Source organism: Acipenser ruthenus, chromosome 16, assembly GCF_902713425.1.
Source record: "Acipenser ruthenus chromosome 16, fAciRut3.2 maternal haplotype, whole genome shotgun sequence".
Lineage (NCBI taxonomy): Eukaryota > Metazoa > Chordata > Actinopteri > Acipenseriformes > Acipenseridae > Acipenser > Acipenser ruthenus.
Genome location: NC_081204.1, coordinates 6,677,591 through 6,749,679, shown reverse-complemented (window position 1 = coordinate 6,749,679; position 72,089 = coordinate 6,677,591). Strand labels below are relative to the sequence as shown.

The window sequence follows — 72,089 nt, the reverse complement described above, 5'->3', positions numbered from 1 at the left end:
TTTGTTGTTTATTTGTTATGAAAGCCCATTGATGTGGTTTGGTTTATATTAATAGATATTTTCTATGGAAATACAGTTGCTTTCTTTTTTAATTAATATCCTCTCTGGGTGTTTGAGCCATGTAGGAGCTGGGCTTTAAAGCATAACTTTTTATTGATGTATCTATCCCACAAAGTTAGAGTACGACAGCGTGGTCATAATTAGTCAATTCAAAGCATGACAGAAAAAAAAAATCTCACAGAACCATGCTTGTAAAGCCAAACATCGTAATTAGCAAAAGTCTGCTGTTAGAGACTTGAAAGTAAAACTGTTTAGGTTAACACTAACTGAAATTCTGAAAATCACTAATAAGCAAGAATTTGTTCGGCTGTTAGAATCAAACAAATCAGTTAAGGTGACCATATGGCTTTCGGTTCACCAGGGGTGCGTTGTGAACTTGGAAACACTTACCTTCAGCCAAAGTAGCTATCAGTCTTTTTCGTGCAATGAAGCCATGCGCTTATGAATTGTACATAGCACGGTGTAACCAAATGTCATGACTTTCACGCTTTGCTCAAACACCGAATCAACGAAAATAGAAATGCAAAAGGAAACTGGATGCATTTGGTTGTGAATGCATGTAGATCTCCAAGAAACTGGAAATGCATGAATACAATATGCATACATTTTATTTTTATTTTTTTTAAGGAAAGGTTTCAACCCTGTCTTGAAAAGTATTGCTACTGCCAGGAGTTTCACGACAATTGAAAGCCCCTTTATTCCCCCTTTTACATTTCTCTGATATGAGAAGAATGAATTAACAGGAATGCACAAACATACTTTATACATGGGTATGCATTACACAAGATGACTGGAAAAAAATCCATGTGTGGTATACACATGTAGCCTAGGTGGGACATATTCAGATATGCTGAAGTATAGTAATACATTGTACTCCATTGTGTTTGAAAATCCAAATACATTATTTATTTAACATGATTCAGGGGCACTTTAAATGTACCCTACTGTTCATAAATGTATATTAGAAAACGTGGTTGACAGGTTTCACCAGATTGAATAGAATTTTCTGCGTAGGTTTAGCCATGCCAGAACTGCAGTAGAAGAAACTTCTAAACCCTGAATTATACAGCTTGTGAGGTACAAATCCCTCAACACCTACACAAAGAGATCTGAAATTAGACAAACCTAATGAAGCTCGGTAATATAAAAATCTAGTGACAGTGAACTTAATATCGGAATCATATGGTTGTGAGTTCACTTGCATTGCTTCCCTGTTTCTCAAAGGAGACATTTAAATGGATAACAATTACAGTTAACTGGATTAAACTGAATTACATTGTTATTTGTCAGTTTTATACGATAATTCCAGTTTCTAAAAAGCCATTACATACTGTTTTAACAGGCTGAGGTGCATACTAATTTCACTGAATTATTTTCTTAAACCAGCCTCCTTTCAATCAGAACAAGGAAAGGGTGCTCAATACAGCCTTCCTAATAACAGTAAAGTGAATAATGCATCCCTTCTTGTGAAAATAATGACAACAATAAGAACATCCATCTGCCTTTGATATTTTTACGTTTAACCTGATTTCATAGCCCTTGACATGCCCTGTCAGATTGAACTGCAGTCGGCTCTAACTTTGTAAGATCTTTGCATAATTAGCCCAGTGAGTATCGTTCTGCAGCTGCTAAACATTCATTGGATGTTCGGATTAAATGCACTTCTGGAAGGCAGATGACATATCATAAAATATTTATAAAAACAATCTCAGTGTTCCTTACTTAGTGCCAGAATGTAATGCGTTTTAAATCTTACTGTATGATTCACAGTTTTATTTTATTCTTAGTCTGTACAGTATATGTTTTGCGTTCCACTTATAATAGCCAAAATACCAGACCTGATACATTATACTGTACAATATGAGGCATAATGATAGGGGTGGTGCCCATGAGAAAATGGAGGTAAGAATCAGTTCATATGATATCAATAGGAATTCAAAAGTAAATCATGTGTTAGTATATCCTATTCTACCTACAGTAATTGCAGTAAACTACAGCTCTTCATTAATATCACTTTCTGACTGGTAGGAAGTCATGTGTCTACTTTGATGAATAATGCATTATTATTATGATTATGATGATGATGATGATGATGATTATTATTATTTTTATTATTATTATTATTAATAATAATAATAATAATAATAGTAATAATAATAGTAATAATAATAATAATAATAATAATAATAATAATAGTAATAATAATAGTAATAATAATAATAATAATAATAATAATAATAATAGTCAATCTTTCTGTTTTTCTGACTAAGTCGATAAATCACATATCCAATAAGGTCACTTTGAGGTTTGGCACATACCATTGGGAGCAATAATCCTTTGTGATCTAATACACCAATTAAACTTCTCAAATGAATCCTATATATAGTTACTGATAGTTAATGGTCCTTTTAATTTTAATGCTTGCTTTTCTTACTTTTAAACATTTTAAAACGAGTGTGTCAGTGTGCAAGTCTGCCGAATCTACACAACAATGGGCAGCAGTGTGGAGTAGTGGTTAGGGCTCTGGACTCTTGACCGGAGGGTTGTGGGTTCAATCCCCAGTGGGGGACACTGCTGTTGTACCCTTGAGCAAGGTACTTTACCTCCAGTAAAAACCCAACTGTATAAATGGGTAATTGTATGTAAAAAATAATGTGATATCTGTATAATGTGAAATAATGTATAATGTGATATGTTGTAACAATTGTAAGTCGCCCTGGATAAGGGCGTCTGCTAAGAAATAAATAATAATAAAAATAACAAAGCTGACCATTTAGGACACCCTAATACTTACAGGTTAAATAAAGTATATATGAAATAGTAAGTGTATCACATTTTTTAAATCTATATACAGTTACCTATACTTTTGTTAGTAGGAAATAACTACACACTGTAGGCATAGATAAACTCAAGGGTATTCACAATTTTTGCCTTATTCAGGATATCAATTATTTTTCAATTAAGTTTATATATGCAACATTAAGCACCTAATTTGATGCTAACTATCACAATAGGTGCATACATCTGGCGCTAAATATGCTGATATATTATTTCTACCTGAAGCAACACTGTTAAAACCCAAAAATTGAATTATCTTCCAAATCCCTTGTTTGATAGTAATGACTGATGTTGGCCATGTGTTAATATTGCCTCGGTAACCAGGTACTTCTGCTTTATATGTATACTGTATATGTATCATATGTATTAAATATAAATGTACAATTTTTCAAATGGATAAGTACTTTTTTTTCCCCCTGACACATTGCCTGCTTGTGCAGTATGCTCTCTTTTTCAAAAGTTTTCAGATGTGTAATGGGCGACTGGTACATGTGCTTAGTAGATCTAACATTGTTTTTTCAAAAGCCCTATTTTAATGGACATGCTGTTTACACAACTATTTCAGCCTGTTTTCAATAATGTCCATGAAGGTTTCTTTCTGTCCTTATAAAAATTAGAAAAAGCTGCAGGTCAAGGATAGGTTAAGCATGAGGATGTTCATTAAAAGTTTAACGGTAATGAGAAAGGCTAAATATTAGTAGTCAATGAAAAATATTACACCTGATGACTGAGTAGGCTTTTGTAAAAAAAAAAAAAAAAAAAAAAAATCCTCCAAACCGATATTGTTGCCCCAACCATCTCATTTTACACCAATTCATGCCTCTCCTTTTAGATTCAGATGGTCCCAGTATTTCATGAGGAATCATTTGAAGTGTGCAGAACTTGGATTTAGAAACAGACAGAGACAATCCTGCAGGTATCTGGGATCGATCAGATCGAGGTCATATAAAAAACCGGACAGGACCTCACAAGGAAAGTTGTATAAAAACCACATGCTTTGGCCCTGTTCATTTCTACTATATAGATTATTACAACCTTTGTACACTGTGTACCAAGTCGACTATATAACACACAGCCTGTATATAGTACTCAGGCATTTTTCTCCTAAAATTTGAAAAAAAAGGAAATAATTATACCTTAAATCAATGTGATCTTTCAATAGTACATGTCCTGGCCTTGAATCACCAGAAATACAGGTTATAAAAGTAAACCTCTAAAATGTACATTCCCATTCAAGTCTGTGAGCTGATAATGTGCCTCTAAACCAAGCTGGGCCTTATCTCTCAAACCATTTAGCCTGTCCAGCAAGCTGGAAGCAGACAGATCACAAGGGTCATATTATATTGTCGAATTATGTAGAGTCAAAGGAATGGAGACTGCAAATCCTAGCCATCAAATAAAGACCCTGGTTACAAGGTGACCTATAGACTCTTAAAGTGTATAATCTGTAGAAAAAAAGATTTGTCTGAATCAGCACCAAGCAAATTATAACCTTGACTGCTTGACTGAGTACAGCTAAATATGCTGAGGAAGCCCCTAGTTTCCATCAGTTACTCATTTCTTAAGGCACCCACAGCATTTAGTCATTTACATATCATCCATTGTTGGTTGTGTGCGTGTTTGTGTTTCTTCTCTAGTACAGTACTTTCTTTTGCAATTTTAGTATGGAAATATAATGTTGTTTCTAAGCCCTCTTCATGTGTCAGTTTTAATTATGCGCTGACACTGATTCTGCATCTTTACCATGCTTATTTCACTAGGTGGAAAGCAGTAATGAATTACAATCTTTAAAAACAACAGTCCTCATGTGCATTGAATGCAAAATACTATTCCCTCCTCATACATATTAAGAAGAGGAGACATCATTTCATGCTCATGCAGGATTTTTTTTTTTTTTTTAAATAAGAAACTGTTTTCCGTAACCACAGGAGAGGCACGGGGGCAGCCTAATCCTAGACCTTTTTTGTAGTACCCGATCCGTAGAGTGAATCTAACCCAGTCCCTGTGGAAGGATGTGCAGAGAACATTGCACTGTACATTAGTCACATTAATCATCTTCAGTCAGATGGCTTCCAGAGCTCTTCCAGGTTTGCCCTGCCTTTGAACTATCTCACGACTGTGTTGAATGTGAAGGCTGAGTGCATTTCTATTAGCCCTGCTATCTCTGCATAGCATACTGGCCTATAGAGAGAAATATAAAAATAAAAAAACATATTTGTTGTTGTGTATTCATCAATTTTCAGAGAGTGGAGAGCATAGGCATTAATTACACAACTAATACTCCATGAGTGTTTAGCCACCTTATTGATCTGATACATTTATGGAGTTGGCCATAAAGTTATTTCAGTTTAAATTCCAGCCATTCTTTAGGCTTTTATTTTCTTAAACATATAGAGAAACAATGGTAAAAAAATAACCATTTTCTTCAATGCAATACATTGCATTTACCTTATGATGCTGTATTAGATTTTTTAAAAATCACATTAAGCTCAGAAAGTGTCTATTTTCTCATAGTTTTAGTTTGCTTTATTGTTTTGTACTTTTTGATAAGTTGCTATATTGATAGCACCGCCATAAATAAAACAATTCCTAGGGTTGGATTGTAGTATGCTCCCGTTGAAGTCTACAATTCAACACAGGTCAAAAATCACTGAAGTGCATCACTTTTTTGTATATCAGTCCCTGTGTCAAGTACTGTAGTCAAACATCTTGACTCATGCCTTCATCAGTGTAACTCTGAAAAGGTAGGAGACAGTTGTTGTTTTCTTTTTATATATTCTAATGCACTAGAAACTAATAAAAGCTTTCTGTTAATAGTAGATCATCACAACAGCCGTGTGTATTGGGGCCAACTGAATATTGATGGGGTTTTAAGGTATTGTATTATGTGGTATTGTGGGATTAGAACAAGACTTACCCATGTCCTTTGCCCAATGTAGTTCGCTTATCTTTCTGTCACATTATTATTATTATTTATTTCTTAGCAGACGCCCTTATCCAGGGCGACTTACAATTGTTACAAGATATCACATCAGCACTTCTACTGGTTTAGACCAAAGGCAGCGTCAATGCCCACATTCGAAACCAACGTGCAACAAAGTTTAAATCTTCTACATATCATTAAGTGTAAGACAAAAAATACAATACAAGAAAGCATCATGCCAACCCAGTATCCTGAATATTTAAACTATATATGAGTGTGTGTCTTCGACTTCTTGTCTGCCCCTAGCTGGCTTATATCCATCTATAATATCATTATAAATGTTCTTACTTATTAAAAGGTTATTATCTGGACATGTTTCTTATGTGTCAAGTAACCTAAAATCTATGTGCACTGACTGGAGTCAGTTATAGTGCTTATTACAGACCTGAAGCACTGATGTGATGTCATCTCTTTCAAGTGACCTTTAAGCTATGTCTCTGATTTCTTCATAAACAACAAATAACCAAAATGCTCAGAGGCACTGATATGTAAAAGCCACAAATAATAAGCAATTTGCATCCGATAGCTGTATATGTTCTACTCAGTTTGTAATCCATCCTCAGTGTATCAGAGAACATCAATGATCATGCCAGAACTCTCTGGGAAACTGAAATGGGATACACATCTTGCAAAAAATATTTGCAATTAACATATTTAGAATGCTGCAATGTTTGTTATAGGTGTTGGTAGGTGAATATAAAATCTAGTGTATTTTGCAGGAAATGGTTAACAATATATGTGGGTAGAATACTTGTCAAGATGAGGACTGTAGTCTAAGGCTGTCATTAGTTGGTTTTATTTATTTTAAGGATGAACCACTCAGTGACACTTGAGGTGAAATGTGGTGCAGTTATCTGCCACTGTAACAGGCTGCATTGCCTCTAATGAGATGACCTGCTGCCATATGTAAAGAGAACGTCAAGGCAAGATAAAAACTGGTGGTAGATCCTGCAATATGTTTTAAGACCTGCTGTAAAATGTGTTTTTACTGCGTCCTAAATCAATCATTAATAGAGTTTTCCTGTGACTAAATGGGTAGCATTTCTATGCAGTATGACTAATTACTCTGACATTAACAACTAAGAGGTAAAATGATGCTAATCCTGCTACAGTGTTATAATTGCCATAGATCAAATCTTATGTAAATTGAGATTCAAGAAAAATTCTTTTACAGGCCATCTTGCCAATCTCTGACTATTATCTGGGTTAAAGTTTTTTTTTTTTTTTTTTAAATCTCCCTTAATTAATTAATTAATTAATTAATTAAAACAAAACCGTTTGTACTGTAACCCTTTTTACTAGCTACTTCAACATTTTATTTTTGTATATATTAATTATTGGGCTATAATAACATGTATACTATTGAATGTTGTATCCAAAATATGGATTTGAGTCAGATCTTTTCGTCAATGAAATAATTCCCCTGGGGTTGAGTCTTTGAATCGCACCTTATGAAGAATACTCTAATTGGGGGACTGAAGGAGCATGTCAGTCACAAAGTCTTCACTACTCAATCATAAATTAGTATGAATTATAAAGGCATTGTATGTCTGTCTTTGTTTTTTACATATTAACAAAGGCTAGACGGTAACACTTGACATTAAGTCTCTCTAATTACTGTGTATTTATATAGCACTTGGTAAATACACATGTGTACGTACACAATTACAATGTTACTATGTGTAGATACAATGTACTTAATGTGCAAATGTTTTTGCTTATATATATAAGTACACAGTTGTATCAGAAAAGGTTTAGGATTAAGGTTATGTCATGTAAAAACATTTACACAATAATAGTAACTATGCATAATAACATTGTAATTACGTGTTAGTACACGTGTATTTACTAAGTAACTAGAGACGCTTAATGTAAAGTGTTACTGGCTGCACAATTAAGTGCTGTCTAGTTTTTATTGTTGTCTTTTTTGTTGCAAATACCAATCAGAATGAGTGAAAGTGGGTAAATGTTGCTTTAATTATAACTGTAAGGTTTCATGTCAAGAGAACACATCATGTTCCAATTCAGTCTTGCCAGTGCCAGTTCATTCCCTTCTGTTTAAAACTCATTCCCATGGCAGGCTATCTCATTTACCATGGCAGTGCGGGGCAATTTAATCATGCACCTGAGGCAACTTGGTTGGATTCCGAAAGTGAATGGTCTCGACGTCCCTCAGCTATAGAGAATGACCTTAAACATGTGTGCCAGGGGAAGGATGGTACCACATGGAGGCATACATGAAAAAAACGTTTTCTTTTTTTCCCCCACTTATTTATATATATTTTTCTTGAAGTAAAGTATCACATTTAAGTTGAGCTACTGGACTGGTTGTCTGACGTTAGACTCTTGCCGAATAATGTCACGTCTCAGGCTGTTGGAGAGCTATGCTATTTGTGCCATAGCTAACTTTTAGCATTTCAGTTCTGTCTGAGAGATTTCTGAATTTGCATGGATGATGTCCAGGTCTGCATGTCTGACAGCTGTTCAGTGTGTTGGATGTTCAGTGGTGTGTTCTCCCAGACCCTCATCCAGCCATCATCATGAAGCCAATTACAGTCACAGGCAATTAATATCTGCCATTTCAAAGTGTGCATTGAAATAATTGCATAATAGAACAGAGCAGCATGACAAGTGTGTCCTTTGCATGTAAAAGCTGAAGAGTCTGTGTACAGATTATTGTTCATGGCAGCGTATTACTGGGTGAATGTGGGGAAAAGCAGTCAAATGACAATTACAAATCTTGTCCCTTAAGTCAAGGTCTTTGTTAAACAAGACCATGACTTGAATGTGATAACCAATATAAGCCAGCTACGATAATATGTGATAGTGGTCTTTATGACTGTAGCAGGGCAAGGAGTTTGCACATTTTTGAAAAAAGTGTGTTTAATATGGCAGTGCTGGGGTTAGAATCTCCTCCCTGCTAGAACATGTGTGGAATTATATTATTATTATTATTATTATTATTATTATTATTATTATTATTATTATTTATTTATTTATTTATTTATTTATTTATTAGCAGACGCCCTTATCCAGGGCGACTTACAATTGTTACAAAATCACAGTACAAAGTATTACATTACAAAAACTTCAGAGTAACACATTACAGAATATCACATTACAGATAAGAGCAGTTGTACAATAAAATCAGTAGCAAAAGTACAGTACAGTAAATAATTACATGTAAGAGCGGGGTCGACTAAGAGCAGTTAACTTATAATAAAACTTTTTGCTTATACGAGTAAAGTCCAGTATGAGCATGTAGTAGGTACAATGATGAGAATGATTTCAAATAAGAGCAATTACAAAAAACATGAGTACAGATACCTATAAGAATAAAGTCAAATAAAAGATACAGGAAGTAGTTATAGGAAGGAAGTAAGAGCAGTAGTAGAATACGGCAAGGTATGGAGCAGTTCAGTGCATGTACTAGCTGATGCAAGTAATGGAACAATTGGGTGCCATATAGTCCAGTATAGTCGAGAGTTGTGAGGTTTACAGATGCTGTCTGAACAGGTGTGTCTTGAGGAGGTGCCAGAAGGTGGTAAGGGACTGCGCAGTCCTGATATCCATGGGTAGGCGAGTACAAGAGCTTTGATTTGGAAGCGAGCATCAATAGGGAGCCAGTGCAGAAAGCAGAGCAGCGGTGTAGCAAGAGACATCACATTTCCAGGTGTATACAGTGAAATGTGGCTCTGAATTTAATTATAATAATTGATAATAAACATTGCTATAGGTATATGTAATGCCACTAAACACATGCTTTGCTTTATAAATATTGTTATTTATCCCTTACCGTATTTTATTTATCCCATTATAAAGTATATTTGTTTTTAGTGTGTTGGATACCAAAAAAATATCCTGTAAGTCAAGCCACTGAACATCATTTGCTTTGTTTAGGCTGATGTTAGTAAAGCCAAGAGCATGGAACTAACAAGGCAGAATGGCACAGCATCAGAAAATTAACTATTTGTCACTTCTTGTTTGATTTAATTTGCACACTATGATGCACCTGTACAGCACCTTCATGTCTGAAATAAAAACTGAAAAAATAACTATTGAACTGTAACTTTTTGTCTACTGTGCATGAGCATCTGTGACACATTGTGTAAAGGTAGAATGCGTGCAAGAATTAGACTGGGCAAGCTTAATGCTATCTGTTAAATTGTGTTTTGTCAAGTTCTAATCATGCTTCCAGCTAAAATAATATTGTATTATTGCGCTACAGTGTTTCATGTACATAGATAAATGCATGACTTTTTGGGACCTGGACTGCACCTTCATTCACCGCATGTAGAAATATGATTCATTCAAAATGAACTTCTTTAAGTCTGACGCAAATACATCTCGACACTGTGAACGCCCTGTCTTTATTTCAAATTGGCTTTCGGCATTGTTTAAAACATCTAACTTATCTTGCTGATTTTTAAGAAAATGCAACTGATTTGATGCCTTCTTTTTTGCTGTAGCATCCCCTTCTTCTCTTAATGGTTGCTTTGCCCTGTGTAGTATCCATGGTTTACAACACATGTACATGCGTGAGCGGAACACAAATTGCATTATACCACTAAACTAAACGATTATTTATATGTGATAGTCCATACTATTTGTGCATTTTCAAATGTCCTTTACTTGACAATTCATTAACACAAAATCAATATCCCAGTGGAGGAGAATAGATAGTGTAAATGATTGGTCTGTTTTAAATTCCGAGACCTAGGTATCTGTCTGTATTAATGCCACTACTCCCAGAGGCCTTCCTTTACACCTGGTCTGGTGGCACAAATCTGCCCTTGGGCCACTGCTGTTTTGTCCTAACTTTGATTTCCAATATGTCCAGCTATCAAGGCAGATGGTAATAGGGAAAATGTTTCTGAACCTTTGGAAAATATGCCACCCCCGGGTCCAACAGAAGATGCTGTAAAAATTGGAGAGTAATGTAATAGAATATTTTATTTGCCTCTGATGAGTTAATGCTGGGATACTTGCCACCACCATGCCTCCATGTTTGGCTGACTTCCATGCAGCTAGTTTCATTTAATAGCTGTTTGGTCCCAATTTAAAGCACAAAAATTAGACCTGGTGCTCCTGTCAAAGGATGCTAATCATATGACAAATATTTGTCTAATCCATTTGATGAGATGAATACTATATATATATATATATATATATATATATATATATATTGGGGAACCGAGCTGCAACTCTCTGGTTTGTTGCCCCTTTTTTTTAAACAAACAACAAAAACCTTCAATACTCTGCACCTGGCTCTAATTTACAATAATAGCCATGTGCAGGTGATAATTAAACAATAAAATAATTAAGAATTTAGGTTGAGCCCTCTCCCTGCCACAAACACACATTTTCTGTGCACATGGCTCATTGTCCTGCCACTATATATATATATACAATCCAAACTATATTTACTTGATTTGCCCAAAAAAACATGTACAATATCTCAAAAGATGCATAAAACCCAGCCCCGGGAAATTAAATGAATACAAATACAAGTAGCAGCAGCCCAATTATCTGCTCTCTCTGCTAAACTTGACAAGACCATCTGTTCAAGTAACCAAATAAAGATTTATAGAATGGAGTGCCAGCCAGGGAAAGGGTTACAGAGCTACATCAGTGCTGCTCCACGATCACAAACTTCACAACACACTTCTCTTAATAATCTCAAAACAGGGGGATCTGTTTATGCTATATATGTTTCATAAATATACATTACAAATACCATCTATAGTTGAGAAATACACACGCCCTGATTGTCGCTGATCAAACCACTGAAATATCAGCAGCAAGCAGAACTCTCTGTGTACCTTAATCTGTAAAGCCTTGCATCGAATCCTGCGGTTGAAAAGTATTTGAATACTTCTCCCTTTAAAATGTAATGGTTCTTCTCTTATTATAATGATAGTAGTTGCAAACTATTGTTGAAAATTGAAACATAAAAATTATAATAAAATAAACATTTCAAAAGAAACAAGTGTGTAAACAGATATATGCACATATAAAACTGTAAAAACTAAAGTAGTTTTTAATCTAAAACTACTTAAGTGAGGATTTATCTTGCGTGTGTGTCACTCGCAGCACAGAATCCAGGTTGAGCTGCAGCAGCCTGCAGCTTTGCAGTTTTCTGAATGAAATGTTTCAAGATGAAATTATTATTATTATTATTTATTTCTTAGCCGACGCCCTTATCCAGGGCGACTTACAATTGTTACAAGATATCACATTATTTTTACATACAATTACCCATATATACAGTTGGGTTTTTACTGGAGCAATCTAGGTAAAGTACCTTGCTCAAGGGTACAGCAGCAGTGAAATCTCTCCTCCCTTGTACAAAACAAAGGAATTGATGGCCGCCAGGTCCAGTAGAGATAACAACAGGTGTGTGTGTGAATATATATATATATATATATATATATATATATATATATATATATATATATATATATATATATATATATATATATACACAATGCGCTACACAATTAAGAATGTGCGCGACAGCATGTGAATTCATTTTTCTTGTGAAATGTTTTTATCTTCATGGCAAAGTTGTTGTAAAAAAAAAACTTTTTAATGCACTGCATGATTAATTAATACCACGTTCTTTTTATGATTGACACCCAAAACATGATCACAACCCACAACTCTATTTTTGTTGGAAATATAGCCACTGTTAGTATTGCTATATTTATTATTATTTGTTTATTTAGCAGACCCCTTTATCCAAGGCGACTTACAGGAGACTAGGGTGTGTGAAGTATGCATCAGCTGCAGAGTCACTTACAACTACGTCTCACCCGAAAGACGGAGCACAAGGAGGTTAAGTGACTTGCTCATGGTCACACAATGAGTCAGTGGCTGAGGTGGGATTTGAACCAGGGACCTCCTGATTACAAGCCCTTTTCTTTAACCACTGGACCACACAGCCTCCTATGTGTTAGCATGTGGCTCATTTAGCACAGTAGTTTCAATGGATTGTTAATGACACTAGTCCTCTGCCATTTTATCTTGTGTCTGAGCTTGAATTCATCCAAAATGAATTGATAGTGCTTAGCTGCACCAATGATATACAGCCTTACTTAGTGGTAACCTGACAATATGGAAACAGGAGGAAACTGACAAATCTATTAATGTTCAAACACCTTTTCCTGGGTTTAATATTGTGGTTCAGTCCATGGGTTTCATATTATTACACTAAGGTCTGTTTGGGCCAACACATCAAGACCCAGAACTCTTAAACTAGTCAATATACCAGCCTGTAACTGTCAAATAAATGTGAATGTTCCGCACTCAATTTGAACAATTCTTTAGGGATCTGAAATAACAGTTGGAGTCCAACAAAACCTTATTCATTGTGAAAATATATTATTTATGGAATCATGAGAAATGTCTATAGCTGTTTTATTATTATTATTATTATTATTATTATTATTATTATTATTATTATTATTATTATTATTATTATTATTATTATTACTTGCTTCACGAAACTTATCTTTAACACTTTAATATTTTTTTCAAAAAACATTTCCCTTTAAATTATCACTGGTTTCTGCAGTGTCTGCTTAATAGCTGTGTCAAAGCCATGCATACTTTTAAAAGTCTTGCATGCCATCTTACACTTTATCTGTACTCTAGTAATAGCTGAAGAAATTGTTAGCGTTGCACTTTAAGAATGATGAATATTGCATAATAGTTCAAAAGCCTGCTGCATGTAAAACCTCTTACTTTAATTCATTAAGTATTAGGCTCTGTAGTGAGCTGGTTAGTAAAACATTCTCAGTGTAGGCTGACTGAGCACACAGGGCTCAAACAAGGACTCGACACTGAAGAGGGCACTTGCCAAAACGTTTATTTACTTGACTTAGTTTATTCCAAGTTTACCTAAATTATTTGTGAGGGTCTGGAACCAACTCCCCAGTAATGTTGTTGAAGTTGACACCCTGGGATCCTTCAAGAAGCTGCTTGATGAGATTCTGGGGTCAATAGGCTACTAACAACCAAATGAGCAAGATGGGCTGAATGGCCTCCTCTCGTTTGTAAACTTTCTTATCTTCTTATGTTCTTAAACATTGACATTTGAATAGAATGCTATAGTGTTTTTGGTGTATGTGGTAACAGTATACATATGGTATGTACACTTGAAATGCTATACTTAAGAAAAGGAGGTTGGCCTTATGACTTTTGTGAGAACATACAGGATCAATTAAATCAGAGGGTTGAAAGATCAATGTAATTGTGAGCCAGTGTCCTTTCCGCGGGACACGCGATGCGATAATGTCAGGTTTCCAAGGTTGCACTCTGCTGTCAGTTCTCCTCCCATCAAGCAGGCTGTGAGTGAAAAGTTATTCAAGGGTGGTGTTATGTACCCTCCATGAATTATGCATCTTAAACAAACTTACATGATCTGATCCACTCAAGTGGAAGCCTTTTAGCTAGTAGGCAGCCACTGGAGAGCTACAGATCTTGGGTGAGGGTTTAAGCAGAATGTATAGTCAGCCCACTTCCAGTCTCTCTGATTCACTGACACATGCTCTCTCACAATGCTTCATTTGCTCACTGCAGCACCAATGAGCCTTCTAAATCCCAGTAGGGGCCCTGTCTTACAGCGCTTTCTCTAGTTAGAAAGGCCATGCTCCTGTTGGTCAGAGCTGCATTTCCTAGCCTTGCTCAAAAATATATCAAGGTCACTTCTTGGTCTTTCATGCATCACTAATGTCTTCCTGTTAATGGTCTTATGTTTTGTTAAGTGCAGTTTCCAACCAGGTAAGACTAAAGGGAGCATTAGTCCAGTTTGCAATGCCCAAATTTGAGTTTTATAACAATTGAAAGCTATTTCCGAACAAAGAACGAAGACCAGGCTGTAAACCAAGCTTCTCACAAACTGGATATTGTATGTCTCTTTTTTACATGATAACTGCATCAAGTTCAAGCCAGAGTAATGCCAACTGTTAATTTTTAATGCTGGGCATACCTGGTCAAGTTGGTTTAAGACCTATACCTGGTCTTGGGCTTTGGATCCCCCCTGTCACTATGTTAATTAAGCAAACCTGAACTAGAACAAATACAACTTTGTTCTTATACAGTGGAATAACAAGTTGTACAGGATATGACTTGACACATACTGCACTGATGCTTCACAGAGAATTCTGAAATAATGGGACAAATCTATTCCTGGTTCATACTGTATCTGCTTCTGTTCTTGAAAGGTGGTTCAGCAGGGACTTCCCATAGTGACAGCAGTCATATTTTACTTGGTCTGCCTGAACCTGACACGCCTGTTGGATATTTGCTTCTGTATTTCATGTATTTTCAGCCCACACCTTCGTCTGGGAGTGCTCAAATACTCCGGGCAGCTGGCAGAGTCTTTCCTCCATCTGTCAGAGCTGCTGCTTCATCACAGTTTCAGAAAAGATGTACAACTTTAGGGACACTTGGGGTACTTTTCAATTATTTTTCAAATAACAAATGTAGTATATGTGCACATTATGAGGGGCAAGGTATATTGTGCAAGCATCTTAAACATTCCACAAAAGAGCCAGGTTAGTTTGCACAAGCAGCTATAGACTCCTCAACAGCAGGGGTCAGAATTTGCAAAAGCACTATCTCTTACAAATTCATTCATTCATTCTTTCGTACATACAGCAATACATACATACATATTTATGTTATGCATAAACATATTAGATACAATTGTGTCATGCCATACTTTTATAAAAATAAGCAACAAAAAAGTGAATATGTACTGTTTTATGTACACATCAGTACAGAACAAACAGTTTTTAAATTCTGTTTGTTGGTAGGAAGAGACTGTTTGTACTTCTATAATTATATTAGAAATGGTAGGAAGCACTCTATCAGTATGACAATCTATTATTTTATATGACTACTTTTACAAAGTGATGGTTTTTTAAAAATAAAAACAAAGAATTAACTTTCTTTTTTTTTTTTTTTTTTTTTACCAGTCATGCATGGTCTGTAACGAGGTGTACCTTTATAAAGTGGAAGAAACACTTTTCTTTAAAGAAGACCGCACTCCAGTTTGACCCTGTGAGCTCCTTCTTAATCATGCCTTTGATTGTGCTTTTCCCCAAGGAACTTTGTCAGCATCCCAAAACATCCTCCTTGGCACGCAAGCTGTCTCTTTATGGATAAGAATGCAGTGATCTGTCAGGCACCCTCAGCTATGTAGCATGTTCTTTTAAATTATTACTACACCAGTGCTGCCCTTCTCTGACCCATCCTCCTTGTCCTTTCTCGGTTTGATCTACCCCTACCTTTTATACTTCAAGCAATATATATATATATATATATATATATATATATATATATATATATATATATATATATATATATATAAAACAAGAATTGGGCTCAAACAGGATACTCATCAGTCACTAGAAATACTTATTTAAGATGAAGAGTAACTGATAAACAGATAACTCACTATTTTAGCAATTAGCTACAACATTTAGGCTTCCAACTTTTTCAGATAGCAAGGACGACGTTTAATGTGTAGTAGCTAGGTTTCTTGCAATTTGTTAATTAATTACACTACATTATACATTTCTTTCTTGTTAAAATAATAACAAAATATATGATACAGTATATTAACCTCTTGAAACATAACACAATGTGGGCCACTGTAACTGCCAAATATAAATATAGTATAAATATGTTAGGATGCTTTCTGAGGAGTCTAATGATAAGCTAAAGATAGAACCTCATCATGTCTACACTTCCTGCTGCACTTGACTGAAGATATATAAGGAATTCCACTTCCTTGATACATACTCATCAGGGATGTTATTGATCATATTAACATTATCTCACTGTGAGATCAATGAAGGAGGTTCACTCTTGCAGGAGACGACCACATGAGAAGATTTGAAATCTAAGTGAAGACAAATGATTTTCTGTCTCAAATGAAGCTCAAAAAGAGGATATGTATAAATGTAAGATGGATAACGAGATTCGCTACATTTACAAGCAAGAGAAATCCAGGGTAACCACCTCATTTTGAAGAAAATAGTTTCATGCAGCTAAAACCTTTAAATAGCTTTAATAATCTTACCAGCAACTGAATAATGCCAATATTAATCTCGCTGATGTATTTATTAACATTACTAAATACAAAAATATGACCGGGAAACTAGGTCAGGTTTATGCATTTCAGGTGTTATAGCCTGCCAAAGTTTAGAAGAAAGGTTTAAAAGTCATTTTAATTTTACGACTTTACTGAAAATAAAGTATGATATCAATGCCCAACTAAATACAATGATTCCTATTGTATGTGTAAAAAGACTTTGATGTCATACTTGGAACAGCAAGGGATTAAAATAAAAAAAAAGCCTGTAGGCAACAACCATAATAACCATTTGGTCTATGTGAAATGCATGACTGACTATCTTGGGACGGAACCAGTTCTGTGGAAATAATCACCTTTTGAAACTGATCATGGAAGAGGTGAATTGCCTTCAGGAGTGAGGAGGGGATGGATTGGGTGGGGGGGGGCTGCAATCATATACAAAGTCAGGTTATTTCTTGATTCTAACTGTGAACATCATACAATTGAATCCAATAATGATCAGGGTTGTTTTTAATTATTTTATAATTATTGTTTCTCATCACTGGTTCTGAAGCCATCTGGTCCATTTTACTAATTTCCTATAGAATTGATTAAAGATCACTGGTTATTTTTAGATTACTTTTACAAATAAGGTGAAACCCCAAAAAGCGAATTCAATAAATCATAAATATATAAATAACACAAAATATTAAACCTCCAATGTATTTATTTGTTCTGTTAATTCTGAGATGCACAGATGTATGTATTATTATTTTTTTGTTGTTGCACTCATTCAATAACTATGGACACAGGGTTACCATCTGCAAGAAAAGTAATGTGTGTTTTAATCCTGAACATTTGAATTATAATGTACGTTTATCCAAATAGTATTTTAATTACATGCAACTACAGTATTTTTTTTATTATAATGCATGCAGTATAGAATGCTATGGTATTTTTGTAAGGTTAGTGTACAAGAGAGTCATACAAGGGATTTGAAACAAGGCTCCTCGATCATACATGTTACAGGGCGCATGTTATAATTATGGTTATTGCATCTTCTTCAATACAGGAGATATTTAATATTCCATTCAACTACAATTTCTAAGGCACTTATTACATCAAAAGGCAAATCAAAACATAGAAAAAAACAGTTGGATGAGATCACTAAACCACATCTGAATTTCCTGAAATAAAAAATAAATAAATAAAATGATGGTTCAGGCAGCTGTTGAAAACTGTAGTGCCAATATTGGCAAATTATCAATCTTGCATGACTACATATAAAAAAGCTTTGAATGAAAATGAGGTTTGAAATGACCTCCAGACAGCTCTGTGTTTGTATATACCGTGGTTAAGCCTAGAGCAAATGGAGGTTTGTTGCAACAAAACGTATGGAAAGCTCTTTCAATACAATTCAATACTACTGTATGCCGGATGTCTTCATCTATAGCCTGATATTGGTTTCCATTCCTTCTGATCCCTAGAGAGAAGAGCTTGCTGCCTCAATAGAAAACAAAAGAAGAGAGTTCAATATTCTTAAGGTAAGCTTTGCTCAAATTGAAAATCTCCATTAGTGTCAATGGTAAGGGTTTGTATTGTTTCTATATCAGACTTCTCTTTTTGCAGTTGAATTGTAAAAATAGCACTCAAGTGGTGATTGTGAATAAGATGTAAGGTGTTTCATAGCATTTGTGCAAGATGACAAAAAGGCTGAATTATATCCAGAACATATGGATATCAAGCATTGTTGCTGCACACATTGTATTTACTACCTTTCCTGAGATACAGTGTCCAATATACTACAGAAAATCTACCTTGGCTTAATTGAGAACATATTTTTCTAGTCATGGCAGTTGGGTTTTTCAAAACACACACAACTACACAATGCCACCAACTGTGAACAAAGTGTTAAAGACAAATCAGAGTGCTTGGTCTACTAATAATCACATTATTCTGTATATACTGTTCATTTTGTATATGTCATGTTCCGTTTGTTATCATCGTAGGTCCTCAAGGGAATGTCAAAAATCCTGACTTATCACAGGCAATCTTTTGCCAAATATGTCTTCAAAACTCAATACTAAACTCTAGTTAACGCATGCAAATGTGGCATTGTTGGTTAATGAAATGTGTTTTAGCAGTTGATGCCACTACAGATTTCAACCTAGACAGTTTAAACACGTTGAAACAATTAGTAATGAGGTTTATAATTAATAATGGTTGTGTAATTCTTACAGCAACATTTGCAATCATCTGCTGCAGAGTAGGCTAATTATGGCTGTCACATTATAATGCCTAAGCTAAAAATAAAATTAAAAATACATATATTCACATTGCCATTATTACATGTGGATGTCTATGTACTATAAACAAAAAAAATATTCTCAGTCTTGGGTCAGTTTCTGTTCTCAGTGAGTCTGTCAAAACCACCACAGGTGTGGGTGACAGTCTTTAAAAGCCTGATACCTACAAAAACTTCAATCTTGTTAGCTGGGCTCCCATCTCTACATTCTCATTCCCATCAGAGGGAAGGCTTCAAATAAATTAAACTGGTTCTGTCAAAGAGCCATCCATCTCTGCCGCATACACCGTTCACTCAAAAAAGGTGCTCGCACCTTGTACAAGGGAAGACAGGTTTTAGGATCACTCTGTGAGAAGTTATTAGTATTAATATTGCCATTCTTCGGATTGAAATTGAAAAATTCAGATGTTCAGATACAGAACATTCTGTAAAAGTTCACATTTCCTAAGCTGTAATAAAATCAACACAAATTAGACCATTTTGCATTAAAAGATAGGATAGTGTCAATACTTTTGGGCCACTTTGTACCAAGGCACTTACAGTACTGCCTTAAAACCATAGTAATTAATTCCCAGTTTGTATGGAGCTACAGGTCAGTAATCTTTGATCTCAATAGCACAACATTACGAGCAGAAACCTGATTAACTTGCATATTTCTTATTCCTCTGACTGTATGCCAGATGAAGCTCCAGTGTAATATAATACCCTCTAAAGAAAGGGGTAGAAAAAAGTTAACAAGTTTAGCACCATTGATTCAGTGTGGAGATGGGCATTGCAAGCTGTGGGGGGGGGGGGGTAGTGATTGAATGTGTTCTCTGCAATAACATTGACTTTATCCTTTTAGTAGCATTTTTGTCTCCCAGGTCGTGAGTTTTTTATGTGAAGAACTGCAGGACAAATTCATACCTTTAACTAATGGATACATGTTTGATGTGTAGCTCTCAGGAACCACAATAAATCCTACAGGTTTTTTTTTTTTTTTTTTATTCTTCCCTGCACTGCGCCTTGTGGTTTAGCCAAACGGCCTTCTCTAGGCTTTCCTGCTGAGTCGGAAATTGGATGGCCCCTGTCAATAGCCCCCAAGGCAGATTCTGATCTGATGATTAAATACAAGCTCCCTCACTCTTCCAGGCTAGTCTCTGTGGACCTCTGCTGCACACTCTGCCACTGCAGAGCGAGCAAGGACTTTCAAACCAGTAAGCATCAGACAAATAACCCTTCACCCCCGGCCTCCCAGGAGCACGTTCCTTTCCAGTAGTTTGTTCGGTACTCTATATTAGCTTTGGTATTTGATGCGAGACTCTTGCAGTATGTACAGACATTGTTTTTTTCTTTAGCGCAAAGTTTGTTCCTCAATAGAATACATTTTTAATGTTGCAGAACCTTTAAGTAAGCAGCATAATTAATAATTTGCATCTAAGTTACTACATAAGTATCGTAACAGCAATGTTTCCCTTTTAGAGAAAGCTGATGCAAACCGTGATGCAAAAGCTTAGAAGCCTTGCCCTTGATGAGTTTGTATTAGCTTCTGTTAGTATCTCTAGATTAAGAACATTTGCATGGTAGAATTGTATTTTTGCTTGTACATCCGTATAAACGTAAACTCCAAGAGACACTGTATCAATGGTGATGTCTCTTCCCCTGGAGAGAGGTGTAATGCACTATACTGCAGTGAAAGGCATCTTCCATCAATTCTTCCACTGGTATTATTATGTACTGTCCATCACCCTTCAGACCAGGTTTTTCATTTTTTCCCTAAAGGTCAAGGGTGCTGTGCTCCTGGATCATTTGTCTTAATCCAGCCGTCAACCCAGTTGCATTGAGTTGCCTTGTCACGGTTTCAGAGGGTATGATCTTTTGGTCTTAAAGTGTCATTAAGCAAAACAATTTGTGAAACACCACGTTCTCAACAATGACTATTTTCAGATTGTGACTCCAAAACAATATTCTGTTCACATGCACACTTTCTACAAGGGTCCTATTCATTCTTCATTTTAATTACACATATGCACATATTGGATAACCTAAGCAGGACTTGCATGTTAATGGACGGTTTCGACAACTTTTTTTAAGTTTGAATAAGTTTAAATCAAATGAGAAAAGGCCAGGCTGGGGCAATCCACTAATTAAGCCACAAGCAAACATTTACTATGTGGGTCACTAGCATGTTATCTGAGACCTGTGAACAATGCTGTCTGCCAATTACTGTGAGATAGTGATGGACTTTAATTTGACCTGGGTCTTGCTGGGTCAGTAATCACAATGATAAAGACAGAAACCATTATGTTTCTTGCACAGGGGCCACTTAAAGATTATGCTGTTGTATTGCTTGGAATCCATAGTAATCTGATGTGCACTTGCTTAGATTTTGTTAATATAAGATATCAAATGATATATTTTTGCAGCACACCCCAATTAAAACAGTTACAGTTAAATCGTTTTTTTTTTGTTTTTTTTTTGTAATTATTAGGCTAAGCATTTTTTCGGAACTGTTTCTTAGTGGTTGTAATTGCTATTTTAGTATGTCAGGATTACTACTACAAGTGCATCTTCCCTTCCATTAAAGAGAAATATTGAAATCTATATTTTTTTAATTCATACTTACCAAGTGTATAATGCATATTTTTTCTGCCTTAGTTTCTATTATTTAAATAACATGCATGCCTTATATAATGTGCACACCTAGTATGCTACCCCATCAAAAATAAAAGATATAGCATTTTTCCAAGTATAATGTGCACCTCAAATGTAACCTTTTATAAGTATTGTAACTGTCTTTCTGCCAGTAATTGTATATGTAGTTCACCTTTTCGTTATACTTTAAATAAATTGGATGGAAATGTTTTCCAGAAAAAGACCACGGCTTCCCCTAACAACATTGGATTCTTGTCGGACACATCATAGATACCATCAAAAATGATCTTCCTTCCATTCCATTGCATTATTCCAACTGTCAACAATAGAGGAGTAAATGTTGTGGTGAGTAGACATTTTGGTGCCAATATTGATCACATATCTGCTAGTTTGAGGGTGCAATGGTCTGTACAGATTGCAATAATAATAATTTGGTCAGCGACTGCTATTTCAATCAAATAAAATCAGCATCATAGCCAATTACAAAAGAACAGTCATTCTAAGCTCTGATCCCTAAAATAAAAGAAACAGGTTTTAAGAAATAACGTTTATTAAACGTTTATCTAAAGCAGTCACCCGCTAACTGCACACCTCCATTCAGAAGTGGCCTTATTCTTTTATTACTGCCTCTTGGCATCCACTGGAAAGTAATTTCTCCTGCGTCCTGGCTACAACTGGCATCCTACAATTAATGCATTATGCACAAATGACTGCATTTTAAAAAGGCAGAAAGAATGACGTTTCTGCTTTTTTTTATTTAAAAATATACATTACGTTTTTAAAAACTGAATCAGCAGTCCTTCTGCTCCTAGCATGCTGTGCTGCTAATGGAAAGATAGAAAAAGTGTGCAATCTTGCTTCATGCATGATTTATGAATATTGCACAGCTCCATTAAAGGTGTAATAGTTGGGGCTAAATAAGATAGGGATGTTCATCTAATTCCATCGTACATTTTACTATAGGATTCATCATCTTGCTGTAAGACGTCTCAATAATATTGTGTTGCGGCTTCCATATGGATTTTGTGTTGTCTGTTAAAGGCAATGATGTTTTACTTTTCATATAACATGAATATAGTGGATCTCCCCATATAACAATGAGCTTATATGATGTAAGTGATACAATGAGCTGCCAACACTTTATAAGGCACATCCTGTTTATTGGCTTCAATGGCTTCACTATGGCAAGATCACACAATACAACTAGGTTAACCCAGTCAGAAATATGAGCAAGACAGTATTTAGCCACACATATCCGCATCATTTTGTGACGACCCATTTACATCATTTCTAAAAACATGAAGGGTGACCAACTGGACCCTGTGCTAAAGTCTTGTTGAAGTCAAACTGGTTTATTTATTTGTAAAACAGTTACATCTTTAACAGTTACATCAGTTAACTTTTCTGAATATTTGCCCACTGTGTTAAATGTGTGACGATTATGTTTCATTGCTGTCACTGGAAAATAAGTCCCACAGAACTACTTAGAAACATATTTACTGATATCATTTACATCAAGTTTCCTTTAAAGCCAATGAGGACAAGCTAAAATAAGCCTCCTTACCACTGCTATGTGGCATGCATGTCACACTCACATCAGTACTAGCCGCTTGGGGGATGTGGCCTGAAAATGACAGAAAACTTAACAAAACAGTACTTTGGGCATACGAAATATCAGAGCATTATTGTTTTAATCAGAATCAGTATTAGCATTAGTATTCAACTTAAAATAACAATCCATATATACGAAATATTAAATTTAAATATCTTATTATTATACACAACATAATTAGCTTCATATAGTATTTTTTTGTTTGTTTTTTAAAGCCTTTTCAATGTTTCATTGTGGCTTTGATAATATAACATCCTTTTACATAGTAAAAAAAAAAGTACAGAAAATGACAAGCAATACTTTGGAAAATGCTGGACTGGCCCTTCTTTAAACACAGCCCTGCAAATAGTCAAACTGGATGTCCAGGTTGAATAAGGCTTCTCATCATTTAACAAGATCTTGGCACGCTAGCCATTTTCACATCCGTCAGTACTAGTGCAGTTAAAAGTGTGAATTCCATACCTGCTACTGCAACTCAAATCTTATGGGACCATCCCTGGCTCTGACAAGATACTGGGGTTCTGAAACTATCACTTCAAGTACTTGATAAGTCCTAGTTTTTAAACCAACATTCTGTTACTGTAATTAACAGGTTCTTTGTCTGACTAGGTCCCATTAATACGGTTCCAAGTTGTATACATGACAAATAGGTTTGTTGCCTTCCATTTAAGCAGCCAACATAACCAAAGATAACTGCACTGATGGATTCACTTTTTTTTACATGTGTCCTGCAGGATATAGCAGTGCAAACCATAACTGCCCCTGTGTAGTTTAAAGTGTGCTTTATAATGCAAACTAATTACAATGAATATGATCATTAATTGTTTTTAAAAGTATTTAATCTCTCCAAAATTGTTTGGAAGTTAAGCTAAACAATAGATTTATTTTTGTTTCTTGTCTGCTTTTCTCTTTCAGTTTCCTAGGTCCTTACCTTCCAGATGATACAGCACATGCTAATTAAAAACTGCCTTCTAAGTATGGTAACTTCATGGGTCTACCATTTACCTTGTCCATATGTCACCAGGTGGTAATTGAGGCTTTTTTTATAGTGAATGGTTTCCACTATGGACAGAAGAGTAGTACTGTATATGCACGTAGAACTATGCATTATTTGTGTTTATAATTTTAATAATATGTTCATTGTGTTCTGTATCCCAAATCTCAGTCTTACATTAATTATAATAAAGGTGAAGTCAGTTCCATTACCTTAAGTAAACTGAACAGGGATGATTTTATCAGACATTTAAACTAAGAGGTCAGTGAGCTTTAGACCACTGGGATCCTGAGTTTGTCGAACTCTTTCCACTCAAATACAGAGCAACACTGATCTCAAGTGGCAAAATTAGCACACTACAGTAGGGGGGGTGGGGGGGTGGGGGGGTGGGTGAAGGAAGGACGATGCAAAACAATGAAAGGAAATTTGAAAAAATCAAACACTGGCTCTGAGTTTTCTGAAAACATTTTATAGGGCAAGGTGCTGGAACAAGAAGTAACAGGCTGCAGCGTGCTGTGAGAACCCAGAGGATAGCAGGTCAGGCTCAGATGGTTTGCTGAACCAAGCTGGATACAATTAGCATGCTGAAGGTACAGTCCATGAAGCCTTTCACACTAAAGTGACATAAGAAGAGAAGCAGAGTTGTCTGAGAAGCCATTAGGTGTCATTTCAGATCATGTTTGTATGAACAGATTTAAACTCTTTATGTTCTGTTCCTATCTAGCCATTTTAGACAAACTCTCTTTAGTTACAATTCATTTGAGACTGTCATTTGATGATGTCATCTACATATATCAAGTTTCAATAGATTAAGAACATTACCTTTTATATATTTTTTATATGATGAACTCCTCAATCATTTTGTATATAACTTTTTCTGAGTGATCATTCTTTTACACCATAGTTATTAGGAATTATTTGAGTATATTGCATATGTGCAAGTCTCGTACTAAACTAGAATTGAGTAGCTAGCTATATTTGCCATGGCACATTATTCAGTCGTTGTGTTAAAAGAAAAGCAAATTTTTCACATTTTCACACTGCTATGGTGATCATTTTCATTAATATGCTTTTGTTTCTTGCTTATTCCCTACCCCTTGGATACCACCAAAAGATTTAGTTGAGTGGACTTTTTTATCCACCAGGGCTATTCATGATGCGTGCATATGACATATTGAGGTAATAAAAATCCACTCCGATGGGACAGTGATGCAAGACTAATTAAGCACCACTGCTATGACCTTATTGCGGCAGGCAGTTGCCATGGAGTTGCAATACATCTTCTGGGCCTGTGTCGAACTAGATTTCCCTTCTCCAATTTAAAAAAGTTGCAAGGTCATTACCACAGAAGGCACAATTACATGAAATAATCTCATCTGTAAAAATTAGCTGTATTGACTGTTAGCTCAGTGACATTCAATACGGGCGTCTGGGAGAGGTCAGGTGTTTGTTATTCAAGGAGGACTGCTGGAGGTCAGGCAAGTCAGTCAGTTTTCATTTAGAAAATACAAACCAAATGACAAGAAATAAGAGGAGATAGTAAAGCTGTTTATTGTTTTATTTATTTTTTTGACATGCATTGTAGTCAAGAGGACTGCAATATAAGTATAAAAACACAATCAAACACCACCTACTATGTGTATTATTATTTATTTCTTAGCAGATGCCCTTACCCAGGACGACTTACAATTGTTACAAGAGATCACATTATTTTTTTTACACACAATTACCCATTTATACATTTGTACTTAAAAGTAGTAGCACTGTTATATATAGTAAGTATTAACACTCATAACATTTACCGTGGTATCCCTGGTATTCACCTGACAGACCTACTGTGTAATAGGTTTGGGTTTGATTATCCCTGCTCTCTTCAGTGACATGAAACTCTGCAATTGTGCACGAACCACAATTCTAAACTCCAGGTGTGCAAACTCTGAAAAAGAAAGTTAATCTCATATACAAAGTTAGACTACTTCATTGTCATAAGGAGCCAGGTGGTGCAGGGGCTAAGTCTCTAACATACAGTGTTGTTCTCCTTTGGGAACGGGGTTCGAATCTTGGCGACTCCTTCCTTCATTTTCAAATACGTTGTTAATTTCCCTTATAGTCAATGGCAAAGCAAGCTCTTCCATGGCAGAGAGATGGCGTAGCGGGTTAATGCGCCGGCGTGCTGCGCCGTTCCCCCTTTGGGGACGGGGTTCGAATCTTGGCGAATCCTTCCTTTATTTTCAGAAGAATTGGTTCATTCACCTTATCATCAGTATGAAGGCGGCCGTTCCTGTGGGAGCTGGTGGCGCAGCGGGTTAATGCGCCGGCGTGCTGCGCCGTTCCCCCTTTGGGGACGGGGTTCGAAGCTTGGCGAATCCTTCCTTTATTTTCAGAAGAATTGGTTCATTCACCTTATCATCAGTATGAAGGCGGCCGTTCCTGTGGGAGCTGGTGGCGCAGCGGGTTAATGCGCCGGCGTGCTGCGCCGTTCCCCCTTTGGGGACGGGGTTCGAAGCTTGGCGAATCCTTCCTTTATTTTCAGAAGAATTGGTTCATTCACCTTATCATCAGTATGAAGGCGGCCGTTCCTGTGGGAGCTGGTGGCGCAGCGGGTTAATGCGCCGGCGGGCTGCGCCGTTCCCCCTTTGGGGACGGGGTTCGAATCTTGGCGAATCCTTCCTTTATTTGCAGTAGAATTGGTTCATTCACCTTATCATCAGTATGAAGGCGGCCGTTCCTGTGGGAGCTGGTGGCGCAGCGGGTTAATGCGCCGGCGTGCTGCGCCGTTCCCCCTTTGGGGACGGGGTTCGAAGCTTGGCGAATCCTTCCTTTATTTTCAGAAGAATTGGTTCATTCACCTTATCATCAGTATGAAGGCGGCCGTTCCTGTGGGAGCTGGTGGCGCAGCGGGTTAATGCGCCGGCGTGCTGCGCCGTTCCCCCTTTGGGGACGGGGTTCGAAGCTTGGCGAATCCTTCCTTTATTTTCAGAAGAATTGGTTCATTCACCTTATCATCAGTATGAAGGCGGCCGTTCCTGTGGGAGCTGGTGGCGCAGCGGGTTAATGCGCCGGCGTGCTGCGCCGTTCCCCCTTTGGGGACGGGGTTCGAAGCTTGGCGAATCCTTCCTTTATTTTCAGAAGAATTGGGTCATTCACCTTATCATCAGTATGAAGGCGGCCGTTCCTGTGGGAGCTGGTGGCGCAGCGGGTTAATGCGCCGGCGGGCTGCGCCGTTCCCCCTTTGGGGACGGGGTTCGAAGCGTGGCGAATCCTTCCTTTATTTTCAGAAGAATTGGGTCATTCACCTTATCATCAGTATGAAGGCGGCCGTTCCTGTGGGAGCTGGTGGCGCAGCGGGTTAATGCGCCGGCGGGCTGCGCCGTTCCCCCTTTGGGGACGGGGTTCGAAGCGTGGCGAATCCTTCCTTTATTTTCAGTAGAATTGGTTCATTCACCTTATCATCAGTATGAAGGCGGCCGTTCCTGTGGGAGCTGGTGGCGCAGCGGGTTAGTCCCACGGCCATCTCTCCCCGAAGACGGCGGTTCGAATCCAGCTCCCGGAGGTGAGTTCCTGAGGTGAGTAATGATGTTGGTTGTAACGAATGATGTTGGCTGTGTTTCCACAGGAGGAGGAGGAGGCCTGCCCCTGCAGAGGGAGCAGGAAGAAGATGGGGGGGGCTCTGGCCCCCCCCGGCAGGGAGGAGAGCAAAAGATGGGAGTGTTGCTGCCTGAGAGAAGTGAAAGTTGTACTTTTGTCAATGCAAGATACTAACATATGTTGCAAACTGTATGTACATACTGCTAGTTTCTTTAAGATACTTATTTACCATTTTAATAATACAAATCTTAAACATACTAACCAGATTAAAAAAAAAGCATATTGAATGTAGTGAGTAGGGTACTTTTAAGAGACTAGTTTAGTTTAAAGTATGTACATTCAGTTTGCAAAAGTACAACTTTCACTTCTCTCAGGCAGCAACACTCCCATCTTTTGCTCTCCTCCCTGCCGGGGGGGGCCAGAGCCCCCCCCATCTTCTTCCTGCTCCCTCTGCAGGGGCAGGCCTCCTCCTCCTCCTGTGGAAACACAGCCAACATCATTCGTTACAACCAACATCATTACTCACCTCAGGAACTCACCTCCGGGAGCTGGATTCGAACCGCCGTCTTCGGGGAGAGATGGCCGTGGGACTAACCCGCTGCGCCACCAGCTCCCACAGGAACGGCCGCCTTCATACTGATGATAAGGTGAATGAACCAATTCTACTGAAAATAAAGGAAGGATTCGCCACGCTTCGAACCCCGTCCCCAAAGGGGGAACGGCGCAGCCCGCCGGCGCATTAACCCGCTGCGCCACCAGCTCCCACAGGAACGGCCGCCTTCATACTGATGATAAGGTGAATGAACCAATTCTTCTGAAAATAAAGGAAGGATTCGCCAAGCTTCGAACCCCGTCCCCAAAGGGGGAACGGCGCAGCACGCCGGCGCATTAACCCGCTGCGCCACCAGCTCCCACAGGAACGGCCGCCTTCATACTGATGATAAGGTGAATGAACCAATTCTTCTGAAAATAAAGGAAGGATTCGCCAAGCTTCGAAACTGCGCAGCAGAAATATTTCCACTTCTAGCAGGGTTGGCTTTTTGCAGTTTCTTAGTGCTGAAACAGTAAAAGTTGTGTTTCTCTACCCATTCCATTATGAAGTAAACTTTCATACTTCCTACTACTGTACTAGCTCCACTTTGAATTCATTACTACTGAGAAAAACAGCATGAGTGACAATCCTTCCTAAATAGGCAAAGTTTAGTTGTCAACATGTCTTAGCATTACCAGCAACCACTCGGGCATTGGTGACCAAAACAGGAAAATAACCTTGATTTATGGGCTTTGCGTGAGTGGAGTGAGCTCTATTAACACTTTCCTTTTCTTTCTGCAGAAGTGGACCCGGGAAGGAGACAAAGTGGATTGAGAAAGGAGAAAAGGAAAAAGTAAAATGATCATGGAAAGCTACCTCTTTAGAGGAAGGACAGCCATTATGAACAAGGGCAGGTGAAGGACCATGAAAAGGCTTAAGATGATTTAAAGTAGTGGTTTAAAGTAGTAGTTTAATATTTAAAAAAGGAAATTAAAAAGTTATATATGTTTTGTACCTGCAATTATTTCATGTTAGTGTGTGTCATTGTGTATGTACATATATCCTTTTAGGGCTTGCTATTGTTATTATTACTGTTTTTGTTATATTAAACATATTTAAAGAGCTCAAAAATTTGATTGTTTTATATAGTTCTTGGATCATAATTGCCATCTTGTACCAATCTTATTTTATTATTCAATTCTAGCCTCCTAAGTACATTTTGGATTGTATTTGAATAAACTTATATTCGCTGTTCTCTTACTATGCGATTATGGCTACAGAGACCAGAATATATGATTCTAGTTGATCATTTTCTTAAAATATGAAAGGCAGGAAATAGTGGCTCTGTGCTCCATGCTCCAGAACGCTCCAGTGACCCCAGTTGCAACCCCAGCTCCACTGGTGATCTTCAACAGGTTTTCTATTGTAGATCGCTTATTGTGTTTTCGTTTCTGAAACTGCAGCTCAGACCACCAGCCAGGTCCGTAAAAATGGTTTTCAGATCACGGTGCCACTCTGCTTTGCACCAAAGAACAGGTTCTTTATAATAAATGTGCCCTATCAGCTCTGTGAGTGTTTCTAGGTAGGCCAATTGCCAGCAGCACAGAAAGAGTAGTGAATTAATTATAGATGTATGTTAAATTACTTTCATTACCTCCCCTGGTTCTGGGATGGAACTGGAATCTGGATGAGTGATGAAATAGTATTTTAATATATCCCCCTAGCAGTGCTTTTTTTTTTTTTTTTTAAACTGAGCTGGCAGCATGTTTGACTGCTGAATAGAGTGAAGTTGGCACCTTATTTTTTACACAGCAGAGGTTTATGCTGAAAAGGCAATGTCAAGTGTTTGTGTGACCAGAGAATACGTAAACAAAAGGATACAGTAATAGATTGTGTGTTAGAAAGACGAGAAGGTGTATACGCCAGCCAAAATGACCCAGTATCCGTGGATCTGGGAGTCTGAACAAGGTCATAAATGAAAAGAGTAATCCCAACCCAACAGCCGCCAGAAGGCTTGGGTAAAATAAGAAAACATATGAAGTCGTAAGTATGTAAAGGAACCACACAGAATTCAGGAAGCTCTGTTCTGACCGAAAAATGTAAATTGCTTACAAATCCCTGAGAAGGATGCAAATGAGACAATTAGTGACCCTGAACACACTTCACAGATACAACTTCAATAACTAAAAACTGTCCAAGTTCTAGCACAATGGCTCTCAAGTCAGAAATCACGATTAAATTGGTCATTATGAGCTTAAGAAAGTATAATAAATGACATTTACAGTATGTTAATTAACTTCTAACTAGTCTACATGCAAAGCTTCATGAAATTCAGATCAGATTTCTAATACTATGCTTCCCCGACTCAACCAGTGCTTTACTGACTGTAGTTAAACCAAACCTATACAGACAATACTATCTATGTAAGAGTAATCATTCAGAGGCAGGCTAAACATGTTAATCTCACGGTTAAACAACGCAGTAACTGTGTCTTTCTTTATCAAGCCACATTACAACAAATAATTGTAGTAATCTCTAATACAGAGTTGGAAAACAGGAATAATAACTCTGCTTTAAAGGAGTTGTTTGCAATAAAATTACCGTCTAAGATTCTTGTAAGAATTTCCTTTGAACTGCAATCATTACTTCTGCATGTCTGACTCAATCAAAACCTATTAAAAGCTTTACTTACCTGAATCCACCTTTGTCAGTCCAGCTTTATTCAGTATAAACAGCTGTATTTGGATGTATCTTTGATATGCAGTTTCTTTGTTAGGACAGGTTTTCCCAATCCTGGGGGACCCCTGTGTCTGCTGCTTTTCATTCAAACTCAGTTCTCATTTACTTCATTGAACACCAGACGACACAGGGGTCCCCCAAGACCAGGATTAGGAAACCCTGTGTTAGGACACAGTGAAAAAAGATGAGACCGCTTGGTGCACTCTCTGCAGCTGAATTTGAGACTGCAAAACATTAACATTTTATGCTTGGCCCTTACCCAGTGGTAACAGGGATTATGTAAGTTGAAATGTTTAAAATAGAGTACTGGTAGTGCGACAGTTTTGAAGAAATATGGGGGAACAATCGTCCTCATCAGATTTTAAAAGTATTGTATGCATCATTTAACAGAAAAGGATAGCACCACATGCGTGACATACATCTGTACGTGACACCAATGATATTGAGTATTCTGCAGGTTACACTGTTGAAACCTACTGTATATATCTTTCTACCATGTTAAATAGATGACAAACATAATGCCCCCAATATAAGAATACTTTGTGACATTTAAGAATGTTATACATTTCAAAAATCCATGCACAAACTGCTTACATTCTATTTGCTGCCCAATCAACACAGCGGAGGTCAATCTTAGACAATATCTGATCAAAATCTTATTAAAAGATGCATTGTCCATTTTCAGATATAGAAGTTGCAAAAAAAATAAAAGTAGAGAAAATAAATTTCAACTCCAGACAGGTTTCTGGATGAATGATTTTCAATTAGGAGTATGGGTACGGTAAGGTATTTTTCATATGCTCGCCAGGAATATGACGGTTATATCATACATTTTTTAAAGCAGACATATTTCTTCTAGCAGATCAGAACATTAAAAGTAAATAAAGCCCATGACTATCACAGATTAATACAATTCTAACTGAAATAGATTAACAATCTAACAATGAAACATGGACTGCTTGGAAGCCTTGGATTCTGTTATTAGATCCATGCATTTCTCTTATACACACACCTGACGGATCACTGCAATCTCAACCTAAATTGCTTCAGATTTTCTTAAGAATTTCAGTTGTGTATTAGACCGGACTTGCATTATGCCCTATTTGACATTGCTATGATTACCATACATTTTCGTATACTTGAGTGCTACATACAACGATAACAAGAGCACAGCTTATATTTAATTGATAATATAGTGCACACAGTATAAACCATGATTTAACTTACAATGTATTATTCTTTGCTAGAATAAAACATGAAGCTCTGGTTTTTACTTGTATGAACACTTCATCAAAAGGGGGAAAACACTTTTATTTCACACTATATTCATATTATTGACCAGATTTCCAACAGGCAACTTTTCAAAATAGAATGCTGATGAAATCTTTACCAGTGACCACTACCCTAACAAACGGATCTTTGATACCCATCAGGTCTGCACTGTAACAGCATGTGGAATTCATGTATCACCAAGGTACACCTGCAGATACTCATCATTAGGAGCCATACCTTCTATTTGGATCATCCCAATGCTATGAAGTACAGTTGGGCCTCAGGCTGGAACCTGCCTGGAAACAGGTTTTGTAGCAGTAAGCTGAGTCAATACAATCTCTAATTTGAATTCTGTACTGTACTGCCTCCTATTAACATTATTGGTTTAGTTAAACAGACAAAAGTTAGAAGTTGACTATTGAGGCAACAGTTTAATAAAAATAAAAATGGTTGTGAAATCTGACAAATTTGTACATAGTTTTATAATTTGCAAAGTCGCAACAAGAAAATACCCTCAACAATACCTAAAAAATACTAAAATTTAGAAACCTTAAATAAAACAGATCTAAAATCCTTTAAATCTTAAAATTTAAGATAAGTAATCCTTTTAAGTATTACCACTAACAAATTCCTTTGGGCACCTGGGTTACATGATTTTGCCATAAAAGGCACTTTCTATTGTGACCAATCTGATGAATCCCCATAGTAAAACCTTAAGCCCCTTTCACACTGGCATGTTCTACCCGGGTCGGAACCTACCCGGGTGAGGATCCGGTGTCATGCAGGTTGGCTACGCGATTTCAGACTGCTTTTGATAAAGCAGGGTTGACCTGGGTGACAGACGCAAGTATCAATGCCTCCGAAGCAGTTTGTTACAGACACTTCCATCCAAGCTTCTCAGGATTGAACCGTCGGCCCAAATTTTGATTAGAGCAAATTATTCTTTATCCCTGCTGCGATCTGGCTCATGGTGTGTTTCAGGCAACAAAAATATGGCTAAACAGAATAAACAAAAACATTCCTTGCGGAAGTGAAACCTTCACGCAGGTTTGGCTGTTTGTTATTTCATCGGCCGTCATGCATTTTGTCTATCTGAACCCGGGTCACAGCTGTCAACCCACATCTTGAAATGGGTCGCTGGGACACGGGTTAATTCAGGAACGACCCAGGTACGTGGTTCCACACTATGCGGGATTGTGACCCGGGTAGCCAGGACCCAGGTAGGAGTACCAGAGTGAAAGGGGCTAGAGGCATTTTTACTATTTATTAAAAGTGTTAACATGCCTGCATGTGGCATCCTCTTCGATCATGTATTGCTGTGGTTTCTTTCTTTCTTTTTTTTTTTTTTTTTTTTAAACTAAAACCACTTGTTTTATTGTTGTTTAATTTTCTTTAATGACCTTTTTTTTCTAATAATCTTTTGCACCTTAGGTATTTGTGTGTACCGGACACAATCTGTATTTGTTTTGCCCAAATTCATATTTTTACAGACATATCTCTAGGATGCATTACAAAATCAACGGTAACTTGCTGTGCCATTAAGGCCTCGGAAAGGTGGTTTATCATATTGGTCTTATTGTTAGAAGATACATCTACAGCCAACGGTTGCCCAACACATTTGGTTTAAGGCAGTGTTGTATTGCTTCCAATACTTAAGCGTGTCCCTCTTATTTTAGGTTTGTCTCAATTTTGTTTCATGTTTCTCGATATCTCCTTCCTCAATGGAAGGTCTTCCATTTTCCTCATCATCTTTGTCCTTAATATTGCCTTCTTCAGCTTTCAGCAAGTCTTCTGCATTCTTCATCTCCACCTCTTTGTATTGCCTTTGCTTCTCCTCCTTTTCCAACATCCTGTAGTTATAAAAGTTCATAATAAAAAGAAAAAGGCCAGCAAACAGCATAACAGCTCCACACACATAGTACATGTACTTGTAGTCATCAAAAGCATCCACAAGGGCACCTGGAAAAAAAAAAAAGTAGAACCTCAGTTCTAGGACGATAGACCTACATTCAATGTGTATCTGCATTTTCATTACACTATTACATACATTCAAGGTGTACCTGCATTTTCATTACACTGTATTACATACAGCAAGTACAAGGCTTTAGTTTAGGCATATCTTGTACTTTGCCAACTGTAAAAGAAACAAGCACCAGTGCCTATAAACTCAAGGGGATTACTTGTAGTTACTGTCACACTGATATGTAGATCAATGGATGACAAAATCAGGCAGATGTTTCTCAGGGAAGGAAGCCCTCTCACCAATCATGAGAAGAAAATAGTCCTCCTTACTGTTCAATTACATAGTTAACCTACAGCTTGTAGTCATGTTAGAAACCCGTACATCTGATTTTACAAACAGCCTTACTAATGAGAATACATATTTAGTCTTTCTGGTGTGGGAACTAGAATAATAATTTTGTCTGGTTTCCAGGACACAGTTACACATCACTGAAAAAGTTACAAGCCAAAAAGGATCTGACTGCAGCTTGTGTGTCTTTCAAATCTACTATCCCTTAATTTTTTAAGTTGGTTCTCAACAAGAGAGCAACCCAATCTATCTGTTTGGACTTTTGCTGAAAAAACATAGAGTCACCTTGTTAAAACATCATAGCTTGGCATTTATGTACTTATTATAAAAGTAGTATCATATTATACTGTGACAATGAAGATTCCAGCCATACATTTCTTCCAAATAACAATCCTTTATAGTTATTCTCTTGCTCTATGTAAAAGTCAAAAACAAAGTGTAGGTTGCGGGCTAGGTAAACTAATTAAATGTGAAGCTTAACGAGCTTAACGAGGTGTATTTACCAATAAAGAAGGTATGGGAGTTAATGATTAACACGTTTCAAAAGACCCCGGCTCAAGGGCCAAGGTTTGATTAATCCTATTTGTCGTTTGTGTTAACTAGAGAATATAATTGCCATTAAAAATAGTCCTTGATTGGGCCAGTAATTATGCCCATCTGGTAGCACCATGCCTTTTAATGTTCCGACAGCTTTATAATCATCCAGGTAAGAATCTTTAATGAGTGAAGTCTCTGAATGAAATTCATTAAAAAACACCCAGCAAAGGCCAATTACAGAAATTCTCTCTTCCCCACCAATTAGGGTGACCTAAAGGTTTACCAGTCAGACCACTTTGAAGCTTATAATGAGTAGGCTTGTAAAGGTAAATGCAATGCTTCTGCCCCTCTGAGAATAAGGTACAATAAATCAAACATGTAGGGAACCATTTATTTACTCCATAAAAAATGGGGAACTTTGGGGCAGGTCAGAGAAAATGCCAGACAGCCAATTCATTTTTGCCTCATTAAAAAACAGGGGGAAGATAATAAAACTTTTCATATTTGATTTCTTACGGTGGGAAAAACTTTCAGAGGAAAAACATATGAAATACCCATTCTCAGCAGCTGTCAGTTCACCAGGGTCTTCTAAATCTTAGTCTGGACACCATCCAAAATGACCAGCAGTACAGTATTTACTGTGGTTTTCATTGTATTTGCTGAGACCATCCAAATACATTTGTGAACTTCATAAAAGGATTAGCTTTTATCTTCGTAAAACTGTCCATAATATGACAACAAGTTTGGCAAAGATGGCTACAATTTATAGGCCAAGCTCTAATTGAACATTTTACTAAGTTGGAATCCAAGGTGGAGGGGTGCATCTGCATACTATCTGAAAAAGGTCAATCACTACATTGTGTACATCTCCAAGCCTCTATTGAACATAAGCAGTTCCATCAAAACTCACGAAGTGTATTTCAAGACAGTAACCATCTACATTCACAGTACATAGAATAGCCTTTGGAACAAATGCCCACTGAATACAGAACCTTAAAAACAGGTCATAGCCGACCAATCAGATGCTCTGTTTTCTGACCTAGCTACAGTAATCTTATACCAAAGGATGTGTGTGTGTAAATAAAGCATGGATATTACCACCTGCCTGAATTCTGAACATTTCCTAATTTTTACTAAATCAAAAGCCTGTTTTCACAGCCATAAACACACAATGAATATACAGCATATCATTGTTTTTACAAAAAACTATTGAATCTCCATATGTTCCAACCGTGTTTCATATCAACTTCCTTTAAAATAAGAAGTTTGCACACACTGATTAATATAGTACAACACACAATTCTAGCAAACTACAACAGTTACAGACATTTTCCTTGAAACAGGAGCCCAGGTGTGGCTGTATCTCTATTAGCAAGCACTGTGCAGCTGAACTTATGCAGAAAGCAAAGTAGTTTTGAGACCTTGGCACCATTTAGGAGTTGTTAGCACTTATAATTTTCCATAATTTGTAAAGCAGAAGAATTCTCCAGCGATTGTTCAACAGAACAAGGAGCTCCCCGCTCACGGCAGAACAGTAAATAAGCGTGACCAATTACAGGTTCTCTCCTGGCGCGTTCTGTGGGTAAACTCATTCACCGATGATAATCCAATTTTAGCGGAAAGCTCTATAATCTACAACTCTGAAGGTGTTTTAACTCTGCTAAGACCACTAACTCTATTGAAATTATAGGCTAGCCCCCCCCCCAGGTTCATAGCAACTAAATTATCTTTTCAATGCACCACTACAATTGAACAAATACTGAACAGTACAGTTTAGCTGTTTGTGAGTCTCAACAATACAGTGGACCATATCTCTCATGCAAAGGCAGTCTATTACAATGCTATTGTAAATATAGAAGCAGCTTTTATCTTATGAAGACGTAAGCTGAAATGTTAGATACTCACCTCCAAGTGGGGGTCCTAGAAGAACAGGGCAGCACTCAATGATGGTCACAAGTCCAACAGCACTGGAGAAGCGTTGTGCTCCCACAAGGTCCATAAGAGTCTCAAATAGCAAGGCACAGAGCATGCCAAACGCCAAACCAAAGAATACTGCGTATACAACCAGTCCTGAATACCCTGTTGCCAAAGGGCAAAGAAGGTGACAGACACCATTAAATGCAACTGAAAAACTGAAAAAATACTGAATCCTTGGCCTTATCCACTTGGTGTTAGCAATCAGGCCAGTGCCAGGTCTGGCAATCATGTCAACAATGGCGAGAATGGAGAGCAGGAATGCAGCTGAGTATTCATCGATTCCAAGGTGCTTGGCATAAGGTGCCAAGAAAACAATGGGTGCAAAGAAACCAAAGAACATGATGATGTTTCCTACAAGGTAGATGAGGAAGCCCCTGTGTTTGAAAAGTGAAAGATCTATAAACTTATTGATCTTCTGACAGCAGTCCTGCTTTTCTTGCTGGTCCTTCCCAGCCACCAAGCTTACAACTTGGGAATTAACTTTTTCAGCTGTGCCTCCTTTGGTGATGTCGTCTTTGCTGGGCACGTTAAGCACTTTATCCGTCTGTTTCTGGATTTGTTTAGGTGGTGCTCCAATAGGCCTAAAGAGAGCACCAGCCACGCAACAGTTTAACAACATGGCACCCAGAATGAAGAAGCTGCCTCTCCAGCCAAAAGTGTCAAACAGGAATTGATTTAGGGGGGCAAGGGCACAAAGGAAGACTGGGCTTCCTGCCATGGCGAGGCCATTAGCTATTGGTCTTCTTTTCAAAAAGTATTTCCCAATAATTGTCAGAGATGGCTGGAGATTGAAGGCAAGGCCAAATCCTTTAAAATAAGAAAACAAAAACAGTGTTTAAATCTGCTTGGCAGTATGCTGTAGACATGTCTTTGTATGACTTTTTATGACTTTGTAACAAACTCAATACACAGAAAGGTTCAATCAAATGCATTTCTTCAACAGTTAACTTACATATAGACATTACAAATAGCAGAGTTCTGAATCCTTTCAGAGGAATTGAATTATAAACCCAGAAATTAGATTAAAAGGAGTTTATCATTTTAACCAATGCAGTAATCATGTAGGACTCTGACCATTTATTTTCTCTGGCACAAATCCAACTTAATATAATCTTATTTGTTTGTTTAGTCTTTTAGCTTTCACATAAATAACTTAGCTAGATGGGTGGACAGTGAAAATGAAGTCATTTTAAACCTTTAGAAACATATTCTAATGATATGTTGCATAACACTAAAGTATATCAGTTTCAAAAGTGTGTGTGTGATATATATATACACACATACACACAGACGTGCTCAAATTTGTTGGTACCCCTCCACAAAAATTGAAGAATGCACAATTTTCTCTGAAATAACTTGAAACTGACAAAAGTAATTGGCATCCACCATTGTTTATTCCATATTTAATAGAAATCAGACTTTGCTTTTGATTTTTTATTCAACATAATATTGTAAATAATAAAACAAATGAAAATGGCATGGACAAAAATGATGGGACCCTTAACCTAATATTTTGTTGCACAACCTTTAGAGGCAATCACTGCAATCAAACATTTTCTGTAGCTCTCAATGAGACTTCTGCACCTGTTAACAGGTAGTTTAGCCCACTTTTCCTGAGCAAACTGCTCCAGCTGTCTCAGGTTTGATGGGTGCCTTCTCCAGACTGCAAGTTTCAGCTCTTTCCATAGATGTTCGATAGGATTCAGATCAGGACTCATAGAAGGCCACTTCAGAATAGTCCAATGTTTTGTTCTTATCCATTCTTGGGTGCTTTTAGCTGTGTGTTTTGGGTCATTATCCTGTTGGAGGACCCATGACCTGCGACTGAGACAGAGCTTTCTGACACTGGGCAGTACGTTTCGCTCCAGAATGCCTTGATAGTCTTGAGATTTCATTGTGCCCTGCACAGATTCAAGGCACCCTGTGCCAGGCGCAGAAAAGCAGCCCCAAAACATAACCGAGCCTCCTCCATATTTCACTGTAGGTATGGTGTTCTTTTCTTTGAAAGCTTCATTGAGCTGATGTGACTTGCCAAAAAGCTCCAGTTTTGACTCATCTGTCCAAAGGACATTCTCCCAGAAGGATTGTGGCTTATCAATATGCATTTTAGCAAATTCCAGTCTGGCTTTTTTATGTTTTTCTTTCAAAAGTGGAGTCCTCCTGGGTCTTCTTCCATGGAGCCCACTTTCGCTCAAAAAGCGACGGACGGTGCGATCAGAAACTGACGTACCTTCACTTTGGAGTTCAGCTTGTATCCCTTTGGCAGTTATCCTTGGTTCTTTTTCTACCATTCGCACTATCCTTCTGTTCAATCTGGGGTCGAGGATGGCTACAGTTCCATGGACCTTAAACTTCTTAATAATATTTGCAACTGTTGTCACAGGAACATCAAGCTGCTTGGAGATGGTCTTGTAGCCTTTACCTTTACCATGCTTGTCTATTATTTTCTTTCTGATCTCCTCAGACAACTCTCTCCTTTGCTTTCTCTGGTCCATGTTCAGTGTGGTGCACACAATGATACCAAACAGCACAGTGACTACTTTTATCCATTTAAATAGGCTGAATGACTGATTACAAGATTGGAGACGTGTGATACTAATTAAAGAAACTAATTAGTTTGAAATATCACTATAATCCAATTATTTATTATCTTTTCTAAGGGGTACCAACAAATGTGTCCAGGCCATTTTAGAATATCTTTGTAGAATCAGCAATAATTCATCTCTTTTCATAGCTTCTTTGCTTTATTCTATGACATACCAAAGGCATGCAAGTATACATGATAAAATAGCTTTTAATTTCATCACTTTTCAGGCGGAATGAAGCATTATTTCAATGAGCTGTAAGGGTACCAACAAATTTGAGCACGTCTGTATATATATATATATATATATAATCCACAATTTAAATGTATAGGGTATTAAGTAATAGTATTGTACAGATTACGAGCCTTATATGTGATAGTAAGGACTGTAAATCAAGTTATTGTAAGCTACTGAATTAGAGCAAAATTTGTGTCAGTGCAAGGCTGTGTGTGTATATAAGTTCTTGATTTACCACAAGTACAGAGTAAGAGCAGCATAAAGAAATAGATTAAATAATAAAACAGGATATCATTTGCAGGATGCACTTTGTGATTTATAAAACCTTCATAAATTTAAGTGATGATGGTGCACAATATGCCAGATGAAAGGTGCAGTTATGAGTGACGCAACATGATTTTGTCTAGTACTTTTCTCCTGTCCTTGGTGTAAACCCATTAAACCAACATAGTATAAAACTATGAACTTTAGTTAACTTTCAAATAAAGGCTCTTTAACAAGATCTACTGGGCAAAATGTCAGCTAGCATTCTGCGCCAATTAATTCCTCACACATTCTCCTTACTGGGTAATTAGTCTTGCAAGTTGCTCTGGACTCCCTACAAAGAGTGGAACCTTGTCATGCCACACCTTAAGCTGCAACCTGATTAAAACCCTGTAGGTCAATTACACATGCTCCTCGCTCATGGCAACAAAAGGAGCATTGCTTTTAAAATACAACTGGCAGGATAGCCATTGCAGTTCAAGACAGAATGAAAAAAAGTAACCTGCTCCAAAGCAGCAGCAAACAATGGAGGACATCAGCCTTGAACTGTTCAAAAGCTGCATAACCCAGCTCCGACATGGTTAATTGAGGTAACTGTGTACTAGAACATTGACCCCTGCAATCAGAGATCAGGAGAAGCACTGAGCTGGGGGACAAGGCAAGTAACTCCCATAAGGGGGTGGCTAGCAGAAGTTCCAATTATTTTTTGCTATTTTGCAATTAAACTCCTCCCTACAGAGTCCAGCACCAGTTTGTAATGCAAAAAAACAGATTCTACAGCTTGTTACCTTTCCCCATGAGGACTCGCATTGGACTAAAGTGTGTCTCCCTGATGGAAAAGAGGACTTGGGCCTACGTGTAAAGTACAGTGGGAAAAAAACAAACAAAAAAGGTGACAAAATAGAAGTCACGGTTGCATGGCATCTACCCAGTTTAGTTAACCCTTCTCTCAAACCAAAATCAGAACTATCAGAGCTGTTCAATTGGATTTCGGGATTTTGGTGCTGCTTGTTTCCCCAGATAAGCAGCAAGAAGATACTTTCCTCTTGTTTTTCAACATTTCAAGTCAAAGTGTCAATTGAGGCACAGTCATTTCCAACAAGTCCCACCATAAATTCCTGGAACATTTGACATAGGCTGTGCTTTAGGCAGGGGGGCCTCCAAAAACTATGAAATCAAAGCATTTCTAATTAAAATGCATTCGGTGCCAAATGCTACAGCTTTCAATATTGATTTATTAAAAGTTTCCAGTGGGCAGCTTAGAAATTAATTCCTTTTCAGATTACAGGTCTACTAAGCAAAATGGACTTGCTGACTTGGCACATCTGCATCACAAAACCTCCTTTTTAAATAGCGCTCATGCTTCAGATTTTTGGGTTTATTGTCATTTTAAACCAGCACAAACCGAAATGTAAAACTTCAATACATTTGGGGACAGTATATATTGTATAAAACATGTATTATTGACAAGGAATACATACCTCCAATGAGTCCAGTGCAGATATACAAGTGAATGACATTTGTGCCAAAAGAGGCAGATACCATTGCGACTGCACACATAATTCCTCCAGCGATGACCACCGGCCTGCTGCCATAGCGGTTTACAAGTATACTGCTAACAGGGCCTAAATAATAAAAATAAAAAAAATAAAATGAGAAAAAAGGACATTGCACAAAAACAAAACAAAAAGCTACACAACATGAATATAAACAGCTGTTTTAGGCCATTAAAAGGGTGAATATTCAATATGATTATATATATATATATATATATATATATATATACACACATATATATACACATATATATATATATATGTTTTTTTTATTTTTTTATTTTTTTAAAAGAAACAGACTGAATACTTAACTAATCTACCCCCGAGAAAAGCAAATGAGCAATTAGGATTCATGTTATGTAACAGCAATTAATTACACATGTGCAAGGACCATAAGCATTCCAAATACATGCATTCGTTATTGTAAATTTAAGTTGAGTGGGTCAGGGATTACTCTCTTGAATGAATCATGTTTTATTAATGAGCCAACTCTTTTTTAATTGCTCAAGCAGAGCTGGGTACTATAAACAAACCAGGGCTTGACAGAGTGGTCATCTGTGGAACACAACATTTCATATTGTCCAAATGTATACTACACATTTAGAACACTCAAACAATTCCAGACACACTGCATTTTTAAACAGCTCCATTTTAAAAGGTGCAACTGAGATGAACAGCTTTACAAAGCTCTCCCAAACAGAACAGCAGCTGGAATGTCAGCATTAAGTCAGAGTCCACATATCAGGAAACTTCAGTTTCCTAATATGTGGATAGCAAGCTGCATGTTAATAATTGACTTTGAGAAGTTCACAGCGGGCGTATCTGAAGAGCAATACAAATGCAACAACCTAAAAGCGTTCATTTTGCTTGAATGACATGGTTGTAAATTTGCCAAGTTTCTCCCAAGTTTTATGCACTTAAACGTCATTACTTATATCTGAACAGCCTACCATCTAAGCAATCAACTCTATGGCACCCACGTCTACAACGATATACATTATTAAAATGAAATTCAATCAAATCCAAGTAATAATCATAACTGAGCATCATTTTGGTAAACGGCCAACTTTCTTTTGCTGAAAGGAATACCACACTGTAAAAGACAAACTGTACATACTGTAACCACAAGACCTTTTAATATGTTCAACATTTTCATCAAGCAAGAGCCAGAGCTTTCCACAGCGACGGTCATAAACGCTGAAAAACTCCTAGGACTGTCTCGAGACTGCTTTCAGCGAGCCAACACGAAATGCACAGAAGCTAGACCGGAGAAGATTATCCTAGATTACACTGCTTTCTGTTCTGTATTATGAAAATAGACTATTTTAATACAATTAGGTTATATTGTAAAGTTTATTTTTTTTGTTGTATTGTTTATACTAAAAATCGGTTGTTCGTTGAGCTACAGGGAGGTACACTAACATCAATTCCTGGCTCAAGATCAATTAAATAATATACTTAATTGAAAGTAGTTCTAAAGCTAAGGACTGCGTGCAGGGCTAGTGCGAGCTTCAAGACATTAAACCATTACATTAAGGCGATTATTTTCAAAATGGAGTGACTACTCCAAATTAGAAAAATGTTGACCTAGACAGGGGTCACTGAACTGCTGAAAACAACTCTGCTGCTCCTGATGATCTGCAAGATAAATATCCAGAACTGACCAGAGGAGCTGAGCAATGCCCTTAATGCTTAGAAAGAGACAAATGAATTGCACTCTAGTTGTATGCAATAACAAGGGTCATTGGAACAACATAATGTTGCAATATTGGAGGTTAAAAGCAATTCTGTAATGAAGTACATGAAGCTTACATAAAATATAACTTGCTGACATCAACATGGAGTCACGATAATCGATTCCAGGAGCAACATGCAGGGTAAGAAACTCCCGCTCGCCCGAGGTGAATTAAATCTGACAAGGACTGCTTGATGTCTGTGTCCTCAGGGAAGTCAATTTTCTAAACAGGGTACAGCAGTGGTAAATAAGCGTTCACAAATAATGCTTAGAAAACAGTCACTTGGAACTGAAACCTCCCTTCATCTCCACTGCAATGCCAACCCCACTTAATCATGTTTTAAGTTTGTGTTCTCCCCCTGCGCGGGATGTGAAGTTTATCATTTGAATTCACTGAAACACGTTGCATCTTTTGAAATAAGTGTAAAGTAATTTTACAAAAATGTGGAGATTTATACCGGGTTACGACCCTGACTGAAGATGTCATTAGCAAATGGGGCCGGTTGTACCAACGAGGTCAAACAATAGGCTACATTTTACTAAACATTTTAAAACTAATAAACAAACAATTACTATAATGAACATTATCATATTATGTTAAAACATAATAACACAATATATATCCATAATAAAGTTGAGTTCTTATCTATAAACAGTAACATGTTTTAAGCCTGGGACTCGCTGTCTGTAGCTTGGTGTTGTTTACATTATCATCAGCATATTTTTAGTGATTGGAAGCAGAAATTACTTTTTTAAAAACACAATTCTTATACCACTACAGTAATGGTGATCGATAATCAGTTTGTTTGAAAACCAGGCTTTAATTACTGATAATTAGGTGCTTAGGCGGTGATTCCGTGAGCACCCCGGGGCTCAAGCACCAATGGAGGAAAATAAGGTCCAGCATAGTGCAAAAAAATCACTTGTTCTGTCAATTTATAGTGTGGATGCTCCACAAGCAGAACTGTTATTGCAGCGTTTAAAAATATAAAATCCATTTACACAAAGTCTCCCAGCTTTCGTGAAAAGATCTGCGCTTCCCTCATTTTTCTTTTGTATTTGTTATGCTCTCATTAGTATCTAAACCTAGTAGATACAGCGTCCGTCAGTTCTGGCAGATTCTTACTTGTTCACTGTAACCCATTATCTGCAGTTATGCAATATTCTAAAAGTATGCTTTCTGTTAGACTCTTTATACATCAAATGAAGTAAGACACGAGTATACTAAAACAGCTAAGAATTGCGGGAAACCTTCTGCAACTAACTTCCAGGTAAAAGTCAAAGGATACCAAGTCAGTCCTCTGGCGTTATGCTTTGATAACATTTTGCACAAGTACAACCATGACCCATCAGGTTTCTAGCTTTAATATGAACTGTATTTAATGTAATGACATGATATATTTCTGCCCCAGCTTATCTCCTGAATAGTCTCTTGATCAACATTGGCAGTCATGCAAGAACATACCAGTATTTAAAGGCAAAGATTATGACCTAGAAGAATATGGTTGCCATGCAAAGGGACAAAACTATTCTGAAATCAGACAGAGAAAGTGGATAACCTCACACAGATTTGATCTCTGCACTACCCACTAAAAACACACCCTTTATAAATGTGCATCTTTGCTACTATATTTACATTATCTTAAAACAGCTTTTATACTTACTTCAAATTCAGTTTCCCTGAGTCACGGCCATATAACAGAGATATTTACTTAATTCTGTATGAACCATTTATTCACTTAACTATATTAACCTTAAAACAAACATATATATTGTTTTAAATGGTCAACTTTTACTTTGCCTTATTTCTTTCTTTAACATTACGGTACTAATCCTTATGTTTCAAATCAGTTGCAGATGTATTATTCCCATCCTTTTAAATGTCAGGTGACTTTGCTAAATGGAGCCAAGGACAAAATGATAAAGCTTTGTGACTCAAAGCAAGTACACAGAAATATTTCACAGAGATTTTTGCTGCTAACTGAAATGCCACTGCAGCGAGACTCACGAAACTCTGACCTTGGAGCAGTTTGACGGATTTCTCCAAATTCTTAATCTTCTCATCCAATGATTTCAACCTAGTTAAATAGCCAATTTACTTACAGATCTGAACAATGAAACAGTAAAATAAATGTATGTTACATAAATATATGCTAGATGAAAGTATGAATGATACTTAAATATTTACATGATACATAAATCCTTTAGCTTTCCTGCATTGAATAACCATATAAGACAGTGTCATATACACAGTATGTTAGGGCAGTGTGGGTATGAAGAAGTAGGTACACATGAAATCATTTGAAAAGCACAATGCAAAAGGTAAAACACAAAAATAAATAAATACAAACTTACAAATATTTAAGTACACAAAGTGTAAGATTTCACCATCGATAGTACCAGAAATTGAAAGCAATTTAATAAATGTACCTCATTCTGCCACTTCTAAATGCATTCTGCTCAAACCTACAATTCGGATCTTATGACACAACAAGTGACTACAAATGAATAAGAAACTACAGGGCTGAAATGGAATGGTCGTCCCGTTTTTTAAACCCGAATCACATGACTTTATTATTCGATTTTCTCAAATGCAAAAAGTTGAATACAATCTTTGTAGGCGAGTCAAAGATACTGAAAGTAGAATTTAAAATAGCAAAGTTTGAAAGTTCAAGTTAAAGTAATTGGCCACATACAAAAAAAGCCTGAAGGAAATTGGTTTATAACACACCAACACTTTAATTACCCAGAGAATAAGCACGATGAACCAGTAATTAAAGGCTACTGGTCCTCGCTTAATGTCAGCAAAATGCAAGACAAAGATTGCTCCAATACAGTCACAGGATGTACAGCATTTTACAGCTTAGATTAAGCCAAATGCAATAAGATTCATATTTGCAGATAGTAATATGCACCCTTTTTTATTTTTTTATTGCCTGCAGCAGTATTCCTCATCATTTATTATGAACCTTCATTTTGCTGCTGGAGCATTTCGATTAGGGTTTCAAGCCCTGCCATCACTGTTACACAAAACGAAGGAGTTATTATTATTATTATTATTATTATTATTTATTTCTTAGCAGACGCCCTTATCCAGGGCGACTTACAATTGCTACAAGATATCACATTATTTTTTTCATACAATTACCCATTTATACAGTTGGGTTTTTACTGGAGCAATCTAGGTAAAGCAATCTAGGTAAAGTACCTTGCTCAAGGGTACAGCACCAGTGTCCCCACTGGGAATTGAACCCACGACCCTCCGGTCAAGAGTCAAGAGCCCTAACCACTACTCCACACTGCTGAGTTACATGACAAATGCAGGTGTGAGAAAGGGCAGGCTAGACTCATGTGATAAAGGCCGTTGTCAGGTTTTGTGACAGCGATTGAATGATTCTTGGTGTAGATCTCCTTCCCGACCTGTGAGGGTGCAGAGTAAAGGGAACAGAGTACAGTGGACTAGATGGCCCGACAGTTCATTCCCAGGGTTAGGTCGGAAGTCGGACATCTAGAAAGGGGATTGAGCTACGGTACACTAAATCATTGACCCGAAGTGATCTGTTTCTTTGTGAATGGTTAAAAACTGGTAACTAAGAGGAGAACTGTGCTGTGATAATTGTGAGTGTTTGTTTTGTCGTTATTAAATACTGTTTGTTGTTATTTAGACGGCTAACATGATCCGGGGCTGTCGCCAAAGGCCAGCACTAAACCCGGATCAACATCACTGCCCGTTGTTTCACCAAGGACTGTTTCACTGTGGACTTGTGTTTGTGTTACGTGTGGGTGAATAAGAACGGGACTGTTATTTGGGAACCAACCGTGGATTTAAACAGAGCAATTTACGCTGCTGTATTGCCGGTTAACATTGTTTATTACTTACTGCTGATATGCCATCAGGCAATTGGATTACAAACAATTTTAAACACCATTGCACCTGGATTATTGTTGTCTGTCTGATTTTTGATCTGCACCTGGACAGGTTATATTTTTTTATTATTTACCTTATACCAATCAGGAAGGGGTTACCATCTCATGGTAGTTGACCAATGGAACATTCATACCAGATGGTCTTAATTCAGGGCTTCTGGTTACCTTAAGTTGCCTTTATCTATTCACATCAATGAAAGTTGGCAGTGCAACGTGCATCTGACATGCAAACGTAAAAAGAAATTACAAATTGCCTCCTTAAAAAATGTATGTAGTCTACATTGTATACATATTGGACAAAGCATATCTGATAACTTGAGGCTGATCAAGTTATGTAAACATCAGATACGATTAGCACACTGAACGTTACTCAATATTTTGAGCTTGGTTTTATGTGTTCTTTCAACTACATTTTCTTATCTACACACCATGATAAATCCAGTTTGTATAGAACAGAGGAGCAGTATTTTCGATTCTGCACTGTCATTCAGAGTGCGCAACCTGCAATACATTGGATTACATTTGCCAGAGCCTTGTAAACCTTGACTCCTATCATATTTTCATAGACCTGCTTAACCCATTTCCAGGTCTTGCAACAGATTCTCTAGATACAAAAAAACTTTAAAAAGTCCTGCAACACAATATGGCAGCCTAGCTCACCTACATGATTAACACAGCAAAAAACATGAAATAAAACCAGGGGTTTATTTGTAAACAAAAAGGCACCAGATCTTATAATTATGGAAGAGGGATAGCATAAAATCAGCAATTAAACATATTTACTTAACAGTCATTATCACATGCTTTTGGCAGCTATCCATTTTGTGCAGCCCATAGATAAACATTTTTACTGGGTTGCAGACACATTAAACCACCCTTAAGTCACGCATTGAAACACACAAACCTGCAAGAGAAAACTTCACAAAATCTAACTTTTCAACATGCATTTAACACAGGAGTGGAGTGTAACACAGGTCTGGTTGTTGTAGACCTCTTGTACTGTGACATTAAATGTGCTATTTTCAACCTTCTAAACCGGTTATGTTTGTATATTCTTATAGTCATGTGTTTTCTTGGGTTAATATTTCTACAATTCTTTGTGGACTACCTAGGGAACACTTAGTAGTTTGAAAACTACTGTTATATTAGATCAGCGGTTCACAAACTTTGAATTCAAAACTGCAAAGATGATGCAAAATTGCAAATCACTAACTATTAATAAAATTGTATCACAGTGAGATTACAGTCTAATACATATTGCCTGCAAGTAAATTAAAATGGGTGGTTTTTACAAGAAAGAAGTTCCTATTTTCTACAGCCACCAATTTGAGAACCAATTAATAACACACAATGTTACCAATGATAGTACTTGTATCTGAAACTTTTTTTTTTTTTTTTTAATCCATGAGTCTGGCAACATTGTTCAAAGTTTATAATTTAAAAGCGATATGAAAACCAGTTTATTGTGGTCTCAGACTGTTCTTTTTCTCCTTTAAACTTACCTCCACCATACATAGCTGCCAACATTATAGAAGATAGCCAGGCTATTTCACTGTAGGAGATGGAAAAGTACTCCTGGATTTCTTTGAAGTAGATAGTTAAAGCTTTAGGGAAAGCATAGGAAAAACCTATGGAAATGAAAGCACCGAATACAACTGCCCATCCCCATCCACCATCAGGAGGGGTATATCCCAGGTTTGAAGCTGGTGGAGGTGGCATGGTAGCTGTGTTCAAATTCCTGGAGAGTCAGGAGAACAAATTAGAATTTATCATACTATACATCTACCATTCTTTAACACACTATGTTTGACATCACATTTATACAATACAATGTAATAGAAAAATAAAAGTAGTAATAAACTAGCATTGAAAGGAAACGCTTGGTGATATTGTATTCATATGAATCACATGTATTTATTCTGGCAGACAGTGAGTCCTGCAAGACTGTTACATCATGATACCTGATAATTTAATATCTACACTGTGAACTGTTTCCAAAATAATGAAGAGATTAAATTAAATGTGTTTCAGCATGTGAGCTATACGGATGTAACTATTCAAGGTTTCATGTAATTAACAGAAGAAATTATTTAAAATTATTACAAAAAAAAAAAAAAAAAAAGGAAATCTTTGATTATGCCTCAATGATGAAAGAAAGTTCCAAATTCAATTTTGATCTAATTCAGTTTAAAAGTTAAACCTAAAGGGCTTTTAGATTCATGTGATTTTAACATGTGACAGTCAGGTTGTGGCCTTATAATTTACATTAGTCCAATTAAAGCATTTCAGCAAACAATGTAATATTGTTAAGTAGTAAAAATACTTGTGGTAATAATGATATAAAAAAGCAATTCTGCTAATGGGCCACGTAAACAATTACATACAAAATAAAGTACTGACTTTATATTGACCCATACTGTATGTGTAATTTATTTATTTTATTTATAGATATAGATTTTTTTTTAATGTTCTTCAGAATAACCTTTAAAAATAAAAACAAAGCTTTCCTCTCAGGAAAATAGATGATGCGATACCTTTATTGGACTAACTAAATAATAATTAATTACAATCTATTTTCTACTTTCACCTGAAGAGACCTTTGAGGTCTTGAAAGCTTGAGATTAATTATTGTTTAGTTAGTCCAGTAAAAGGTATCCCATCTCCTTCTTTTTGTCTATCATCTCTGGATTGATACGGCTACCATTTCATCTATCAACCTCTCTGGAAAATAAATATTAATATGGTGATTCAGCGGAAAAAGAAAAGCTACAAAACAAATTAACAGTGGTATCAGATTAAAGTGTTGCTCAGGTCGGAATGCCAGTCAGTCACGCTGGAACGTTTTGGTTTAACCTGTTTAAAACACGTTTGGTAATAACATCAAATGACATATCTATACATACACACATCAAGCAAAAAAATACACACACGTGGAAACTTATTTATTAAAAATGCAAACTGGTTGATAACCATAACAGATTCTTACCTCTTTACGCTGGGAAAGTTGCCCGTGTTACTTTGTTTTAAGGCAGCATTCGTCTGAAAATACAAACAGACACGCAGAAGTTTAGTAACTTTTGATCACGTGGTCTCAGTTGCCCCTTCCCTTCTAACCCTCCTCCTTTTTTTTTATTTGCGATAGATATAAACTATATATCGCTGTCTTAACCAAAAGCAATTTTTGTTTTGTTTGTTTTGTTATTGCAGAATAACAGTAGGAATACCAATGAAACTGAATGACAGAGACAGATCACATAATTCAGGATATGAAAATATTTCAAATACAATGATCTCTGTTGCATCCTTGTGTCTTTGCTCTATGTCACACGGCCCAATGCAGCTAACCATACGAGATACGATCAGTAATATTGCTAGTACAGTAACTATGGTGCTAATAAGAGGTTAGGAATTAGGATAACCCTGCTGCCTGAAACGCAACTGAATTCGTAGCTAAGAGAGTGATTTACAGCAATTAAGTATAATTAAGAGAATATAAATTAAATGTGTCATATTTAAAACAGATAACGTATTTCATATGTTATCACATAAATAGCGTCACGTCTCCAGTGGCTCACCTAAAAGCATTGCCATTTGGCATACTGGGTGAGCTCTTGGTGGGGGGTAGTTTGTATTGGTCTTTTGCCACCTCTTTTGGTTAGGTGCCGAAATTCTATGAAAAAATTGTTTAAATGTTGTTATTATATATATATATATATATATATATATATATATATATATATATATATATATATATATATAGTAAGACAGTATATTTAAACATTCTAGTCTCTTTCTCTGGAAAAGCAAAATAATCAAATCTATTCAAAGAATAACACATATAATCTGTCCATGCCAAATATCCAATTAACTTGTTCAAAAGTCCATTGCTGAGCAAATACATCAGATGCTAACACAATTAACAATTTTAATAACATTCTCAATTAACAAATGTGATTGTTGGGTCTTATTCTTGTTATTCACAACATGCAGCATTGAAGGTATGTAACAGAAACCAGCCTGTTCAGGGACAGAGTTTCTCCCTTTGTACTCTATTTTCTCTGTTGCAGCCTTGTGTTGTACTGGAACAAACTGCCCATTAAAGGTCATCAGCATTCTTCTCAGTGACCTCTAGCAGTCCACGTGACATGGTAGATAATTGCCTTGCAGATAGCTTAGCTTATCAATTTCTCCAAAACATAGCTAAAGCCGGCCTACAGTAATTATTCACCAATTGGTAGTCATACTCCTCTTTGGTGTAGGCTATAATTGGATAAACAGCTTTACTGTGTTTTAAAATGTTATTAGAGACCGATTTTCATTGGGAACTTGTTCAAGCATGTAGGATTGTAGGTCAGTATACACTTAACTGAAATGGCAGTTCCAAATTAAATGTGATTTAAAAATAAAACAACATATTAATTAGACAACATGCTGTTGAGGTTCACACCATATGACGCAATAAGCAGTTGTGGTATAAATTCAGACACAATTAAAGTTGGCAATGGAACAGAACTTAAGAAAATGTATTTTATTGAGTGACTGACAACAACAGAGGACAGGAGGGAAAGAAAATACACGTGTCCCGTTTTCGACTGAATTTCTGTAAACCATTAATTTCATAGAAATGACTAGCCTTTTCCACAAATAATGGAAATTAAAAAGGTGTTGATTCCCACAAATGCTTGAGAAAAATCAGTGTGTTTGTAATTTTATTTATTTATTTAATTTTGAAGATACATGCAAATTCAATGCAAAATTTATATAACTTATTGTTAAGAACACTTCTTACACAGAATAGTAATTTCCTTTGCGATGCCATTAGCAGCGTTTGCAAACACAAAATACTTCACTTTACCACATAAACCCCTGCCACTACACCTGATAATGGATGCAAACACGTGGCATTAAAAGAAATTCAACTTAGTGATCATATTCAGAGTTTGAGATTTAAATGTTACAGAAAACCCCAATCAAACTGACAGAAACTTCTTCTTTTATCCATTATTCTGTATTAAATCAATCTTGAAAATATTGTAAAGGAAACAAAAAAGAAAACATTCAATTAACATTTTATTTTGACTATACATTATGGCCAATCATATTTAGTATGTTTCAACAGAGCAAAGCTGCACTTATTTTAACTATTTAAACCAAGTAATACACATCTATGCTTCAAGCTGAAATAAAACTAGTAGATACCCCAAAACATGTGCAAGTACAGCAAACGTTTTCCAGTATATCATACAGATTTATACAAATACAGTACTGTGTATTGCTATAATCCTGAGAATCATACATTTCAAGTCACTGCTTAACAGACTACAAAGCTCCCAGCTAAAACAGTGCTGGTCGTGTTAATGATGGCAAAATCCACAACTGAAAGCAGTTCTGCTTCATTTTATTTTCATATCTTAGTATTTACATGCAATATTGTTAGCTGCTTTAGATGTTCGTTTCACACACACAAAAACAATCCTTATTGGGGGGATTTCATCTTTTTGTAAGAAGTTAGACCTGCATGCTACAGCTGTCACAGTAATGCTATTGTATTCTTATGTACAATACAGACCATTAACTGACTTCTTAGTATTTCTAGATGGTTGTATCATTCTTTTGGGGGGAAAGTTTCATTTTACTTTGTGAAATGATGAATGTGTAGTGCAAATATAAAATTCCACAGATATTGTGCAAAATGGTTGTAAAGGTACCACAGCAGGTACTTTCATATTATAATTTACTAGATTACTTATTGGCTAACTCTACATTCTACATGAGAATTAAATGCTTACACACCATAAAACATACACTTTGTCTCTACTCTATAAATACAAAAGATTGTCAAAAAAGCAGCACCAACACATAACACATTTTAAACTAAACATAAATACCTTAAACATACATCATAAAAAAAAAAAAAAAAAAAAAGTGGTGCTTCAAAGTTTGCAGCTACGAAGCTTAACAATGACTAAGATTTATTTTTCAGAAACAATTAAGATGTTGACGTTGAAGGTACACATTAAAGGCTAAGGGGTTGATTTGAACAACCTAGGCTATACAACACCTTGATAAACAGGAGCTTGATTATATATATTTTAAAACATTTAGTGATCCTGGGATTACCCCAAAAAAATAATTGTTTAATGCAGCAGGGGCATTCTCTGGTACTGTAAATGCTCTAAAATATCCAGCAGTATCCCAGAGGGCTACAGGTTGAACAAACGAACCTCCAAGTATACAGCATGTCTCAATCTTGGTTAATGGATCAGTAGGCATGTTAAGGACTTTGTGACATGTTTGCATAAAATGAACCACAAATGTTAAACTCCACAAAATCTAAAATCTAAATAACACACATGTTGTTCAGAATACAATCTAAGCAAACCTACTATAAATAATGCAAAAATATTAATACTGTTAAACTGTAGAAAACACACTTGAAAAAAGAAGCTGCAATAGTTTATACTATTACTAATTTTATGATTCAGCATTATTGCTACTCCAACTCAGTTGTTTCTTCAGGAATTTTAAATGACATAGGGCACCTCTGAATTCTCTACTGTTGTTCAAAGGTTTTCAAGAGTTTTTTCAAAAGTTATTCACACTGTTGAGTCAAGTTAAAACTGCTTTGGAGTTGTATTTACACGTGAAAGACGGAATATCAGGCTTGGTCCCTCCTTTCAGCAACGCAGTGAATGAAATTAAAAACCCCAGGCAAATCCGGCCACAGCAATTCAGGGTTTTTTTTTATATCAATACATTTCTTCCTACAATGTAGTGCTCAGCACAAGCTATTTATATTTTTTAATGACACAGGTGTATTGTGGTAGAACAGAAATAATGCATTTAAGAAAAACCTAAAAATTTGCCCAATGTCACTTTAAAATTCAAACAGTAGCAATATACACTTGCAGGCTAAACATAAATAACTGAAATTGAGCCAACATTGCAGCAGTTCTACATTCTACATGCAATGTTTTAACCCAATCCCCCACCACAAATAAGTAACAAAATCAAAATTATATTTATACTGAACTACCCTTCCTTACAAATTACATTCTCCCCATTAAAATGGTACATCTCTACATCAAATAATCTCATGAAGAGCAGGCCCACCAGTCTGAATATATCCTGAATGCTTTTAAATCAAGTGTTGACCTTCAGAAAATATCAAAGAACTACCTGTCAACAAAAATGCTGTGCATACCCGTATGAATAATTTAAATACACAGAACAGGTCTTTAGAGTTACCAGAATTCTAGATTTCGTTTCATTTAATTTTAAAATCCTAACCTACCAACCAACCATCTAAAATGCTACTTAATAAAATGGCTCAAAATATGCAGAAGACAGACAATAATTGCACTTATGAATCCTTGTACAAATGTTAAGTATCAGCAAAAGTAATTAGTAGTGATTGAATTATACTGCAAGCTTTAAATAAATCACCCATTTTTTTTTTTTTTATATAAACCTTAATGTTTAAGACAATCATTCCCCCATACTGCAAATGCTGATAGTACCAGAGACAAGCAAATTGTAGCACCAGACATCCTGACTGATACCTCTTTTTCAAATAACTTTCTGAAGACACTGTGGATAGAGTTTGGCAACAATGCATTCAAAATGGCGGCCAAGATCCCAAAGCCTGTCGGGAGTTTCATACACTTTTCTCCACTGGTCTGAGTCTTCATCATACTGATACAGGGAGTTCTTTCGACTGGTTCGAAAAACATGCTCCTCCACAGTGACCTGGGTAGCCCTCACAAACAAATGCAATTGGTCATGAAGAATTATCAGTTTAATATATGGGCTAGCAGCCTGGTCAAATGGCAGGTCTTTCTTTCGAGTCCAAGCGTTCTGCTCAATGTCATACGTTTCCACCGTGAAAGTGCGTTGATGATTTCTACAGATTCCTGCTATGTAGTAGATGGAATTCTTGTACAGCGCAGCAAGTCCTTGGGTTCGAGGCACAGTCATGGGAGGCAGGTGACCCCAGTAGTCTTTATGTGGGTCATAACAAAAGAAGTATTCCCCTACAAATTAAAAAAAGACAGACTTTTAGATTTTCCTAAATAAAATATTCATAAAAATATCGTCCGTCTATATTAATTACAAAAAACAATGCAGTCCTTTTTAAAAAAAAAAAAAAAGCAAGAATAGTAGGCCACATCTACTGTACAAAGATCAAGATAAGAAATTGAGGAAGGAATTTGCAACTTTGTAAAATATTATACCACACTAAGACAAATGTAAACATGGGAAACACATGCTAGGATTTACAGTTTATAGGATGTATATTTTATTTTTAATACCATTATACCTTCTTGTATGGTTATTGCATGGTACTTAATGCAACTGTGTCATTTCAACAGAGACAAATTTTTAAAAAAAATAAAACAATTACAAAAACTACTTAAACGCTTTCAAGAACCTCTTACCTTGTAAAACATAGATATGATCCTTATATTCAACAGCACTGTGAAACTCCATTGCAACCGGCATTGGGCTAACAGCTGTCCAACAGTTGTCTCGAGTATCATAGCACTCCACAGATTTGAGTGCATTGCGACCATCTCCTTCATAAACACGACCCCCAAGAGCATAAAGCTTAGCACAGCAATGAACCAGCTTGCACCCAATTCGCGCTCGCAACAGGGGACTCTTGGGCAACCACCGATTACCTGCGTGTTCATACATCCAGAAGTCACTCTCTGCTCTGTGGTCTATAGAGACCTCGCTATTGCTTGGCCTGTAACCCCCTGCAATATAAATGTCGTTTTCAGAGGATACCAAAATCCCAACTTCTCTCAAGTCATTCGGTGGTTTGCATAGCTTGAACACTTTCCCTGTGACGGTATCTAGACAAGGCACTGTTTGTTTCTTTCCTGAGTGTTTATGTGCTGCGTCAAAACACATTACCATTTCTGAAGCAGTCATCCCCAGCCTTTGTGTACAGCCGTTGGTACCACTAGACTTCCCTTTGTCCATCCAGTCCATTGCCAAAGCCTGTGCAAAGTTGGGAGGAATTTTCTTTAGAAATGCCTCTTCCAATAGAGGTAGGCGAATACATTTGGCGAACACCTCTGAAAGGTGCATCTCCCTTTTCTCTCGGTCATTCTCAAGCCAGTGGATAATGCTATCGTATACATGTTCTTCCTTCTCAACATTAAGGTCATCACTGTTAAGTATGCCGACTAGCTGCTCTTTAGTCAAGTGAAGGAACTCTTGTTCTTTGACGACACATAGGAACTTTTTTCGGATGTAATCTCGTGACTTGTCTTTGAGTTCCTGATGACCATAAGCATCCGCAAACATAAAGACCCCAGTGCAATTCTGGGGATCCAAACGGCTAACCATGAACTGGGCACACTGATCCTGCAGGGGTGGTATTTGGAAGATGCTAGCTGCCGTAAACAGAGCCTGGACATTTGTCTCTGATAGTGTGACCTTGGAGGTATATGCATAGTCTAGAACAAGATGCATTGATTCTGCCTCAACTCCAACAATCCTGACTTCTTTCTGGGTGCTTTCAGTAAGGCCACTAGTGAACATAGACCTAGAAAAAAATAATTGAAGGAAATATTTTATGGAATGGCTTGACAAGTAGCTTTGAACTAATCCTCAGCAATAAGACAACTTGAGATCTCCACTGGAGATCTTATCTGTATATAAAAGGCAATTTGAGATGTTTACAGTTTTCATTTATTTACAAAGATCTTAAACTGGAACATTTATCTAATGATAGTTACGGCCATCATTTTATATTACCTTTCCAAGGCTAAAGACAAGCACATACATTTACTCACTAACGTAACCACCAATTTGGTTGTGCTTAAAACCCCAGAGCTATTCAAGTATTTGTTACAGAAAGAGATGAACAAGCAAGCAGAGCTGTTTAAAACTCAATAACCAGCAATCAATAAGAGTTATTTGAAAGTGTAAGGTTTACAAGAGAATTAATTCAACAAGTCTCCTGGGGAATTCCACATTTGCATGTTGTGCAAAAATATAAATTAAGCAGGAAGTATACGGATGATTACTCTTACACATTCAATATTGTACTTAAATTTAGACTTTATGCTAACCGGGGTTTCACAGACCCCGGTTAGCACCAATCTTGAAGAACCTTACTTAAGGTAACCCAAATTCTGGGAAACCAGTCAAATAGGTTCCTGTTCCGTGTAGTGCATTTCCTAATATTAACTGATACTTAATTATTCCATACCTGAAATAAGGACTAATTGCAGCAAGAACATTTCTGTGACAAGAGAATGTTTCTCCATGATCCACTTCTACCACAATATCTGTCAGCTGTTCCTCTTCATACATAGACTTAAGCTGCTGGAGAATGTTACAAGCATGAAGTGGGTCCATCCCATTGCAGTTTGTGTTTGCAGGAATCCCATTCTGTACTTGTAAAAGCTTACCTATATCTGAAAAATAAAACGTGCAACATGAAATACAGTTAAAAGTGCAAGTGCATACCCTCTTGCCAGTCTTTAAAATTAGTGTGACCTGCTATATGAAGGGGACCTTATCAATGCTGGCATTTCACAGTTTTATAACATCCCTTCTAGTTTTTTAAAGTGTGACATAGGATTATTAATGACAGTAGAGTGAAATGTATGTAGGGTAATATCTCATCATCCCAGATCACCAACAAAATCTGGCCAAGACAGATAGTACTTCTTGCAACACCGTATTTTCACCCATCAAAATAGTGACCAGGTTCAAACATGCATATCTTTTGAGAAAAGATTACATTCAAGGGCGCTATACAAACAGAAAAAAACGGTAATCCGAGAACAGCACTGCCTTCGTTACTAAACCCTAGAGAGTAGAAGCCTCAAATACTGTATACTGGTCGATTAAAACCATTAATACAGTCCTGCGGATAAAGCTGGTAAACAGAAGTGTCTTGCGAGTAGATATACATATACTTTTTTGGTTTGTTTGTTTTTGACAGTCTTGGCTAGTTATATATAATACGCTGTTCAGCTGGGAGATACAATGTGACATCGTAAAACGTGGATACGCAACACATAGTGTTGGACCTCTGTAAAACGTGTCACCATTTGTTGAGTCAAGAATGCTAGAAACTAAGCTTCCCAGACCAATGCAACCTGATGAAACAAAGAAACAGCTGGAACTCCCGAAGCAGTGGACTGAGTCAGCAAAACAAACAAAGGTCTAAACACTGAACTGCTGCTGTGTTCTAGGGTCTAGAAGTCTAGATGCATAAAACACAGTAGTTAAAAGAAGACGTCCTTGTACTATAATTTGGACAGTTCTAAATACTCACCGATACTTAAAATGTCGTATAATGTAAATTAATGAAAAGCTCAACCATTTAAATAAAACATGTATCGGTACCACTGCAGCCAGAACACCAACATGTGAATACAGTTTTACTGCCAGGTCGTGTCAACAGACAAAATGTATTCTCCGACAGTCTAGCAATAAACAGTATTAGTTTAAATAATTACAATACCGTTCTAAACATCACTGAGTGTCCAAAATATACTTTTGTTTACTAAAAAGTAACTAGCAACTTAACGCGTTTTAGGTTTAAAGCCTAGGTAGAACTCCTTTCGACAAACATTTTGATTTCGCCCAACAGATATTACAGTCTTTACTGGATATGAAAATGGGAGACCGTTTGATTGTGTTAACGTCATTTAAAAGAATTAAACCAAACAACCAGAAATGCTAACCTCCTCCAGCAGCCATTCTCTCTCCTCCGTCTCGCTGCGGAACGGAAATGTCACTAACTCACATTTAACTCCCGGAAACTGAACTTCCACCAATCACAGCTCTCGAAGCTGAATCATCAGCCAACATTATTATTCTATAGTACGATATCTTAGTGATAGAGGTACGTGTAGTTTTTTTTCTTAAGAAGTGGACTACATTTACCAAAAAACGCGTAGACAAAACAGCTGCACTTAAACACCCAAAGCACACTGGGACTTGTAGTCTTGTCTTGTGCTTCAGCTGTTGTACAAGCACTGAAAGCACTTTGTAGCTGGACATCAGATCAGAAAGGAGAGTGAAACACTGAAAGGTGTAGCTTCTATGGAACAGACACGTGTACTTTCTTATTTTTGTGCAATGTGCAAACTGAAAGGCTTTTATTTTACTGTGTTATTTTGGTCTTTGTAGCGTCTAGGTGACATTTACTGTTTTACATAACCGGTTGTGTAACAGATGCTCAAACTAGAGCAGTTTACTAAAAATGCAGTAGTTTGAGGATCATCTGAAATGTTCCCAGTGGAAGTAGACCTATACAAACAAAACCTTTACTTTTTGTATTTTAGATTTTCCCAGTCTGGACCCAACATACATATAAAAATATATATATTTTTTAAAACAAATTCTACGTGCTGTATATGCAAAGGTTCCAAGAGGAATAATACGTCACAAGTAGTAAAGAAGATCCTTACATGAAACCCAGCTGTAGAACTGCACGCGCAGAAGGCAGCACTACTGGTGTAAAGGTAAGTACTGCACATACTGTGCATAACCGTCATTTATTTTTCTTAACGAAAACAAGTCACTATTTTATTTTAACATCAGTTTTGTTAAATATTTATTTTTGTAGCCCTTTGATGTTATAATTTAATCCATTAAATAGATGTTACAAGTTCAGACCAGGCACACCGCATCTTCTTCTATGGAAAGCTAAGAATGGATCAAAGTCAGCTCTCCCCATGTTTACGATTGTCTGATCTGCCATGACACGGATGTTTTTTGGTAGTATTTTTGTCCCTTGTTTTCTTTTTTTATTGCCTGCTGACGTCATTGATAATTGTCCAAGTTGCTCCAACTCCTTGTTGCTTTGCACAATTAAAGTCCAGAAACTTTACATCATGAGCTAATCTTCCTAATACACCCCCTGGGGGAAGTAAGCTCATGAATGTTTCATGCATCGGTTGTGGCTCAGCTTGGGCTCATAATCATCTTCCAAAATGTCGTTGGATATTTATTTTTTTTTTAACCTGAAAATACAACTCCTAATTCTGAGATACCTGGCACAAGCAACAGACAGGTGGTGGATGATCTAATATAAAGCAGATATTTAACATTTAAAGCTTGTTTAATGTCTAGGAAGTTAACTAATGACATGCAATAAATGGCATACTTGTGGTATGATATTGTATAACTTTAAAGCTCTGACTTTGCCTGGCTGATGACTTTCCGTTAGTCATTGTCTGCTGTGAGCTTGATCCTGCTCAAACTGCTTGACATGTTTTTCTTTTTTAATTTGAACATTGTGCATAATGATAAGAAGAATAAAAATAATCTTTATTTTTATATAGCCCCTTTCATAGTGGACCACCATCACAAAGCGCTTTACAAGATACAAGACTAGGGAACTATGCATCAGCTGCAGAGTCACTTACAACAACATCTCACCCAAAAGACGGAGCACAAGTGACTTGCTCAGGGTCACACGATGAATCAGTGGCTGAGATGGGATTTGAACCGGGGACCTCCTGGTGACAAGCCAGTTTCTTTAACCGCTGGACCACAAAGCCTCCTATGATGTTTTGTTTTAGTTTTTACTTCACGTATTCAGCCATTTGAGATTTCCAGAAACCGGTGAGGACTCAGTCTGAAAAATGTTGAAGTAATTTGGTATGAATTATTTAGAAAGGTTTTATAGCACAATACATGTACCTTTTAAATGGGTTATTGGTAGGTACAGCATTTCCAGGATTCATTTTCTTCTTACTTTATTTAATGAAACGTGTAGATTTGTAATAAATTATGTATGGCACACACCTATTTTATTGTAATGTGTTATTGCAATGAGATCACCCACAATCTAAAACTTATAATATACAGTATCTTCAATATTTTCATGTTTTAATTAAGTTGTATTGTAGATAAAATTGTGGCATTATTGAAAATGTTTCAGGAAACATGTAAAGTGATTTAGTCAAACAGTAATCTTTAAGAAATTACTTTTTAATCTTAACTTTTGTTAGCAGTAATAACATCACTTCCTGCACTGATCTATTGGTTCTTGGCTTGTTTTTTTGTACTGTCATCTGGTATATGCAGCAGATATTTCAAAGTTCAAACTCACACTAGTGCTGCAGTCACACCACTTTTATTAACCCAAAATGAGACTAAGATTATTCTGATGACTCTTGGTGCAAGGGACAAGAAATAGGTGAAGTGGTTAATCGGTGTACAACAAGCATAGTGAACATTGTTATAATATTTGCATCAAATCTGCATCCCCTTTTAGAAGAACTTGAAAGCAATAAAACAACCGTCATGAACTCACTAATGATGAACTGTACACTTTTCTCTATACGAGATCCTTTTTTAAATTCCACTGCCCTCGTTTCAAGTACATAGTAATTATTGCTGTGAACTATGCAATTCACAATTTCCATAAATTATAACCTCTACATGATTTCATCTCCATTGCTCCTAATTAGAATGTATACACCAACTGCATAATGAAATTAATTACCACTTTGAGTGAAAGTAAATCTTAATTTAAGCAAATCTGTAATCCAGTATATGTCATGCATGTTAATTGGTATTAGATTTCTAATGTCTGCCAAAACATTTGAAATGACATTGTTAAAAATTAAAAAAAAATGTTTTCTCCGTGAATCAAGTCTAATGTTGCCTGTTGGTTTTAGTATAATTTCCATTCATAAATTCCTTTACCATCATCCAATATTGTAATCATAGGATTCATTCATTTCATCTCATTCTCTGATTGGAAAATTACAGTTTAGATTAGAGAGAATAATTTAAGTATAACTCACAAGCTCTATAGCGCTCATACTTACAGTAATATAGGAGATCCTTGCATTAGGGAAATACACTTTGTTTAACTTACAGAAATTAAATTTGTAAATGTTAGTTTACCAGTAAAAATCCATTGTTAATTTTAAATAAACCAACGTCGCTTGATACAAGCACACACATCTGTTATTTTCAAATCATAATTATAATAGAAACTATAGGAAGCTGAAAATGACCCCAGATCACAACTGGGCCAAGGAAGAGTAGTCTAACAGCCAACAAATCCTTGTTATTATTTTTATTTTTATTTTTAAAAAATTCAACCGGTTTTCTGGCAATCTATAGTTCATCTAAGTATTATTGTGATACAATTGCACTAAAATCGTTTTTTTCCCCCAATGTGATAAACATTGTATTAATGGAATATTTTTAGACTGAAAGGCTTATTATATAATACATAACACTTAGGGGCAAGAAATGCAAATTCATATTGATTCCAGCAGAATATTCTAGGAATACCATGATAGTCTAGACTCTAGACTACACAGAGTCTACACTACAGTGCTCTCCAGTGAGTATTAGGACAGGTACTCCCAACACCTACTGGAAGATCGTGTTCTAGTTCTGAAGTTTTTTGGGGGGTTTGCCCTGGGGTAGTGGGAGGATGCTTGAGGTGAGTAGAGCAATAGGTCAGCAGTTTTTGTTTTTCTGGTACCCACCATAACCATTTTGCTCTGCATTTTTTCACAAGTCTTGTATGACGGAGAATGTCCCATCTGTGTGAAAGAAATCAATGTGCTCCAATATCTGAAGCAGCGTCGGCAGAGTAAAATAGAGTTTGCAGATCCCTCCCAGCAGGACTATGATGGAATGCAGTATGGAGACTGCCATGGAGGAAATGCATGTGATTGATGAAAATGACAAGGTAAGAAAAGCTCAGGTAAGATCTGTGGTGGGTAGGTTAGGACTTTATTGGAGTGCTGATAGCTTTTCTGTGGGTGACATGTGTGATGCAATAATAGCCTCCCCTTTTAAAGGAATAGCCTGTCTGTAGCTATTATCAGTCCTATATTTAATCCTATATTTATTTGCTCTCTTGCTATGTGAGTTTTTTTTCTGATAGGTGTCAGTTATTTTGTAGGGAAAGCATATTTTATGGTTCTAGAAATATAAAAAGGGAAGTGGTTTTATAATGGTGCATACCATTCAATGTTAGAAAGGCAGAATAAGCTATTTCTGTATGCAGCCTTAAAAATGAGATTTGGTGACAATGTTAAATATATATTAAACAGCTCTGTTTCTTACTCGATATAATCACATTATTTTACAACATTATTTAGAATCTGTTCCTGTGCTAAATTATAACGTTTAGTCATAAATACATTTTTCTTTTTATCTTTATCCTAAATATGAATAATGTAATAGAGCAGTGTAGTCACAGGTTTCTCTGTAGGAGGTTAATGTGCTACATAAAAGTCCACATAATACAAGTGGGTTTTTACTTTTACATGTTACACACAAACAGCTGTGAAGTTGTATCTTTGTAAATGTGCAATAGTTCATGTTTGACTGGGATCGTTGTTAAGAAAAATCCTATTGCCTTGAGAAATTACTGGATCTGAACCTAATCCACAACTAAGCCTTACTAGCATTGAAGCCTTTGACTGTCTGATTGCATTGTTGGTAAAAACATTCTTGTACTGTAAGCTTAGCCTTATATTTTGAAATGTTATATTTTGAAATGTGTGCATTTAAAACTTGGGTTCTTTTTATAGGACTTTATTTATTCACCAGTTTCAGAAGATGTGGATTAACTTGATATTTATAGCACCAATGGATACTAAATAGAACTAGAATGATTTACTAAGTTCTAAAGACTGCACTTGGCTTTTTCCTCCAGGCTTTTACAAATGATCTAATCTTGAATTTAACCTCTGTTTTCTTTTATTTTCCATTAGGTCCATCAAGGAGTTTCAGTGTTTAACAAAGGACAATGCAAAACTAAATGCAAAAAATGGAAATCGATTCATATAAAGAAAAGCCCTTTAACTAGTTCTGCAATCTCCAGGGTTGCATCAAGAATCACCTGTTTACAAATACCAACATTTATCTGTACAAATGTGTTACATAAACTGGGGTCCACTGTGTTTTTTTATGTGATTGTAATTGTTATTAGTTATTTTCTACATAGTGCATCAAATAAAATATGTTATGCTACTTGTGTTGTGTGTAAACCTACAGTAATAACATATCTCAGATTTAGTAGCTCCTGTGTGCAACCGGAACCTGTTTTAAACAAAACTCTGGATTAAAAAAAAAACAAAAAAAAAAAAACATTTGTTATAACATTGTTATATTTATACAACATACTGGGATACTTTGTTATATATTTGATTTTTCCACTTACCTTCAGAATCTGGATTTATTGAAATGTGCAATTTTGATGCAGACTAGGCAAACCACTAAAACTAAAATGTACCAGTGAGCTAAGCCAGATTCAAACCCAGATCTCCAGTAGTGACTGTAACCCACAGCGTCACCTAATCTTATGCACCCACATGTGTGGTGTAAACTAAAACAGCTGAGACTGTAATGATTAGATTGAAGAACAGAAAGCATGAAAGTGGGATGCCATGGGAAAGCAAGCAGTCGGTGTGATTTATTTTTATTTTTTAAAGGGTAGGAGTAAAAGGTTATTACATGCTTACAGGGGTACTTGATCTCAGAGGTTTAGAAAAAGTCATTTTTTTTGCAAACCACCTGTGATTATATGAATAGGTACACAATGGGAGGCAAGTATAAATATGAACCTGTATTCCTGTCTGCATGTTCAATATCTACATTTATTATTAAACATCTAAAAAATAATAGAAATTATGTTTATGAATTGGTTTCGGTGTGTGATCGGGTGGTAGTACTGTGCTATGCTGTTAGATTTTTGAAGCACTAATGCTATCACAATACTGTATTATGAACCACTGGTAATCGATTGCAGTACCAAGGTCCTGCATCAGTACCACTGTGCCAGCGTGCCTGGGCTGTATACTGTACTTCTTCCAAACAGATTGTGTTGACATTGCTGGTAATGATGTGGCCTGATGGTGGTTCTGCAAGGGTTTCGCTGGGATTCCAATGGTATCTCAATGGGGTCTTCTGAACGTTTCTGTAGGGACCCCGTGCACACAAAGGGTTATTCATATCATTTGAAGTCTGGAGCCTTCATAGTGATTCCAATCATGTTGCTCTGGTGATTTTGTTTTGTCTCAAGTAATTTCACACCTAATTTAGCATCAAACCATTATGTAAAAGTGAAGTTTATTGTGAGGAAAAATAGGCTATTATTTCACTATTTATCTTACGTAGATCAGAAATTGATTACAACTGAGGTATGGCACTCCTGGATGGACATATCACTAATATACAACACTGGTCTTCCTTTAATCATAAACACAAAGTATAGTTAATATCTTGTTGATTTAAAAACTGAGTTTATTGACGTACTGTAAGCAGACACATTGGGCTGTCAGATATAGATGAGGCTCCCTTAATCATTCTTAGTGCAAGTTTGTTATAAACCACATGTGCTCCTTTTGCCTGTCTGAACCTGTCCCAAGACCAATGCCAAGTGTGAGATTGATGATGGCAGATTTGACATATAGAAGATCATAAGGCAAGGTGCCATGAAAACGAATTGATTAATTCATACTGAGAACCACAGACACTGCACTAGAGGGAACTATGACCCCAGCAGGAGGCAATTAATAGGGCAGCGATGTTGAATTTGTTCTGATTACCGCTCCCTGCTGAATGAGTGTGGACCCACTGTGTAAGGGCAGCAGACAAGAGAATCCTGGGGAGAGGATGGTTTGAAAAACTAAATTGTACTAGAAGCAAGCGACTCTAGATTTACCCATAACTGCATCAAAGTTACAGGCCAGCATGTTTTTGTTTTACTTTTAACTTCTTTTGGTTTACCAAGTTGGTGATACATATTTCGTAATGATCCATGCACTACAGTGCATTCATTTTTTAACAAAAAGGTATTGAAGACAGAAAGCAGAGAAAGTAAGTCTGTCTCTGTGTCTGACACAGAAAAAAATTCCATATCATTAAACTAATTTGTTACCCCAGATCTATGACAGAATAAAAGAATACAGTTCATCTCCCAGTATCTATTAAATACCTTTCATTTGCATTTCCTAATCACTTTCGAACTGTACAAACCACCACTTCTTTAGTCCCACACATTATAATTAGTCTGAAGAATATGTTTACTTCTCTGTTATTGTAAACCTACAAACATTGTTTGTTGTGATCATTAAACCTTGGATAATGTTTGGTGAGCAGCTGTGCTGTATCTAGTGGATCAATGGCTAATCCCACATAATTATGAGATATAACATTTTATGACTGCATTGTTAGACACAATTAGTTAGAACTAATGACATACTGTAGAGGTCTTGGAAAGCAGTGTGTGTATTTCAGTAATGCATCATTATTTATTAACTATTACTATTATTATTATTTAAGTTATAATAGTATTATTGAAGATATTTAGCACCTGTTAAAAGGTGGAAATATTCAAATTGTGTTACTCCCCTAAGGCTTATAGTTTTGCTTTAAGCTTAAACCGGTAATAACTAAGGATTCAATAGAATAATAACTTTCCTGCAATAGCCTTATCACTGTTTGGGGAATGATGTATTTGACTATTTTCACTTTCACTCTGGAGATGCCCATTTATGCTGCAACAATACTGCAGATTCCCTCCTTCACCACCTTTTTATGACACATGGTGCAATACATCCGCACAGGTCAGATGTACGTACTGATACTGTGTGACACACAATTTAAGTGAATACAAAAAAAAGGTAAATGAAGAGAAAAATAAATCGCAAAATCTCCAATAATTGGATACAGCAAGAGCTCTTGTTTACTGTGTGTGGGTGGTCTAAAAAGTCAGATTTTGACCACGAATTTGTAGGTCAAGTCATGATTTATGAAGCAAAACAAACATGCTTATACAGTTCTTTAAAAAAAAAAAGTTGTTTTGTCAGTTGTTCCGAGTAGGCTTAATTTCCCCTTTTTATTTAATCAAATCCTTTAGCAAAAGTGTACTCGCTAACAGTGGAAGTTATTTTGCTGTGCAAGTCATAGGCATAGTTCATCTCATCTAATGTGACTGAAACCCAGCTGGGTGGTCTGCATCCTAATAGCAGAATAGGATTAAAGAACTCCCCTGTGTCCACAGTGCACTAGTGTGTGAAAGAGAAGGCGCTGGCCAATATTGCAATTCAAGGACAGAGATATCCTTAAGGAAAAATAGAATAAGAAAGGATCCTTAAGGAAATTCTGAAGAAAGAAATGGTTATTTTTCTAGATGCTGCTAAAATGAAGGTCATTTTGGAGGTTGCATAATGCAACGGTCAGTACAATAAGAAAATGCATTCCACTGCGACACATGGCTCATTGTATTTTAATACATGGAAACAGCTATAACATGTTAGTTACCATTAGTGCAGCAAAGCCGTTTTCACTGGTATTGCTTTGTGTTTAAAGCTTTGAAGGGTCTTGTTCCATCATACTTGAGCTCACAGCTAATAAAGCCAAATATTAGCTATACAGTAGATTGCATTCGATTTAAAAACCTGATTTTGAATCACTTTACTTCAACTTTTAGGGATACTTGGAGACTTCTTGCCGTATATTGCCAAGAAGTAGCAATAAGTACTGGTTCTTGAAATACCTTGGCTTAAATGAATAACTTTTTGCTGACTTGTAGCTTCTTATGTCAGGGTGCCCTTGTAAAAGAGGCTTCGGATTCATTTTTTACAGGTAGATCTTCTCTACCATTAAAGGTAAAGAAGATTGTAGTTATTGACATTTCACTTCCATGCTACAAATAGAGTAGTATTTATTTAATAGAAAATATCCATCTGGTCAGCAGTAGACATCTTATCACAACTATTGTGTTAATGTCGGTATCTAGAAACTTAATGCTCATACATACTATTTCCATTTCAGGTGTTCAAATGGTAACCAAGAACAATTTCTGTGTGAAACATATTGTACATTTCCTATTGCATGTTTCAATCGTAGTGAGAGCCCTTGTTGTGTGCAAGTTGAATCCCTATCCCATCCTTTTCTTATTAACAGACTTTTCAGGTGTTTGCGGTATATCCATATATGTCTTGGCTTATCTAATTAACATACTGGCACAGAACAGGCCATGGAGAACACAACGACGCTAAATATGGACTGGAAAGGAGAGCTAGAGTGGAAAATTATTGACCCAATGGAAGACTATTGTTACCGACAAGGGGCTATAACGCCCGAAGCCGCAGGCTGGCATTGTACCCTGGATACATTTTTTAAAGAAAACTTAATTCACTGTAGCCATGCACTGAATGACTGGCCACACTGGTTTATCCTGTGTTGGGTGAATAATTCCTTATAGAGATATCCTTTCTGTAATACATATATCCCAATACATATTGCAGTCGGAGCACTAATAACAATAAGAGTGAAGAGAAATACTGACAATAAGAGAAACATCACATTAATCATATGCCCAAATGCACACTGATTGGTTTGACTATCATGGTTTAGGATTGTGAAATACTAACTATTAACTACTTTATATGACATTTACAAATGATCTGTTTTTCTCTGTTGGATGTGCTTCCTACATCTGAGCTATAACTTATTTACAGCAAAGATCTAGAGAGGTATAAATCACCCGGTTACAAAATCCATGATTTCATGGGTACGTCAAGTGTTGCCCAATCTGAATACTTTGCAGTCTGGATTTCCAAATAAGATCTAAACACACTTTCAATTTCATTGTAGTGAATAATTGTGAATCTGTTTAAAGTTATAAGATAAGGTTGTTTGCAGTGTATGTTTTAATAGTAACATTTAGTAAAGCATTAACACACACTACAAGTTTGAAGCTAATAGGCATCTACCAGTGGGGTACTCTGACTGGCTCAGATGATGTGTAAGGTTAATAATATTGGTTATGAAACACTCCTTTAGCAAGAGAAAAAGCTAAATCATTGTTCGTACTTCATGTGTAAATAAATTACTCCCAAATGGGCAGTTTTGTTTGGTTAAAATGTTGAAAAAGAATGTTTAAAAGCCAGGGAATCTTTTCAAGGATGACTCAGAGTAACCTTTTTCAGCAGAGACACCATCTTAATGCTAATGCTAATCTCAGTAAAGGGTTGAAATAACAATGACTAGTTCAAGAGGGCTTTCTTCAGCTCTCTGCTTGCCACAAGTGTTCAGATTCCTCAAGGACTTGTATTTTTGTCTGTTCTGTAAATCCTTACTACTGTAATGTAGTATTTGTAATGACTCGGGTGATGCAAGGGGTCCAATAATGAAGGTTTTATTTATTGTCTTAATCGGAACACAGCATAGTTTACACAACACAAAAGTATAGGTCAGGAGTATCTCTCTCTGACTCTCCTCTTCTCTCATTTTTTTCTCTCCTTCCTCTTTATCACATCTGGTTTGTCTGTGGCAAACACAGTAGTTCAAAACGAAACTTAAAAGTGCAGTCCTCCAAATCTGAACTGATACATAACTGTAAATATTTCACTACTACTTACACTACATTTATGATGCTAAAACATATAAATTAATATTTAAATAATCAATGAAATGTGTAAAATTCTACTTTTTAATTATTTGTCCTGTGTTTGAGAAGGAGTTATTGCAAACATAAAGGAATATGTTAATCCTAGCACACTTGCGTTTCAATGAGCGCTAGTCATTCAAAATTACAAAAAAAAATTATTTCAAACTTGATTCAAGAACATACAAGGACATACAATATGCAAATAAATGCACTTGATATTTTTCTAGTTGTATACTTTCCTTTATTTGCTGTTCTGTTTTAGTGTTGTTGTTAAATCATTGTACTATGAAAAGAAACCTTGGTGGCGACAATAACTGTGAATTAAAATTTGATGTTCAATGCATAACAGTCAAGTTTAAATTATAAGCAACAATTACAGTGATTAGGCATATTGGCAAATGTGCAGCTCTAATTCTTTTTCACAACTCTCCAGGGAGGTCTGAGGGTGTAGTAGATGAGGTTCATTTAATTTCTGATGTAGTAATTATCATCAGTGGATGAAGAAATCGCCACAATAAATCAAATGAATGAGTTTTGCACATGGGGTTTCCTATGAAAATTTGATGTGAAATCAAGTTGTTTAAAAAATGTTTTTAATTAGTCATATTTATTGTATGCAACTGGAGTCGAAAGCGTTTTCTCTCAGTGAACAAAAAGGTTTTGTTCAATCCATATGTTGGATTCAATGTTTTTAGTAATTAATTACTGTTACGTGGCTTCAGAAGTTCGCAAAAATCTCAGTTTATGATGTTCAAAGACAGTTTACTTCTATAAGAAATCAAGCCTGAAAAATATCATTATGAGTTTATATTATATTTATTATATTTTTAATCAAAGTATAATGTGTTTATGTTATTCCATTAAAAAAACCCCACTTGCATAAACGGTATAATTTGTAACTCTTTCTTTGCAATAAGACAACTTGACTATAATTTATACTTGTAGTGTCTTATATGGTAATAAATCATACAAAACCTACATAGGGTTCGGTCTTGCCTGCTGTGTTGTATTTATTCTAGGCTGTGTTTTTGAGAGTTATTTAATATTTTTCACGTATAGGTCTGCAGTGTTGAAATAGTGAATAGGGCTACAAGTTCAGGTCTATAATATAAAACATATATAATATATTGACATTAATTCTCTACTTACATAAACATTTCACAGCTGTAGGTCTTAAGACACCCAGCATATTTCGCTGCAGAGAAAATATAAAGAAAATGTACCAATAGTTCTGTAAAAGGGTAACAGTCCTCCAGCTGGAGAGGCTGTACCTTCAGCCGCTCATCAATTTCTGTATCAATATGTCACTCAGCACGCTGTATTTCTGCATCTCAAAGGGCTTACAGGTTGATACTTGCAGTGCACTTCTCTGTAGCTGGATCAAAAACCCTTCATGTCTAGCACTGCTTCCATGCTGATTTCTGTTTCTTATCCAGCTGGGATGTTGTTATCATTTTTTTTTTACATCTACCCCCGCCTAGTGTCCCTTTTAAAGCACAGATTTTCTTTTTTTATAACGTGCTTGGAGGAGACACATGCACTTAGGTCTTAGAGTACTTCACAAACTGCATACTGTTTTTTTTCTTTTTTTTTTAGTCTTGGCATTACATTGTCTGCTACCTGAGTTCTGTTATTAAATGTTAATGGAAACTGATTGCTTTACTGTCTAATTATAATTCTATACGAGTTGACTGTTTTAGCTATCTGGCCTGAAGGAATGTACTTCTGCTGCCAACTTTAAAAATAAATAAATGTGTCTCTTTGTAGAGCAGAATGGGTTGTTAAGCAGTGCGACTCCAATTATCCCCATAACACCATTACCTGCACTTGTATTCTCATTAGAAGGCAGAACACATAATAATTGTGATCTCTGAACTATGGCTTCCTACTGCAGATTGGC

The 72,089-nt window shown here is 36.5% G+C and overlaps 2 protein-coding genes and 2 long non-coding RNA genes across 4 annotated transcripts; 2 read left to right on the top strand and 2 right to left on the bottom strand.

Moving 5' to 3' along the window:
* Positions 1-21,033: 21,033 nt before the first annotated feature.
* On the top strand, positions 21,034-24,866 carry LOC117411996 (uncharacterized). The gene is made up of 3 exons (XR_004660959.2): positions 21,034-21,119; positions 22,123-22,251; positions 24,434-24,866. It is a non-coding gene; the product is annotated as an uncharacterized LOC117411996 (long non-coding RNA).
* A 7,795-nt stretch (positions 24,867-32,661) lies between these two features.
* On the bottom strand, positions 32,662-50,885 carry LOC117412440 (monocarboxylate transporter 2-like). The gene is made up of 5 exons (XM_034020876.3): positions 50,759-50,885; positions 49,275-49,510; positions 42,036-42,179; positions 37,397-38,275; positions 32,662-34,602 (listed from the first exon to the last, which is right to left on the bottom strand). The coding sequence occupies exons 2-5, from the start codon at positions 49,489-49,491 to the stop codon at positions 34,316-34,318; spliced, it is 1,527 nt and encodes a 508-aa protein (XP_033876767.2). The 5' UTR covers positions 49,492-49,510; positions 50,759-50,885; the 3' UTR covers positions 32,662-34,315.
* Positions 50,886-52,472: 1,587 nt separating this feature from the next.
* On the bottom strand, positions 52,473-59,589 carry LOC131696551 (kelch repeat and BTB domain-containing protein 8-like). Its single transcript, XM_034020877.3, has 4 exons — positions 59,487-59,589; positions 57,998-58,205; positions 56,211-57,328; positions 52,473-55,805 (listed from the first exon to the last, which is right to left on the bottom strand). Exons 1-4 carry the CDS (start codon positions 59,500-59,502, stop codon positions 55,342-55,344), a joined length of 1,806 nt encoding a protein of 601 aa, XP_033876768.1. The 5' UTR covers positions 59,503-59,589; the 3' UTR covers positions 52,473-55,341.
* A 108-nt stretch (positions 59,590-59,697) lies between these two features.
* Positions 59,698-64,820, top strand: LOC131697710 (uncharacterized). The gene is made up of 4 exons (XR_009307456.1): positions 59,698-60,269; positions 61,092-61,374; positions 63,296-63,469; positions 64,503-64,820. It is a non-coding gene; the product is annotated as an uncharacterized LOC131697710 (long non-coding RNA).
* Positions 64,821-72,089: the final 7,269 nt, after the last annotated feature.

Coding starts and splice junctions, on each gene's coding strand:
- LOC117412440 (XM_034020876.3), bottom strand. CDS start 49,491: ATGCCACCTCCACCAGCTTCAAACCTGGGATATACCCCTCCTGATGGT. Junction 42,180..49,274: donor GGCAGCTATGTATGGTGGAG/GTAAGTTTAAAG, acceptor TTTATTATTTAG/GCCCTGTTAGCAGTATACTT. Junction 34,603..37,396: donor TCTAGGACCCCCACTTGGAG/GTGAGTATCTAA, acceptor TTTTTTTTCCAG/GTGCCCTTGTGGATGCTTTT.
- LOC131696551 (XM_034020877.3), bottom strand. Junction 57,329..57,997: donor GCAATTAGTCCTTATTTCAG/GTATGGAATAAT, acceptor ATTTTTTTCTAG/GTCTATGTTCACTAGTGGCC. Junction 55,806..56,210: donor TCATATCTATGTTTTACAAG/GTAAGAGGTTCT, acceptor TTTAATTTGTAG/GGGAATACTTCTTTTGTTAT.